The 71,894-nt window shown below is 41.2% G+C and overlaps 1 protein-coding gene across 2 annotated transcripts; it reads left to right on the top strand.

Annotated features, from left to right (window-relative positions):
- The first annotated feature begins 14,084 nt into the window (after positions 1-14,084).
- Positions 14,085-68,796, top strand: RFX7 (regulatory factor X7). Of its 2 annotated transcripts, none has more exons than XM_030456884.1 (9): positions 14,085-14,106; positions 39,997-40,030; positions 47,033-47,115; positions 47,970-48,092; positions 53,886-54,002; positions 56,636-56,720; positions 57,373-57,580; positions 60,146-60,441; positions 61,379-68,796. In XM_030456884.1, the coding sequence occupies exons 4-9, from the start codon at positions 47,983-47,985 to the stop codon at positions 64,685-64,687; spliced, it is 4,125 nt and encodes a 1,374-aa protein (XP_030312744.1). In that variant the 5' UTR covers positions 14,085-14,106; positions 39,997-40,030; positions 47,033-47,115; positions 47,970-47,982; the 3' UTR covers positions 64,688-68,796. The 2 variants fall into 2 exon arrangements, with proteins under 2 accessions (XP_030312744.1, XP_030312743.1); XM_030456883.1 differs by lacking the exon at positions 14,085-14,106 and adding an exon at positions 16,964-17,204.
- Positions 68,797-71,894: the final 3,098 nt, after the last annotated feature.

The raw sequence follows: 71,894 nt of genomic DNA, 5'->3' as shown, positions 1-71,894 counted from the left end.
TAGCAGGTAACAGTTAACTGATAACAGAGTAGGTCTTTTAAAAACACAATACACATAAGATTTCAAATCTCTGACAAAAAAACCCCTCACAAATACAAAATGTATTAGTTCCATATGCAAACAAAGTGGACTGAACCACCAACACAACTGACTCTGTGAAACATGAAAAGCTGCTGTACTCACTGTAAAGACCATTTGTAGAGGAAGTCCTTGTCTCTATGTGAGTTTTAATGCATTTAGTGACAACAAACATATTGAAACTCTTTCTTAGGGACTGTCTTGTTAAAAGTAATGTGTGATACTGGTCATATAAAGTTGCTGAAGTCATGTTTCTCCGTATTTTAAATATTAGGAAATTAATTGGTTCAATTAAAAGAAGAATAGTTTCATTTTTAAATAATATTAAGCAGATATTGGATACAGTAAGATAATCTTAATACTGTCTAATAGACTAACTCTTAGCAGAGGACTACAAATTTCTGAGTCAGAAGAAACTCTCAGGGGGTTGTTCATAGTATTCCTGTTTTCTGTTCTTGTGGCCTGAGTAACTCATGTGCCATTCTCCTCCATTCACTGGCCTGAGGTACAGTAAAATAGCATCTGTCCCATGGGCAGAGGAAGTCAGAGATGGAACTTTCCCTGGCTGATTTGGGAGATGATGCTAGAGATCACACAAACTGAGGAAAATATCCCCAGAAAGGATTGTCAGAGGATATTTAGCCTTGGTGAATGATCTAAAGAAAGGTTCTCCGAAGTCAAACTGGGGCAGCAAAGAGAAAGCTGTTGAGGGTTTAGCACATAAGTTGTGTAAAGCAATGAGCAGTTAGTGGAGCTTTGTCTGGTGACTGTCTTTCAAATCAAGCACAAGGAATGAGGAAGAGAAGAAATCACATAGCCAGCATACAATGGGAAATTAAGGACTGTAAAAATCTTTGTAAAATATTGCTTGTGAAAGAGAAAAAAAGCATGTGATGGCAATGAAAAATACCTTATTTTTTCTCCTTTCTATCTTTGAAGTTAATACAGCATAAACAGCAATCAAACATCCTGTGCTACTCTGGCATCATGACTAAGTGCTGGCCTGTAGTAGAGAAACCACTTCCACTAAGGTTGTGGTTTATTTCCCATGTACCTTTCCCAACTGTGTTAACATGAATTGTAAAGCTGCACATAACATTATTCCATGCCGTATATAACTGTGTTTTTCCTGATGTGCTCAGCTGTCTAATCAGAAATGAAAAGACCTCTTTTCTGGGCCACATTGAACAGTTGTTAGGTAAGCACTGACCACTTGTTTGAGCATTCAGTGTCCAGGTTCAGGTCAGTGGAATTTTACAAAGCTACCTGTGTGACAATGTCAGCTGCTGCTCTGAGAGGGCTACACTGAAGAAATCACTACTTGTGTAAAACTGAAAAGATATTTTTCCCTAACTTGCATAATATTCTCATAGATTTCAACTGACAAAGATTTGAGTTTTGTTGGACATTTATTCTAATGTTGGGGCTCTGTTGCAGGAAAGTGGTTAACTTCATATATAGTGCTAAGCATGTGAGCTGTTATCTAACTACATTGCTGAATCAGATTTCTAAATTTGTTTCCTCTCATTTTGAGTGGATCCATCTTCTGAAATACTGCTCATACTAATAGAAACATATGTATTTTTCCAGAAAGACATGCTAGTTGAGTTAATATTTGCCTTTAACATTTGGTTGCTACTGGCAGGTAAAATAGTTAAATTATGTTTGTGCTACAGTAGAACTAATGTCATGTAATATGTAAGAGAAGGGAGAAGCATTCAAGTAAGTAATATGTAACACCCTATTTTATTGTTTGATCTATGATTATGCTGTACTCTTTGAGATTAATAAGATTTATTATTTTGCTTTAAATATTTTCTTGATGTTTCAAATTGCCTAAGTAATTATCCTTTAAATTAGTAACATTGTATGAAACTGCATTCTCTCTTTCTGATTTCTTTTAGAGTTTACTTTATACTTGAGTTTATCTCGATATGAAACAAAGCATTCATGCTAGCCCTTTCCAACCTGTACTTCTTCACTTGTCTTGCCCATCTTTCAAGTTTTTTTGTTCTGCATGTTATCTTCATGGTAGAGACCATGATGCAGAGACCATCTTTGGGACTGATGCTGTGTGGTCTGGAGTCTTTGCAACGTGTATTGCAATGATTGACACAGAGTAGACCTGAGGTGGTTGGTTAGCTCAGTTTTCCACTCATGCTGTGATATTTGTGTCTGGCTTTAACCTTTTACTCTCAAAGTATCTCATAATCGTCGCATCTGGTTCAGCTCTCAGAACACAAGTCTACAGACAGTTCATGCAACAGCCAGGTTTTTCTATTCTAGTTCAACTAGTACTCAGACATTCATCACAAAACCAGACAAAATAGTGGCAGAAATGGTAAAAAATTACTCTTTTGGTTGAGGGAGAAAACTGAAGTGTGGAACCTGCATTTTGTTATCTCAAACACCAGAGAGTGCTGACTCTGTGGATCTGTTAGCGCATGCACACATTTTGAGAATAACAACCATCATGCCCAAATTCCATGGCATCTATTCATAACAGTCCCTCATTCTCAGAAAAAAAAAAAAGCAAGGATTTGGTGCCCTTTCTGAATTAGTTTTCTGCTGGAAACTATGTATCTTAAAGTCTGGACACATCTGAACTCCATCTAAGGTGGATCTTTTTGTTTGTTTGTTTGTCTGTACTTTGACCAAAGGATTACATTGACAGTTTCCCGGGGTGCAAAATTGTATTTAACCTGTTTACATAACTAGGTAGATTATTTGAATGAGAAAGAAGGAAATGAAAGTGGCCATGTCTACATCATCTGGTAGCTGCTCACAGGAAGCAGCAATTACTGCCTTGCCTTCTCTCCTGGGAAAGCCCTCGTGATTGCATCACGTACCACCTAACTGTGTGGTGCATGGACATGCAGCATTGCTACCCAAAATATCCAAAAAACTACCAGACAGCAATAAATACTAATACATGGGAGTAGAAGAGGAATTAGAATAATTCCTGCAGGAACATTACTGAAGGTAATTTCACTTGGAAATGTCAAACTGAGCTAAACTGGCAGTTGAAGGAATGTGTGTTTGTCATCAGCAGCTGTGCACTTGCAGCGAGGGAGAGGCTCAGGCATGGCACACTTAGACAGTATCACCTCTTACAAATTCACTCAGCCCATACAGAACCCTTCATTTTTCCTCTTTGCTTTTTTTTTGGTCACAGCTCACACAGCTGTGAATCATTCAAGGGGAAAGTCTGAGAGGTGCTATGTGTCAGGTCAATCCAGGTTCATTCACTGTGTGTCCATAGAAAGTCAGAAACACTGGTGAGTAAACAATGGGGGAGGGGAAGAGGAGGTTTAACAGGACAACCAGGGTTAATCTTTTATTTCAATATTGAGTATAATTTGCTTTTCTAATTACACACAGTTGTATTTTCTTTTATTGATGAATACACATAGAGCAGCCAATTAATATTCAGGTATTCCTTGTGTTGTGAGGGATGCATGGATAAAACCTTTGTTATCTCTCTGGTGCTAAAGGAGCTGTTCAAGTTAAACCATATTCTTCTACACAGCAACAGTGAAGTAAATGACAGCATTAATTCAATCCAGAATGCTTGATAAATTGAGAGGGGTTGTTTACCTAGTATATGAAAAAGTCTCTTGGGGATGGGTTTTATTGCAATCTGCATAGTCATCCATCTTCCTATACTGCCTGTGCTCATGTTTGTGAGTAAAGCATATACAGTAATTTAGCATTCAGATAATCCCACAGCTATAATCCAGACAGATTTAGCTCAAATTTCTCCAGGATTTCTATTATCTAGATTTAGCAGTGTGGTGTTGACTGGATATTTTAAATTGCTGCAAATGTTTTTTTTTCTGCAATAAACAACATATTTTGATGTTCTCATAACTGAAGCTCTGGATTCTTCCTGGCATTAACCACATGTATCTTTGTGAGGACAGTGCTTGCACAGCTGGAGAACAGTTTTAATGGATTCCAGATATTTGACTACATACTATACAAGATCATACAATGTTTATATGAAAATCAGTGTAACATATATGAAAGTACTAATGAGAATAATCTGAAGAATGTTTATCTCCATACATCATCGATTTGAAAATAAACTCAGTGCTTCAGTTTTACTACAGTATATTAGACAATGTAATAATACAGAGCCTGGCTCTCTTACAGCACTTTTCATAAGTAGATCAGAGGTTTTATTGTTTTCAATTTCTTCAGACAGAACTTCTAGTCTTCCTCGCTCAGCAGATTCGAGAAAAATAGGGAGTCCAGGGGAAAAGAGAGCATCATTATCTGCATGAAATGAGGGGATCTTAAGTCCAAGTGCACAGGGTACCTTTCACAGCAGACCACTCTTTGTCATATGTTCTTCTGATTAATTGCAAATGTATTCAAGCAAGCAGCACAGACACTGGAGAGAGGGCTCAAATATTCTTCTACCAAAAATGCCAGCCCTCCCACACTTGCTGGCATTGGTGGAGCTGTGAGAGTAAGAATGCTTATGTGGGAGATTTTTAGGAGGGAAGTGTACAGTGGGTAAAATTGAAAAGCTGCTTCTTTTACCCGAGTAGCTTGAGTGACAGTGTATGAATTGAGGCAAACTGCAGAGCAGGGCAGTGCATGCACTGTGCTCTGCCTGGTAATTGTGTTGCAAATGTGAAAAGTACATTATCCACCCCCAGGCCCCATCTTCTGGGAAGAGGCTTCTGCACACTTGGCAATAATTTGATGCTAATATTATGTCATACGTAAGTAGCTGGGAAATTCAAAATAAGCAAACTGCTTGGAAATGTTTGAAAAACAAACTATTTGGAACCATTTTTTGGGGTGCCCTTTGTCATAGTTTTGCTTCTTGAACTGGTGGATTCAGACACCAGTTCACTAGGTGAATTCAGGTTTGCTGCCCCTTAAAGGACCTTCATTCTGCTGTGTTCCAGACACCTCTCACTGTGCAATATTGTCAGTCCCAGCAACTGTAAACATCTTGAGAGATTTTCAGTGTGAAAAATGAGAGACTGCTCATTTAATCAGTTGTGATAAAGCTATTTCAGAAATAAAATTTATTTCTGCAGGTTTGCCAGAATTATCCAAAAAATAGAAGGAAAAATAAAACCAAACCAACAAAACAAAACAGAAAGAAAAAAGCATGAATGAAAGAGATTTTTATAGCTAACAATCATGCTGCTGTGTAGAAACCTCTGAAAGAAAGATGCTGCATCTATGTGGCAGTGCTTTTGGCTTCATGCTTGCTCTGAGTTATTCTTTGCAATATTATAGCAATTGGGTTTCAGAAGCATCAGTGCTTACACACTTGGAATGAAAAGGAACAGAGCATTCCCTTGCATCTCTCTGATAGAACTGCTAAAGCAGTGGGCCTGCTCCTATCTCACTCCTAGTGTGAGAAATTATATTTGTGCTTAAATTTCTGTCAACATCCAAGTTTGATCCCCAGTAAGTCAGAACTATGAGGCTGTAATGCCAGTGAGATGGAAAAGCAATTGGAATGCTCTTAAACTGCTCTTTCTTCCAGACAGCGCCTGGGGCACCAGCTGTTGTAGTTGGGGGTTTTAAGTCGCCTTCTCTTCTGTCTCAAATGAATTTCCTTAGATCTCCAAAAAGTGCTATCAAAAAACCACAGATGAGCAGAAGAGTTTGAAAATGGACCTGACAAAGCTGTGTCTTAGTTGCATCTTTATTTGAACAGAAGTAAAAATCAATTTCAAGTTTTACAGTCAATGTCTGAGGAAGTTGCATGTGCACCCACAGGCCTTAACAGCTGCTCAGCTCACTAGTCGGAGTCTGGTTGCCTGGGTTGGTTTTGTTTTTTTGTTGGTTGGCTGGTTGGTTGTTTTTATTTCATCCTGTTATATTCTGACCTCTCATTCAGCTATTATTTTCAATCATGCTAGGACACTTTTCTGCACTCCCTTTGGAGTGCACTCCCTTTTCTAGCACAAATGCATCTCAAAATAACCATCTTCCCAAGTTGTTAGATCCAGGGCTTGATGATGCATATTGGGCTCAGTTGAAGTATCAAACTCCGGAAGAAAAACCAAGAAACAAAAGAGCCACATGTAAATACTGACAAATTGTTTTTATGACTAAGCTATGATAATTATTTCTTAATTTGTCTATCTTTTCAGAGAGGAAGAGAGGATATTTGAAAAGCAGAGTAGTATTTTTTTTTTACAACAGGCAATTGTGTGCTGTGATTGTAGAATTTTCTATTCAAGAAATCACTCAAAATTAAAAAAAAACAGAACAAAAAATTAAAATATCTTACAGTGTAGAAAGTGGTATTTTTAAAAGTAATATCACTGTGTTCTATGTCTGGATCTGTAATTTGAGATTAAATACACTGTGGGTAAGGTTAAACCATAATGTTTTCTAGCCACCTTCCAGGCATTTATGCAGTATATTGTTTTCTTTTTGGCAGTTCAATTACTAGTAATAAAGCTCTGTATCTCATCTGCTATAAGCTTCACCAGCGAGGGCAGAATCTGGGCCTGTAGCATTTAATTAATCATTCTGTGTGGCATTAGCAGAGCTGATACCTTTCTGCCCTCCCCCCTACCTCAGTGTTGAAAGAGTAAAGCAACCCAAAGGACTCAATTGCTGCGATTCTGAAAAGAAGATTTTCTGTTCAAGTTGCCATCTGCACAATCATCCTTTTCCTCATCAAGTAGCAAACAGCAAGAAGGTGCAGAGGGAAGAATCTCAGACATGACTTCGGTAGCTGTGCCCTGCTACTTTTTTAACCCATTGAGGTATTTTTTAAAGATGCTCTTATTTCTGTGTGCTTGGCTGGTGTTATGGTGACCATGAGTGTGTATATCAAGTTACTGGTATGGGAGTAGCCCTGCCAGGAAGCCAGAGGGCATATTCAGTGCAAACTGTTTTTAGAAGCCAAAATAGGCACAGCTCTAAGTTGGGTGCCTGCAATGTTAGTAAAGGGACTACACATGACTTCTCCTACCTCCTGAATGTAGATAGAACACAGCCTGTATCTCAGAAAAGGCTTACTTCTGGGATGATGTCACACTTAGCTAATTGGCCCTTAATTTTAAATATATATTTTAACTGTTATTCTTAAGAATATTCTTAAACTGTGATTAAACAGTCAGATCTTTGAGTTTAAGATCTGCTAGAATTTGTGGGGAATGACTTTTTTTAAAAACAGGAAGGGGGTAAATGAAGAAAAGGAGCAAACAAATGCCCCATCCCTGCAACGTAGGAAATTTTAATGAACAAATGTCTTTGACTCATTCTAGGCATTAAAATGACCAGAGAAAAAGCTACCCTGACTTCCTTTCTTCCTGATGATGAAAGAGCCTTGCTTCATGACAGAAAAAAAATTATCTACCTAAGAAAATCAAGTTGGGGAGGTGAGCTACTAATTTATTTAGTTTACTCTTCTCATGTAAAATACCCAGTTCTAAAATGCACTGTTTTTCAAACTGAGCTGCTCGACTGGAACTTATTCAGATTAAAACTGATTTTAAAATACTAGCACCATCCCAAACACTAAAGTCCAGGATTTTATAAATTATAATCTGCATGCCTTTCTCTGTGATATCGCTTGTAAAATGGCAGCTTTTATCTGAATTTCCATAATTTTACGCACAATATTTATTGAAAAGATATTTAAATCATCTGTTAGGTTTATTTAGAAATAGCAGAGGACAGGAAGTTTTCTCTCATACTGATGTTTATACCAAAGTGTTTTTTCTTCTGCATTGTTAAAGGAATGTTAGAAGCTTGATAGTAAGGGAATGACTGTTTCTTGGCTGTTTGCAATATTGATTTGTAAGAGTAGTGATATTGTAGCTGCTCAACTAAGTAGGACATTGATAAAGCATCTCGGTAAAGGATGCCATTCTTCTCCTGTCCAAACTGATTTGCAAGTGGGTTTTTTTGCTAGGTGGACAATCCAACCCAAACATGTTGGTTAAGACCACAAAGATCTCTGTGGGTACTGAGAAGACTATAACCACCACTGCTGACTCACCCACTGCCACACTCATCTGACATGGGAACCACTACCTAGCCTTTCCCTCCTTCCTTCCCCTGCTCACATGTTATCTGCCCATGGACTGGGTTCACTAAACAGCTCTCTGGCTTCATTCCTATCTCTGTGGTACCTTTCCTGATAGCCTAATTTTGGCTCTGAGTGCCTAGATAGGATAAGAATAAGATTTTAGCCAGATGGATTATGAACAACATTTTCTTTTCAATATTCTTGGCTCTAACTCTACAGAAGATTGCTTCAGCCCAACAGAATATAATCCCATCCTTGAGGCAGCTGAGCCAGTGGCCTGACTTTGACACCTGCAATGTCATGGTTCCATATAACAGGTATTCCACTCAGAGCTTCTGTTCTCTACCTGAAATCTGGATGTGCTGCTGACTTCCTTACAAAGGCAGATGAAGACATTAAGAATATAGTATCATTTTTAAAGCCTTTAATATATCTCATTTCACCCTGATAAGAAAATGTAATGTCCATGCTCCACTGAGGAGCATGGTGAGGAAAACTCCCTGTGAAGCTGATAATCTTATTCAATGCAAATAGATACTATGTCTTTTTCCCAACTTGATTCAGATTCTAAATGAATGAGATTTAGTCCACCAGTCCTAACTGAGTAATTTGGAAATTCAAGGTGAGGAACACCTTTCAGTGGGATTCTGTGCAGGATAAGAATTTGCCAGCTCTTGGAAGTGGGATGATTGTAGAGATACTAATACCTTCCTGCTATTTATCAAATGCAGCAAAAATCTGGCTGGCATCTTTGTTAAATATTGTAAGTATAGCAGACAAAGACAGTATTCTTAGAATTATTATTGGAAAAATTTATGACCTATTAAGCTAAATCAATTTTGATTTATCAGCAGTACTGGGAAGAACTTCCAGTGTGAAAGCTCAAACTGGACCTATGTGCATAATCACCTTGTGGCACAGGAAGTCATGGAAATAATACATGAAAAAGAGTTCCTCACAAACCAGTATCCTTGAGAGCTCTCTTTTTCTGCACTTTGTGATGTTTTGCAAAGAGATACTCTGTCCCATTCTTGAGCCTTTTCATATCGCAAAGCGTGCACACAGTGCCATGTGTATGACAGTTCATACTGGCTCTTCAGCAAAGGACAGAGTAGGATCAGGTACAAAACAAAGGTTCCAGTCCATTATAATGGTTCCAACTACAAATCTCAGTGCAAAATAATGTTAATCATTAAAACAAAGGTATTCTTAAAACTGTCTCCATTATTAAAGGCTACTTTATCTTTCCACATTATAATGGGATGAATAGCAGAGAAGCCTTTGCATTGCCTTCCCTCACAGCTTAACTGGAATCATGAACAGTTTTCATAATGAAGTCCACAGCCTCCAAAATATTTGTATTCCAAGTGTATGCGTAGACTTTGTTGTTCCAGATTGTACTTCTATCCTGAAGCATGCACTGACAAGCTCTTCAGTATGTTTATTACTCTACAACACTGTGAGCCAACTAATGCTTATTACTGCCTTCACATTAAGTCAATACAGAGTTTCACCACGACCAAGGTACATTTTAGTTAGGATGTGCCTGAAGAGCACTATCCCTTATGGATCAGCCTAGTGGGAGAACAACCTGCATCTTAATAAGAACATACTGAGCTCACACCTCAGCCTCAGGGGAGAGTAGGTAGAGCAACAAGTCCTGTCCTTGAGTTCTTCAAGCACAATGACTCTTTATTTGTAGCTGGCCTTTTTCCAAGGCTCTGGGACAGAGGGAGTCCTCCTTATATTGTGCCTCACTCCATATAGCTGCACTAAGACCAACCACAATTACTGGTATGTGTGTTGCATTGAATGATTAAGTTTACATAACATCATAACTACATGGGTATTATGTGTAAGTTTTGTGTTCATATAGCAAAGATGTATCCATAAATATATTTACCAGACTGCTCCATATATAGCAGACAGATGGTGTTTATTATATATAAATTAATATTGCATGCAGAATTTCCTCCCTCTTTAAATATCTTGAACATTCATTTTTAGAATCTAAATGTACACATATAGATTCTTTTTGCTTTGACAGCTGAACATTGTATTTTACCTCTATTCAGCACGGGTGGTCTTGGTTTGTTCTTGTAAGTAGTCTTGTGTATGTTCAATCTAAATGTCATTATTGTAATTCTACTTTCTACTCACCTGAAGTTAATTAATTTTAAAAATTTGAAGATGTAAAGCAAACAGTGGTGTTAATCCCCCTGAAATTTTGAGTTAATACATCAAATTTAACAGGATTTGGGTCTGCAGGTGCTGACTTCACTGACCATCACTTTTTTTTTTTAGTTTGTTTTTTCTTAGTCACTTGTTTCAGAATAACATTACACAAAAGCCACTGAGGTTTTATTGTTCAGTGGAACTTGTTTGCAAATACTGCTTGAGACTTTGACATTGTACTCCTATGCTGAAATATCTCTGCTTTATAACTTGAGCCACATGTAGGTGTGGCTAAAGACAAAAAAAGCAATGGCCCTATCTTGGATATTCAAATCTCATTGCTTTAAGGGACATGTTAAAGGAAACTAGGCCAAAAACTTGACCTATTTTAAAAGACATGGCAATCTGGTCTCATTCACACTTCATTGAGTCCTTCTCTGTCTTTTGTACCATGAAAAATATTGTACAGTACTAAGATTCAGAATTCTGTCTCTCTACAGTTTCTCAAACAAATACTGCAAGATGAAGTCTCCAGTTTGACAACCGAAGTTTTTTCCACCACTGATCTTGATAAATAAATAATCTTAAAAATTAGCAAATGCATAAGTTTAACTGATTTCATGTAGCTATCTAAAATTGCTACATCACTGCACTTTCTTCCTAACATAGCTGCAATGGACCCATTTGGCAACCAAAAGGATCCATAGAGGTTTTTTGCTTCTTGAGACTTTTATGCTTTGAATTTGAAAACCAGGAGCAGTGAGCCATATTTCTCCGTTATTTTGTTGTTTGAAATTTGTCTGTGAAACTCTATTTCCTTCGTGTTGAACTCCTGCCAGAGAAGGCCTGGTTTTAGCAGATGGCAGTGGGGTGGAGGCCAGACGTTCCCTGCTGGGTCCTGAGGAGGCACAGAGAGCACCGCTCCTGGGCATGGGCACTGCTGCCTTCAGCACCAACACTGGAGGTGTAGTGACTGCTGGCAGAAAGGCTGGGAAGAATCCATGACAGAGTCCCTGGGCCCTCTTTGTGGACAAGAGGGTCCTGGCTTGGTGTTCAAAACTGCTGGCCAGAAGACAAGAAGGCTAAGGGCTGGAGTTTGACCGAGATGATCTAACGTGTGTTAAAACCAGAGGGACATAAACCAGTACTGATGATACAATTGCTTTGGTCTTTGACAGGACACCCCACTGTCTTGTTGGGGATGGAGACCTGAAAGAAGATGGACAAAATGTGACACTATGACATTTAAATGTTGCGTGGGTTTACCTGTCTGCTCTACAGGCACAACGTGCAGGTAGCATTTCCCTTTCCCTTGATTTCTGGGGACCAACTTCTCTGAGAACAAAAATCTTCAATCTGTCCTCAGGCTGGTGTTTGATCTTTCAAGACACTGCCTGCTCACAAGATGGGGGATCAAAGGGCAATGCCATAATTGCAAGCACTTGTATATTGCTGGCTCACTGCCTTGCCAATTTGTGTGAAGGAGAAAATGCAAATAAATTTCTCAGGAGGCCAGAGGACTTGGAAATCCTCCAGGATTCCTTTAGGCGGCAGTAAGATCAAGGACATCCATAGTTTATCTGGAGATCCAGAACTTGGACTAACATAGCTGAAATTCATGGTTCCTGTGCCATTTAGCTCTGCATTTGTGGAACTGAGTCCTCTCCCATCCCCTGCTGTCAGATACCCAAAGCAACCGCATTACTCTGTAGTTGGTCCCTTTCTCTCCCTATTGACTTCTTCCACTTTGAAGACAAGCATATGGAAACACCATGCTCATAACTTTTTCAAGCTCAGCAGCTAAGCCTATTTGATGTTACAATGAGACAAAGATGTATTGTACTGAACAGAGGAGGCTGTCTACAGAAATAAAAAGTTTCAAACTATCTGTATCATGAAAAAACCTGGATGGACCTTGGGAATTTAATCTGGCTGTCATGATTTACAGAATGTAAATGGTGTGTGTTTTACCCCAGCAAAATGCCATACTCCTTGTCTGACCAACCATGGCAAGCTACAGTCAGCTTGCATGAGCCTAGGCCATTGCTCTCTTGCACCTGATGATCATCTACATCTGCACAGAATATGGGCTGTCTGCACATTTTGTTAGTGCCTTAAAACTGCCTTCCAGAGGAATGAATTACTAAATGGATTGCACAGCACTGAACTGGAGCTGTAGTTGTTGAGAGTAGTGTTTCAATAACTAGTCAGAGTGGTAGCCAATACTCTTTCTTTGCTGAAGAAGGACCTATCTCAGACTTCCCTACCATTTTTTCAAATGTTTCTCATGATTTGTCAGTTTGCTATACTGCCCACCACACAACATTTGCACCTTCTTCAAACAGATCCTGCAAAGCTTGGCAAACTTCTGATCAAGCTTTCATTATAATTGAAACAGTCCCTTTTCACTGCCAGGTTTGAACACAGACTGCTTTCTCCTGACAGCTTGAATGATATGAGTTTGAAGGTTTCCTAGGTAAACTGGCTATTTTTTATATATATATAAGTGAAACCATAAAAGCTGAAGTATCCATTAAAATTGATGAAGTGAATTACTAGTTCTTGCACTTGCATTTTACAGGTGCTATATAGGAACAGAGGTAACAAAACAAAGAGAACTAGAGTAAGATGTCTTGGGCATAGCTCAGGATACACTGAGACTGATATCCCTAGGGAAGGAGAGTTGCAAAAAGGCATCAAAATGGAGTTCACTGAATAAGCATTTAAAGCTTTTGGAATGTATCTTTTTTTAGCAAGCCTTTAAAGTCAATTATCCTCACAGAATATGTTTTATGTTTGTCTTGAGGATAAAGATAGCAAGGTTTCATCATTTATCTGCCTCATACCTCAGGAGAGTCTCTGAGCATGCAGGTCACTGGCCCTGTGCTAGACTAAAGGTGGCAGATCCCTCTCTGACAGAGGAGTGGGAAAAGCACCTTCCCTCCCCTCAGTGCTGGCTGTGAGCTGGAGAGAGGGCAGTGAGGCATTCCTCCTTGAAAGCATGAGACGTTGTATTCCCTGACTGTCAGACACAATTCATAACAGGGAAGAAAAAAACCAAAACAAAGCCAAGCAAAAGTACAGCAGAAAAAAATACTGGAAAATAGGTTAGACAGTATTTAAGTACAACTTTTACCCACAGAGAGGGCTTGAGTTAGATCCTAGGCTTCAGAAATGGAGGAAAAATAAACACAGCTTTTGGAATTAACCTGGCAAAACAGAGTTAGCTCCCTCCTGTCACAGGACTGCATGGTGGAGATTGTCTTCATTCAGACAGCCAGCTCTTTCTTTCCCCAAAACTGCTCTTATTCTCTTTTGAAGATCATCCTCTAATGAATATATCTGTCCAGTGCAGCAGGCTTCCAGTGCTTTTGGGTTAGAAAAGATGGGAATTTTAGCGCTAATACAGCAACATCAGTTTCTAGACAAGCAAAATCTTCCAGCAGAAAGGGAGGGGAGGAGAGGAGGCCCCCAGCCTACCTGCTCTAAGCTCAGCTGCTGCTCTCTTCAATAAAAACAGACATCTGGAAAATGGGAAAGAACAAGTAAGGCCAATACTGAGCCTGCCAATACTGGTCAGATTTCTGACATACTTAAACTTTCACACACGCCTTTGTTTACAGGATTGGGACTTAAAATTAATTCCTCTATTATTTTTTTATGTGGGATTTTTTTGTTTTGTTTTGTTTTATACAGTGATGACCAGAAGCTCAGTCTCTGTATCAAATGAAGGAATTCACAGCCATTAGGTACCAGAGCTCCAGCAGCCTGTGGTAGTGGTCCTTGGTGAATACTCCCTGGAAGCCTCCGGTCAGTCCATCTGTGTTCAGGTTAGTGTCTGAGCTGTTAAATAATTCTCCTCAATGTCTTCAAGTTAATTATGTCAGCGCAAGCTCTTTGTTTACACAATTATTCTGGATCTATTTGTTCTTTGCTCCAGTTGTATATAATCTGGTAAACTGTGTACAGGGTGCCTCCATTTTGTGCAGGCGCACAGACCAATGCAAAACACGAGGCAAGGTCAGATGGACCTTGTGTAGGAGACAGATAAAGTGGCCTCCATTTATAGGCCTACCTGTGAGGGGAACAATTCTTCACTCAGTGTTATAGGAGGCCTGTAACAAACCTGCATCAAACCCTGTGCTCAGTCACTCTGAGGGAACGTGAGGAAAGCACTGATGAAGAATTACAGAATTACTCCTAAGAGGAAGAAGGCTCTTGGAGAGCAGAGCATGGGCCTCCAGGCTCTAGCTATACACACCACAGCCCCATTTCCTACAAGTGTCATGGTGGAGAAATGATGTAAAATTCTGCTCTACAGCTAGACCTGAGGAGTAAATTTGTTCTTTACACAAAATGGCACTCCGATCCTATTTTGGGGCCTCTATATAACCTTATTTTGGGCCTACTGCTCAAATAGAAACCAGCTAACAGTTTAAAGGCTTCACATCAGAAAAGCACAGGAAAAAAAAACATTTAGAGGGGTGGATTGATGGTGAGATATGGAAATACAGACATTGCTTTTGAGGCCCACTGACCACTTCCACCACAAAAATGCAACTTGAGAGTCTAGCCCACTTTTTTAATCTCTGTGCCAAGTTAATCACATTCTGCCCTAAAACACCTGGTGTGGTTATAGAGTTCTGGTGGCAGCCCTGGGTGCCAGCCTGTGCCCAGCACAACAGATTTTGCAGAAGAGATGCGACTATTTTGTTTTTTTCAGTCATATGACGCCCATACAGCTGTAAAATAAGCGTGATTACAATCTGACACAGCTCAGAATTAAATTCACAAGGAACGAAATAATAAATTTATCTTCCAGCTGCTGGTTTTGACTGAATGCAACACTGAGATGATGTATATTTTCCCTATTTATTGTAATGATCTACAATCCTGCAAACATGATGCACATCTGTTGAATTTCATTCTGATGTATAGGCCCATAAGTTTTAATATGGGGCTGAGATGCATTGGCCAGAACATTTTCAGAGCTGGCATCTATGTAACTTAAACTCTAGTGGGTCAAATTTCAGAGCATCCAGCAAAAGTTCTCAACAGAAATATCCGTGGTGGTGTTGATACAATTGTTATTAACTGGAAATTCCGTAAAACTGCAAAATATCAGTTCACATTCAGTTTTGTCCTTCCATGCTAGTTTACATGCATCTTGATGTGGTTTTCCTGCAAAAAGCATAATGGTTAGGCATTTTCAATTGACTAAATTTCTGTTTACTTTGGATTACAATTTTTACTGGAATTTTAATTTTTTTTTATGCCCTTCAGAAATTTCCAATTAAAATTTTAAGAAATATTTTTAAGAAGAGGCAGGAACAAGAAAGCTTAGTTCTTGCTTTTCTGATGACAGGTTATACCAGGAGAAGAAAATCACCGTCATTGTCATAGCCATAAATGTTCTGATTTTAGAGCAGTGGAAACGTAAGTGGAGATTTTTATTTTTTTTAGTGTCTCGCTTTAGTTGGTGACATAGCAATTTACAAATACTCGGCTCCTAAATTTAGCAATGCCATGTGTCCATGTGTGTATTTACATTATTAGTCATCTTTAGACCCGCATTTTCTGCAATCAGTGTAGGCCAGGAAGCCTCTCCATTCTCAGTACCATCCTCAGAAAGGGAACCTGGGTGTCCAACCCCCTGCTGCCCTGGCGGGCTGAGCAGAAAAAATGTTAATTCCCATCAGAACACTTCCAGAATTGAAGTGATTGGGAAAAGAAGGGCTACCCATGGGCAGCTCAAGCTCTCCTTGCTGTTCACAGAGACCTGGGGGTGAAGGCTTGTAGGGCCAGTGACATAAACGTACAGGGGACATGTGAGAAAGCTGAGGGCGAGGCACGGCCTGGCCTTCCACCGTCCCGTGCTGACGGCCGCAGGGATGTGAAAGCTGTGAAGAATTTGGTTTAGTTCTGGTTTTTTGTTTTTTTTTTTTTTTTTTTTTTTTTTTTTTTTTAAGAGACGAGCAGCTCAGGAGCGCTGCCTGGATTGGGATTGGGAGGCAGGGGAAGATGCCAGGAGCACCCCGGGCGGCGGTGGTGCAGCCAGCTGATGTAATGCTGCCGCAGGAGCGGGGTTCACGTGTCTCCAGTGCGCAGCTATGCACTCAGTGCACCCTCTATAAATCATGCATATTTACGTGTGATATATATATATATACACACATATACATACATATATATATATATATATATATATAAAACATGCTCACACATATGTGTTATTTTCTCCGCCGGCGCGCAGGGGGGGCCGCCCCCGCAGAGCCGAGACGCTGCGGGAGAAGCCCACCAACACCACTGGGCGGCGGGGGCCCGCAAGCCCCTACCCGGGGGTGTCGGAGGGGCCGCCACCCCCCAACCTCGGCTCCGGCTCGCCGCCGGCGGCCGCGCCCCCGGCCCCCTCCCCGGCGGCGGCGGCGGCGCGGGGCGGCCCGTCTGCTCGGGCAGTGCCGAGCCTGCGCACTCGGCGCCCGGGCGGGCACGGCGGCCGTGGGGCGAGGAGCGGCGGCGGCGGCGCGGGGCGGGCCGGGCCGGGCCAGGTGCTGCGAGGCGGGGGAGCGCGGAGCAACCCTGCGCGGGGGCGGCGGCGGAGGCCGTGCCGCCATGCGCCGTGCCGCGGGCCGGGCTGGCCATCCTGCGGCGTAGCGGCGGGACGCGGCTCGGCTCTCCGCCCGTGATGTCCCCCGAGCAGCAGGGGAAGGCAACTCACTCGAGGGCTGCGGCAGAGGCCTAGTGCGGCCACCCCCGCTCCGCGTCTCCGCCGCCGCGCCCCCATGGCCGAGGAGCAGCAGACAGAGGGGCAGCCGCCGCGGCGACTCGCCGGCACCCCGGCGCCCGGCGGGGCCCTGCCGGCCCTAGTGCCGGGGCTGCAGGGCGGCGAGGCCAACGCGCTGCAGCACAAGATCCGCAGCTCCATCTGGTAAGGGCCGGGCCCCGCCGCCGCCGCGCCTCCCGGGTCGGCTGCGTCCCAGGCCCGGCCCGGTTCGGCGAGGGGAGCGGGGTGGGGGGCGCCGCAGGGGTTAGGGGTGGGGGGGGAAGCAGCGCTGTCCCTTTGTGCGGGGAAGCGCGGAGCTGCGCGCCCCAGCCCCCCCTCTCCCCCGCGGGGCTGTGCCCCCAGACGCGCAGCGCGGCGGCCGCGCGGAAAACACGCGTGGCCGGGAGCAGGTGAGGCGGTGGGTGGGTCGTGGCTGCCGCCGCGCCCGGTACTTGTTGTTTTCCAGGCATGAAGCAGCCGCCGTGTGCCGGGGTGGGTTAGTGGGGCTGCTGCCTGGGCTCGGCGATAATGGCAGTTACGGAGCGGCTCTGTGCGGACGGATGGGACGGTGTCACCTGCTGAAGACATTTTAATTAGTCCGTATCTTACAAGGCCCTCAGTTTTTATGTATGTTTTGGAGGGTTTTTTTTTTTGGTGTCTTTTCACGTTCACATGAGACCCCCAGCACAGAGTGTTGATGCAGCGGGGAATGCAGAGTGTTGCAGTAAGCGTGCATTTTTCCAGCCTCCCTGGAAACCTTCTGAGTTTCCAGTCTGGTAATTGAAATGCAATTTTGGCCGAAACTTGTGGCGATGGTATGCCAGTTCCTGCACAGGAATCTAGTTTTGTTTGTTTGGGTTTTTTAATATTTTTTTTTCCGTAAAAATTAAAACAATAGTAAACTAACATTTTACTTAAGAATATTTATTTTGTGTCCATGTGGGGGAAAGAGATAAATTGAGTTTAGGTTGCCCAGCCAATAAAATATCCTGTTTTTTAAAAGCATAGCTGCTGTCACCTGCAGCACTTATAACATGTATATTATTTTAAAAGCTGCTTTTGGCTTAGGAGAGCGATGAAGTGTTGTGAAAGTTGGTAGTTGTAAATATAGGTTACTCATATATAATGTTTTCCTTTATATATACACATCAAATATGTTTTTATATACATCTAGTCATCCTAATAGAAGCATGCTGATCTAGCTTGCATATTACTTCATCCTATAGATGGGTTTTATGGTTTGAATTGATGTAGCTGGAAAAGAAAGACGATTTATAATTAAACCTTCAGATTCTTCTGTTGAGTGGCATACTGAAATGGCATTTATAGTTTGATTGTTGGTTGTTTGTTTTTTTTTAAATTTAAACTGTAAATAGTAATTGAGTGCCCTTAATCCACACTTGCTACCTTTTGTTTTGGTTTTCTCTGCAGTGTGACCTAGAGAATGAATACAAACTGCAGAATTTCCTGTCTGTTTAGATCATGAAATCTTCACACCCACCTAATTTTAGTGTGGTATTTAGTGATGGCCTTTTTGTATTTTCTTCTCTTTCCATCAATGTGCTGTTTGGAAATGAGCATCAAAGAGCATGTTTACATTGCATTCAGATTAGGTATCATGTCCAAGTTGAAGACAAAATGGCTACTAAATAAAACCTCTGCTTTTATTATGGGTTTTTTGCTCAAGGAAAAAGAGAATGTTAGCCTTTTAAAGAAAAGCTGCTTATTTGATTCAGGTAAACTGGATGAAAAGCCCGAGCTCACATTTGGTATGAAGGAATGCAGCGTTTTGCCTGGTGCCAAGTGCCTGTGACCAGCAGAGGTTTTGCCAAGCACCTTGCAGCCCTCTCTCCTGGCCACCTCCTTCCTGGAGCGGGCTGGGACTTCTCTGCTGCTTTCAGGCAATACCTGTCCTCTGTGGGTTATACTGTTGAAAGGCAGTATGCTGAAGATAACATTTTTTTATAAGAAAACCCCTTCTTTGGTATCTTCACATCTTTTGTCTGGCACTGTTAGAAATTCTCTGTTTCTATATTGCGATCAAGCAACCTTCATTTGAGGCTGGAGTTTCATGCTAATTTGCATATTTATGTAGATGCAGTGGTTGTTGTTTTGGAGCAGCAAGGATGAGGAGCATTGCCAGGGAAGTTGTGCACGCTGCACTTGGAGTAAACAGCAGGAAAGTCTCCTGCTGTTCTGTGCAGGGGGTGCTGGTGGTGGGTGACCAGTGAGGAGAGATTGTGGAAGGCTGCTTGTGAAAATGGCAGTGCTCTGTTGTTAACAGAAGTAGGTGTAACGTGCCAAAGAGAGCTTCCTCTTTTCTGCTGTCCTCTTCCTCCCCTCTTCCCCTGCTGTACCCTGTGTGTGCTGGCAGGTTGGTGCATTCAATTCCTCCTTTTCTTCCCAAAGGATTTAGCACATCTAGACCAGTACTCTTCTGTAGCGTTTATCCCTACACACTTGTGCATAGTAGATGGATGGTTTTAGTTCTTCTTGCTTGTTTGTGTGGTTTTTTAAAAAAAAGTTTCAATCTCCAAATGCATTGTCAATGAAAATAGTAGTCTGGCAAAATATAGCAGCTACTGAAATACTGGACTTGAGGATCACAAACAAGTCTGTGCTTGTCCTTCCACCTTACAGGCAAATATAAATAGAGTGTGTGATGTAGGCCTTGAGCGGGACAATGAGTTGTTAATTATCTCAACTCATACTTAATTTATTCCATTTATTAAATTAAAATGTAGTTTGACAAAAGTAGCTCAAGTAATTGTGAACGTGTGGAGTCCCTTAAAATGAAACAATAGGTTAAGTCCTGCTTGTTAAAAAAAATTAGAGGCATGGTCAGGGTATGTACTGAAGACTTAAAAATGTGCTTGCTACATGTTCTTTCATTTAGGGATTTTTTTTTTGTTTTGTTATTGTTTTTTTGCTGTTTTGCATTTAAAGTGGCCATTAGTTTAAACTTGGTAGGGTAAGATAAGAGTTCCTTAGCTGTGCTTAAAAGCAAGTCAGGAAGTACTTATTTGCATTGCAACAGCAGATGCAGGTATTGAACTTCTTTTTGGTTACAATAATTGAAATTCATCTCTGTCAAACTGCATTTTTTTCCTAACTGATCCACTTGAACACATCCACCACCCACTTTGCTGGATGTGTTCAAGTGGGTCAGTTATGAAAAAAATACAGTTTGACACATCCAGCATTGTGTTATGTGTGTGAGTTGCTGAGCACTTGGAAGTGTTCTTGTGATGTCGATGAAATGGGCAGAAGAAATATTAGTTGCCTTTTCCCATTGATGGGTTAGAAGTCTAGACAGAGAGAACATGTCTTTCAGAGCACAGCCAGGCTGATTAGTGTCAGGTTGGGCGGGTTTATAAATTGCCCTGGTCTTTGCTGGGTATTGGGCCTTAATCTGCCTGTTTTTATTTCCCTTTAGATTCATTAAAGGTTTTGTATTTATTAATAGTTTTTTTTGTCCAGACATTAGAGCCGGGGGCAGGAAAACCTCCTTAGTCAGCTGTCTGAGCATATAGACTAATGGGGTTTCAATTATTTTCTTCATGTGAGGGTGCTGTATTACCAAATGTATGTTATTTGTGTATGATGTTTCTGTGCCCAAACGTATGTTGGTTAAGACTGAGTCTACTGAATATTCCATTAAGTTGCCAAAGAATATCCCATAGCTGAAGACAGCCAGCAATGTACATGTGAAAGTAGTGTGGCATAAGGACCAAGATGCAGAGTTGACCAAGGGAACAATGTGTCAGCTGAGAGTCTGCTCTTGCTGGCACAAAAGAAAAAGACCAAGAGTTTTGGGCAATTTAATCCCTCTACTGACTATATTAATCTAAAATCCAGTCTGTAGCTGCAAACATTGAAGGAATGGACAGGTTTGTTTTCTTGCTCAGTGTTGCGAATAACTGGTGATGATTCCTCAATGGGTACTTGTTTACTGTTGTAATAGTAATCTGGTGCTTGCATCTGTGCATGAATTGGCCCCAGCTTCTTTCACCTTGCCTGCATCTCAGCTCTTTTTGTCCTAAAGGCATCTGTTAGGATTTGGATGTAATAATTCTTCTCAAGAGATTAATTTCTCCTCTGCCCAGTATCTTGTGTAAGCTGGGCTGAGGACCAGGCAGCATGGAGTGGCAAATAGCAACCATTGCTTTTGCAACCATTTCAGTTGGATGTGGGTGTGGGTTTGATGCGTGATTTATTTTTTTTTTCCTCAAATCACTCTTCTAGCTAGAAGTTGTATTGGAAAACCACATGAGCTAGGCCAGGCAGTGCCAAAATTGTATGTCTATAAAGTCCAGTTTGTCTCATGTTGAAGGGGGAGTAGGAGGTGAATTGTGCCCTTGTTAGTTTTGGGCTTTTGGTGTTGTGCTAGAAAACCAGATTAGTTGACTGTAATACCAGTATTTTCTAATCTTTAGAAGGTTCTGTTCTTTCTTATGACTGACTTCGTTCCTGCTCTCTCCTGCAATATTGCATCCATCACTCCTCATTAGGCATTGTCAGCAAGTGTGGCTTGTCACTTAGCTGTTGGAAGATCCAAATTTCTGCAGTTTGGAAAATGCCATTGAGCTTTTACATAACAGGAATTACTACTTACTTGCATGGTTTAGGTCAGCAGGAAAAAATGATTGACAATCTTGGTATTTTTAATAAAATACCTGGCAATGAAGAAGGTAGTTTAAGGGGTACTTGTTTAAGGGGTACTTGTTTCAGGCTCTTTGCAAATGCAAGTGCAAACATCTTTTTTAGTAGTTTTCAGCAGCTGAAATTTCTTTAACACCCTTTATTTTTTTTTTTAAACAGATTTATTGAGTCAGGTTGGATTAATCTGTAGACCAGTCCATCTGCAATTACTCTTTCAATTTTTTGTAGCTAGGGAAAGGGAGGCAGGGAATCAGGGAAAACAACAAAACACCAAAACCAAACAGACAAAAAAACCACACACAAAAAGGAAACCAAACCAAACAACAACCCTCCCCCCACCAAAAAAAAAACCCAAAAAATGAAAACCAAGCCAAACCCACCCAAACCCAAAACAAATCTTCATAGTTTGTTAAGTGATATGTCATAATTGAGTGTAGAACTTAAAATTTCTTGTAACTGATCACAGCTTCTTTGTGGTTATTCTGTGCCCCCAGTCCAAACACGATGTACCAGCCACCATTCCCTCCTTTGTTAATTCATTGTTGGAGGTGGGAAACAAAACTTGTAATTCTTCAATAAAAGATTACTAACTGTTTTGAGGAAAGCTAGTAATTATCAATGACAGGTCTACAGGCTGCAGTCATGTTACTAAATGTATGTAACATCACAAGTGTGTTTTACCTCCTTTGGAAAAGTACTCATCAGCTTAGAGGTGCCTGTGTAAAGCTGAAAAAGTTTCTTGTCACTAAACCAATTTTCCTTGGCTTTATGGTTCCATTGTTTAGAAGTGATGGTGAAACTTGGCAGTCCTGAATGTTTCCCGATGTGGTGTATAGGCAATCAAATACATGGAAAAAAATTGAGCTGTGGACTGTATTTTGGAGTAATTCTTGATTATTTCAGTGAAGGTCAGCCTTCCTTGGGCAAAGCATTGCGCATCCTGTCTTTCTCCTTCACACTCTGGTTCCCCAAGTTCTGGTTCCTGGGTAGGAACAGAAAGTAGAATTTATTTCATTTGACTCCATCTGTTTCTGTATGAGTTGGTCAAGGTAGTGCCATTGTAGAGAAAAATGTGCTTCTGAGGTGAGGGCCATCTCCCAGGGAAGATGTTTGCATAAAACAATCCATCTGATCACTTTATGTGCCTCTTTGACTGTAAACAAATTCTGAAATGTGTGCCAGGGCGTAGCCATCTGTGGTGCAGATCTCTTGAATTGGGTGAAATAAATTCTACACCATTTGTCACTTTTTCAACTCGGTTTCTTTTCCTGGAGGATGGTTGCTCCATTCTTCTCATGGATTGTTTTGGAGGTTTTCCATTTCCTTGAACGAGGTCCAGGTACACCCTTTATCTATTACTACACATTCCTGTATGGAGGAAACCCTCTTTTGGGGAGTAAGCCCTCCTGGAAGAATTCCTTCTCACCACAGTGGCTTAAAACCACATTTGCTGTTCTGTGCTGATGACATGCACCCCCTTGCTCTTGGGAAAGCCTTTCCCCTTGCTGCCAGCTGCCAGGAGCAGGCAGGTCAGCAGCATGCAGCACTCAGTGCCAAATCCATGTGGGAGGAGAAACTGCTTTCCAACATGGGGCACGGCCACCACGGTGGTGGAGTTTCTAGGTCAGCAGGTGTAGAAGCCAATTTGGTCTGCAAGTGTTTTTACAGTGTTAGAAAATAAACCTGAGTAAAATGAAGGCTGACCTTTATGTAACCTTTTGAGAATGGAGTTGAGATTTTATTGAATATCCTGGCTCTGAGTTGGATGGAATAGCTTTGCAGAAAAAAGATCTTTGTAAATCTGCTTTTAGGAAGAATGGATTTTTCACTCGTGCTTGTGGGTTTTGTGTGCCTTGAAACAATAGGATCTAATAAAGTATATGAGGGAAAACCAATATTCAAGTAATAGAAGAACTGGCAATGTTTTACTGTTAATTTAAAATGTTGGCTGTTCATTTAAAATGCATAGGAATGCATTAAATTGTTGAGTACACAGCATCAGATGTATGCAATTCCTTGTTTCATAAACATTTTACTTTCCACTGCAGGAGTTCCCTTCACTGAAGCAAGTCAGATGGTGTGACATTGTGATTCAGAGCAGCATTTCTAATGAGATCTTAATAAGCACAGAACTGCAGGATTGTCATCCCAGGCCTCTGTAGCTGGGTTGCTTGTCATTTTGGGCAATTCTGTTTGATTTGCATGTGTCTTGTATGCCACTGGTTATTAGGAATCCAAATTTGTATCTGAAAAAGAACAATTAGGAACCCCACCCCCCACTGTAATTTTCTGGATGCAGTATAAATCAGAAAGAATACTGTAACTGGGTGAGATTACATTACTGGTCAGGTTTGGGTGATCAGATTTATACTTAAACACTGATTAATCTTTTAATTAATTTGCACTTGGGTGGTTTTGTTAGTCTTTTTTTTCTCTCTGTGTGTGTAGATTTGAGAGCAGGGACTGAGCTAAATGTTTTTATACAGATCCCATAACTTATGTATGTTGCCTTCTCTTGTTACTCCACTCTGCCGCTTGCCAAACAGAAGTATTTGGAGAAGGGCCAGAGCTGCAAAATTCAGATCAGAATCCAAATTTGGATTTTTGGTTCAAGCCTTTCTAATATCAAATATTACAAAGTCTCTTATATAAATAAGGAACTTCTCCTTTTTAAACTAAGATGAGGAGGTGGAGGTTGCTTTCTAGCTTGCACCTGGACCAGTCCAGGTGAATTGCTGAACTGGATGATGAAAAGTTATCAGCCAAGTGATGCAAAAGGTAAATTGGATAGATGGAAACGTGATTCCCTGGTACCCAAAAAGAGCCCAACCAGAAAGCCATCACAAACTGGTACTTCCAGGCCAGTGAGAAGAAGTATTTCCCTCCTAAATATGCTCAAGAATTCTGGAAGTGTTTGGGTGTTTTGTTTTGTTCCCTCAGATCTCTGGGAATTTTGAGGTTTTGGTTTGTTTTGTTCCAAATGAGTTAGCCAGTATCTCAATTTTAATGCTTTCTTGATTTAATGGAAAAAGGATTATCTGTCATCAAGTAGGATGCTCGTTATCGGCTGCTGTGCCATCAACAGGCTTTCAGTAAGCTGCCAAGTGTTTTCTGGATGTTGAATGTTTAATCATTAAAACAGTGGAAAAAACATGCAAAACTTCCCCAATATTTTCCCTGTTGCTTATTTTTAATTGTTTGTGGTTGCCGCAGTGACATTGTACCCATGGAAGGGTGCAGCAGGCTGGGCTGGGAATGGGGATGGTATCTCTGGGTGGAACCTTCACCCTGGAAATACTGGGGGGGCTCTTGTTGGCAGACCCAGGTCGCTGCTTTTTGGACCTGCTTGGTACTGCACCCAGTGAGTGGTCTTTATCTCTTGCTCAGGCCGCCTAATCTATTCTCTTTTTCTAACTATAACCACACTGCATGGTGCCATGCATGGCAGTTGTGGAGGCAGAGCATGTGTCTATGGCTGTGGGTTTCTTGGGATGTAGCTGTGCTCCTCCAGGAGGATGGGTCCTGCTTAGCTTTTCCCCTGGAGCTGGCTGGGGATTGTATCGTTACCGATTGTCAGGTACTTCAAGTTTAGGGAGAAAATCTTGTTCCAGAGAAGAACTCGTTTATTAAATGAGGCACATTTGTATCTCCCCCGAGAGGAAATCTGTGGTTAAATGTCAGGGTCTGTGATTTATGGCTGTCCTTTTTGATGAATGGTCTCACAAGCATGGATTTGATCCATATTTTGTAGTCAAAGAGTCCTGAGTGCCGTTAGAAGGCTGTTGGGACTCCTGCCAGTGAAGAAGTTGGATTGCACTGGACAGCAGGAATTACTTTGGTTCATTACTTTGGTTGCCTGTAAAGCATCGAGTTAAATTATTTTTAAAGCTGTCAGCAATACAGACTGTTGGAACTTTTTCTTAGTATGAGGTTGCCTGGAGCTGTCTGCCTCAAGTGTCCTTTGGACAAACAGGAATTAGCTTGTGATCAAGGTGTGCTGGGTAGTAGGATGGGCGATTCGTTATGCTGAGTTTTCCTCACCTTCGTCTTGGCCAAGTTTAGAAATCACCTAAAAGTACTTGGAGTAGTCTTTGTGACTTCACTGAAGGTAACTGTGTTCTTTCTCCCTTCCTCTTCAGAACCCTTGCTGAATTAAAATAGAGATTTAAGACAGTTACACAGGATCACAAGTGTTAACTGAAGCTCTGTAAACTGAAAAAGTTTTAATGTTTATTTAAATTTTTTTGTAAATGGATTTTTAAGTCATTTTTAATCTGCTTTGAGAAGTACTGACAACTGCTTCCTCCAGACCCACATGCTAGTTAGTTTGATTGCTAATTCAGTGGAGAAAAGTGCTTGAGGGGCTTCAGTGCTTATTATGCCAGGGAAAGCACCGGGTGAAGTTGTTCTGGATGCTGTGTGAGTGCAGTGTCCAGAGGCAATCTGAAGCCAGGACCTGAGTCTTCTGGAGATTCTCCAGCAGGACCACTGTATGATTGGGTGTGCAGGCAGTAGTTCATCAGGATGAGCATTTGAGAGGCAGATCCCTGCTGGTGTTCCTGCTGCACCCTTGCTGGAGGCTCTCCTGCAGGGTGAGTGCCCTCCCAAGGTGAGCTGGTTGTTGGTAGTTCCATGGCATGGTCCACTTATGACTACCATCTACCATCCTGTGTTCAGATTCAGATGCTTTGTGTTTCTCACAGTTTCTCAGTGGAAGGTAAATGATTGCTCTGTGATCCCTGCTCTGCTTATATGAAGGTCAGTGGCTGAGGTTGAGGCACCTGTGAGGCTGAGCCTTGCTGCTTAGCCCTTGTGGGAAAACTGCAGCTCTTACTGCTCTGATGGGACTGTCTAAAGCAATGACTAAACATAGATTTGAAATAATCTTGCAGGAGCCAGAGACATGCCACAAGAACCTTTTATCCAAGCTCTGACAAAGTATGGTGGTTTTTTCATTAAGGGTACTTAAAATTTTTGCCTATTTTCTTTATGGTTTGATTTTATTAATTTTTGGGGGTTTTATTAAGCTTGCTAGCATTATAAATGATGAGGTGTGTGAAGGCCTACACCTGATATTAATGGTCATGTAAACTAAATCAGTTGACATTTTAAAGTCGGTGAAATTACTGTCAGAAATTGCAAGCTGCACACCTGGAACTACAGTGTGCTGAAGAGCTAAGACATTTTTTTTTACTCCAGGAGCCTCCTCTGCAGAATTACCTTCATTATGCTTGATTCCAGTGGTATAGTTGAATGATTAACTCAAAATTTGAGAAATATATTGGTAAGTGAGAGAAAAGTGTAATTGTCTCTTCAATGAGTGAGTGAATTGGGATTGATAGATCTAATTTTAGAACTGTGAAAAAGGGTTTTTTGAACAGAAACCATCAGTTGAATGTAACAAAAAAATCTCAAGTAATCAACAAATGCGCTGCAATAATAAGAAAAAACTTTTTTTTTCTCTTTTACAACAGTTTGGAAATGCTGTTTTGTATGTGTTTAATTACATCAGACACAAGTTTTTCTAAATACAGCTTATAGTAAAATTTCAATTAAAAAGTAATCTTTTAAATTATCATTTTATAATGCAAAACATGCTGACTCCTGTATAATTAAGTCCTTGATCCATGAAGATACTCAGACAACTCTCTTACACATTATATTTCTGAGCAGAATCTAGGTATCCGCTTACCCTGTAGATACATGCCTGAATGTACACCATGAGTAGTTTTATTTCCTGGTTAATACCAGCTAAAAAAATGGTAATGCTCTTTATCTCTCAGGCTGAGAATAAAAATTAAAATAAGATACTATTTTTTGTTCTGATGATTACGGGTAAGTATAATCAGTCCCCTTTTAGCTTTCACTGCACGTATCCCCACAGATCGCATCTTTTTCTTGCTAGAAGCATATTTCTTTTGGATGGGTTAAGAATGTGAGGTTCATGTGCCATGATGGTTTGCACATTCAAGTTAGTAAAACCTTTAGCTTACTTGAAAAATAAAACTTTGATTGTGTGTACAGGGGGTTCAGTGTGTGGGAACCCTGTCTCTGTGCACACTTAAGACATGGATGCATGTACTGGGATGTTGTCAATCAATAGCTCCAGCTGTTCTGTGTGAAAATATTTATACTCTGTGTTTGCAGCACCAAACCTAGTAACTGGTTTTTGTCACTTCGCAATGATTCTCCTTACTTCAGAAAAGTTCTTTATTATCACTGAATACTTTAATACCAGTAGCTTTATGGCAAATTAGGCTCATTGTAGCATCAGGAGATTGCTTGAGTACATTGTATTTTTTTCTTCACAAGATTGCCCTTCCTAAATTCATAAGACTCAGAAATGTGAGCTGCAGCTTTGGTTTGATTAGTTCAGTAAGGGACTGACAAAGCAGCGTATAGTTCACCTTGAAAATTGAAATCAAACTGTTAATAATCAGGAAAAGACATTTTCATTCCCTTAATGCAGTCATCTGCTCTCCCACTTGCATGTTTACACATGATGTGGTTCACAGAATGAAAATCCAGAGCGATCAGTTCTGTAGTGCTCTTAGGCAGTGTCTCCTGGAAGGACTCATAGGACCAGTAATTGTGGGTAGCATTAGTGTGAGGCCTTTATACAAGCATGGTTCAGTAAATTGCTAGGTGCTGAAAAGATGTTAGCCAGGTACATGCTGTAGCCTACAGGTGAATTTCAGCAGTGTGGTTGTCTCAGGGGCTGTTGCTTTAGTGTAGCTTTCTGTCTACATTGGTCTTAATTACAATTCTCTGGTGGTGTGATTTTTTAGAAAGTCAGAAGTTTAATGCAGCTTTTCTGAAGTCTGTTCTAGATCTAATCAAGGGCAGCCTTTTCTGTTTCTGTTTCTGTCTGTTTTACAAAGTAAGTTGTGGTTTAACTTTGCAGTTCCCTGATATATATAGATAGCAAAATGCTTATGGACAGTGCTATGCTTACAAAGTCAGGTAGGTTACTTCAGAAGAAAATGGCTCAGGTTTTTGAGTGCCATCCTTCCCCAGTTGTCTACAGAGCTAGGATGAAGTGGCAGAGGCAGGCATAGCACAGTCTGCTTGCATACATTGTCCTTTCTTCTGAGGAGGAGTACTGAATTCTAAAGCTGTAAGGAATCATGTAGTGGTCAGGTGCCTACTGTTCATAGTTTCCATTCATAAATTATGTTTTAGAGGAAAGAAATTATCTGACAAGACTCTCTTGTTAATTCATCTCGGCTGCAGAGGCAGCCTAGCAGTGAGGAGGAGGAGGCAGTGGGTGGAGTGCAGTTGCCTGAGTGAGTGCTGCTTCTCTGCCCTAAGCTTGTCGTTCATGCAGTGCTGGCAGTGGAGCTTTCTGTTCTGGCTGCTGGGGAACTCTACAGGTCTGATGGATGCCTCACCCCCAGAGTTGGTAAAAGTCATCTTGGGTTGGATCGGCTTGGTCCTGCAGTGCAGGCTCATCCAAGGTGGTCGTTTAATGCAGTTAAGCTACCACTTAGGATTGAAGGCAGTTATACATAAACCCAGCTTTTTAGTTGCAAACTGAGATAGGCATGCACTTCCACATATTTAACTTAATTAAATTTTGTGCAGCTTTAATTTTGAGCAAATGCAGCTTACAGGTTTAGACAAGCTCTTGAATCTACAAGTAAACTAAAGTTCACCTGGATTACAAGTTAGGGAAACTTAAACTTCCTAAACTAAATCCTTGAGAACTGGAATAGCATGTGTTTTTAACTTTTCTAAAGTTTAGGGATGAAAACAATTTTAAAAGATGCCATTAGTATTATTTTTATTTTTTTTACCCCCAGAAACAGAGGGAAACTGATGAGTTATAGTGCTTTAGTACTTAGTAAAGTGACTTGAGGTAGGCAAGAGACTTCTGATTACTTGCAGTTTTTATTTGCAGAGACAAGACAGTTTCTGTGCCTGGAGTGGGCTGAAGCTGACTCACAGAGGTGAGTGAGAAATGCCACAGTGTGGATATACAATGCTGAAGGTTGGAGGCCTGAAAGAACCTCTGGCAGCTGAACAAGAAGGAATTTTTTTAAGATGGGAGGTTTCATGTCTGTCACCATTAGGCAGCAGCACATCCTGCATACATCCAGCTTTTAAATTCTCATCTCCAAAACAAGTCAAGGGTGGAAGTAGGGTTATGGGATGTACCACTGGGCAGTATGGCACAAGTCAGGTTTAGAAGCTGCTTTGCCTGTGGCAGTGAGGCCATGCCCATCTAACATGAAAAAGGTGACCCTTTTAGTAGGCAGGTGCTTGGAGAGTGTTTGTAGATACTCAGGGCATTACTCAGCACAAGGAAACCTAAGAGGTTGCATTCTCTGGGAGTTACCAAGGTCAGCACTCAGTGACAGGTTCCTCAAGTGGAAAAAAAGGGTGCAGAGGAGCTGTGTGGTGGTCAGCCATAAGAGGAAAGGGAGTAAGGAGGAGGAATGCAGAAGTCCATAGAAGTTGGGGCAGAAGCAGAGGTAATAGGATATTGCAAGCAGCGTTGGGAGGAGGGGGCTAGATAAAAGCTGGATCTGTTTGCAGAAAGACAGGCTGATGGCTATGGGTGATCTGTTATGTGTGGAGGGGAGAGATGTGTGTCTGTGGCAGGGAGCAGGGACAAAGTGTGTATCAGGGTGAGTTCAAGCTGCACCTCCCCAGTGCAGTGCCTCTGAAGGGCTGAACAGCCCCACTGCAACCCTTGCAGTGCTTCTCTGCTTCCTGGTGTGTCACACCCCAGCAAACACTGAGATGTGTGGTGGGAAGGCTGGGGCTCCTTGCCAGGCTGACTACAGGACACCTCCAGCTGTTGACTGCAGGTTTGGAGAGGGGATGACTGTGTGAGTACTTTCTTCTTGTCTTGGTGGGGCTTGAGTGGTGTGTGGGGCTCAGTGCTGGGCTTGGCAGTTCAGGGGGGTCTGGTCTACTCTGCAGGCTTGGTGCTCAGCTTAAAGTCACAAAAGAGCTTGGGTGGGACTGGTTTATGGCACTGCTAACCAGATGGCACCTACCTGGCTACCAAATAAGTAGTAAAGAGTGCCAGTAGCAAACCTGTTTGTTAACAGAAAGTAACTAGGATAGCTGTGGGTCATGGAAATGTCAAAAGAAATAATGAGAAGTAAAGAAGATGAAACACACCTTTTATCAGCAGGCTTAAATCTGTCATCCAGGCACCTCTGCCAGCATTGGAAATTGCATGTGGTAGGAAAGCATTGCTGTAGAGCTGCTGACACTGGAAGCTTTTATACTGGATTTAGCTGAGCTTTGTGTAATTATGCACAATAAACATAGCCCTGTACAGATTTCTACATTCATGGGTGTGCACTGAACGTAAGCAGAGTGTAGAACCATTTCTATTTTCTCATCCACTCCTGTTTTCTCATGAGTGTAAGTATTGTTTCACTTTGCTGTCAGCCATCAGCAGCCACCATTTTTGAAGGGAAGGTAGCAGGGAACCAGGTCTGTGTGCCCTGTGGCAGGCTGTGACAGACAGTGAGGGGCTGCCTCCCTCTTCCTCTGTGCACAAGCATTTGTAGGTGTGCTTTTTCCCCCTGTTTTTTTCTTTGGTGTTTTTTGTGTTTGTTTGTTTGTTTGTTTTTCAAATGCTGCTAAGGAGTTCTCACCCCTTTAGTTTTGCTCGGCATCCTTGCTTTGAACCACATGGGAGGAAAGACTGAGAAAAATTTCATCATGCTTTGTAGCACCTCCAGTTCAGACCCTGCAGAAATACTGGCCTTAAGTAATAATGTTGTGATTAGGCTTCTACTGATCATGGTAGGAAATGCCAATGCTGATCTTTTAGTTATCTATGGACTGAATTCAGAAGCAACCAAAGACTGGTTTGTTTTTTCAGAATTAGTTTTAAAGCCAGAAGTTTTCATTGTGAAATACATGAGCCGTTGTGATGGGTGATGTGCTGTTTAGCCACAAACCTGTATATCTGGTGACTATATCCATTCTTTCTGCTTTTTAGGGGAATGTACTTTAGATTTAAGTTCCTGCTCGAGCAATTTTTATTTTGTCATATCCTTTTATTGAGATCAACCCATCCTTTTTGTGTATAGCCCTTCCAGGCAACTGATTTTTGCAGAGTGATCTTAGAACAGTGTCCTGCAGTGCCCCATGTGGATTTTTATTAATAAATATAGGATGCAGCTCCTTTGAAGTCGTATTATCTTCCCACATAATATACAGAGGGCATCAAATCCTTGGAATAGAGAGTTTTGCCTGAATATAACACTATGAAGTGATTTTAATTCAGAACAATGCTTGAAAGAACCAGGGTGAGAGCTGTGTAAAAGCATTTTCTTTGTCTCTTCTGAGGGTTCATTAAAGTAACTTATGGAAAAAAAAAAAAAAGTATTCAAATAAATGTAAAAAAGCCCAGGTTAAATGACTGTTTTATTGCTGGAATAGAGCACCTGGCAGTGTGTTGTTGTTGCAAGTTCTTCCCAGTTATTTTAAGAATTGTGGAACGAGCCTTTAGTGTTGAATACAGCTAGATTTCTTCAGAGAGCTAAACGAGATGTTTATAGACCTAAATTTCAGATGTAGGTATTCTGATGTCTGCTGGCTCATTATTTCTTGGCAGCTCATTACAATGGGCTACATTTGAGACTTTGGTGTTTCATTAGCAGCCTTATCTTCCTTTTTTATTCAGCTGTTTGTATAGCTGACATTATTTAATTCTCATAAAATCATATTGTCAGAAATGGAGACGGGATGAAATTTTTATCCTCTATCAAAATTTTTATAGCATTTATTTTAGTAACAAGTGTTGAAGTAATGTGTTTGACCAATTTTAACCTACACTAACTTAAAATGTCATGGTGTGCTGAACTACTCATTTTTTTGAGCACTGGGATGTGGCATTGCTCCTTCTTGTCTCCGGTGGAAAACCGGTCTGGCTTATTCTCTTTGGCGAGTGCAGGGAGGTGGATTAGGTTACAGGGAAGATGAAATGGTTGCAGCTCACCCTTGTGCTGTTTTATTGGCTTGTTGTGCTTGTTGCTTTCTTATTTTTCTGAGAAGAGTGGTTGGACTTGGATTGAGGAGTCTGCCTTCAAGCGGAAGGAGCCAGTATTTGCAAATGAGTGAATACTTGCTGTGTTTACTTTTTGAGGCCTGAGAGTTGGACACTTTTCTACATTTCCAGTGGACACAAATCTGTCTATTTTTATGCTTTAGGGAAATAGCAGTGCTTCGTTTGCTTCCAAGATGCAATTGCAATCCCTGTAGCTTTTATCTGGGGCATGAATCTATCAGCATTTGAATACTGGAAGATTTCATCTCTCTTGTATTGAATGTTTTGCTTCTGTTTGGTTTTGCACTAGGTTCAAGTGAAGGCCTTGTCCCTAGGCCATGACACTTGAGTTTTCCCTAGAGAAGGGGCAGTGCAGGCAGGGACAGAGCCCCTAGGTGGCATCAGAAGCCACCCGATTTTTGGCTTCTGCATGCCGGAGGGTGGGAGGTGCTGATGGGAGGGGAGCCCTAGGCTCCAGGATGCCAGGGCTGGCTTGCGGACATGCCCGGCTTGGGTGTGCTTTCCTTTCTCTGTAACCTGTGCTAGCAAAAGCTCTTACTCAGCTGAGCGGTAGTATAGTTTTCATTTCACTTAATTCAAATATGTTTCGACCTTTTGCAGCTCTGCTTTCTAAATATTTAATTGAAATGCTTTTACAGCCATTTTACTTCTTTATCAAGGTGAGCTAAGCCAGACACTGTAACATGGCATATGTTAAGATGTTAATTGAGTAGCAGCATGCATAGGCTGCTCTTTCATAATTTTCTCCTTAGATGATCCTTGGCTCCAGTTTAACATTTCTTTGTGCTTCTGAATGGAAGGTTATATGAAGATATATTTAGAACTGTTAGTCTAAGAAAGAGAAGCATTAATTCTGTAAGATTAAAGGCTGAATCCTGCAGGCACTGCTGGGACATGGGGCTTGTCGTGGTAAGGATGTGATAATAGTACCTTTCTGGTAGTACCACTTACTGTAGTAGGGCTGGTAATCCTTTTATTGACTGGTTCCTCACAGCATGCAGAGTAAACAGATAATTTAAAAAATGTTGCCTGATGCCATCAAAGTTGTAGAAGAGATAGTGAATCTTTTAAAAAGGATGTGTGGTCCATTTAATAATGACGTTGTGTAATGTGGCTTTCAGAAAGTTGACTTTGCTGGAACTATCACTGTTGGTATTTAGTAGTGGAGTCTGACTGAAGCTCCTCAGCAGCTAACTAGGTTTTTGCAAGAGGCAAAGAGTCAGCAGGAGACTACACACAAAAAAGATCTGCTGGGTGTTGCCATCACCCAAATACCTCCTGTGCTGTGGAGACACAAGCCTGACAAATGCTGCCTGTGTAGTATTACTCCCCATAGGAGAAGCCTTCCATGACTACTGTAGACCCTGTTGTGAAGTAGTTTGACAAGCAACCCTCGTGGATTATGTGAGGGAATGACTGATGCAATGGGAAATGGAGGCTTTTCAGAACTGAGCAATTTTTAAGGGGCCACATGGCCAAAGTAGTTCTTCCTTGGCAGACGCTCTAACTGCTGTCTTGGGTGTCTTTCTCATATGGAAGGCTTGTGTACAGGTATCTCAGAAAAATATTGGGGCAGCTGTTGTCTCCATACACTGTTAGAGTCACAACAGTGAGCAGTTGGGAAGGTTTCCCGTGGCCCTGAACATCCCCTGCTCCTCCCCCAGCTGGTCTGAATTTTTGCTGGTCTTGTGCTTCCCTCTCAAGAGAAACTTAGAGGGTTATTTTAGTTTGGTTTTTTTGTATCTTCCTTCTCTCCAAGGAAAGCTGCTTTTAGAACCTTATAAACCTCTCTCCCTTCATTGAGTGGGGAGGTGGTGTACTACCTGAGATGGTAACTAGTTAACAGAGCTGCTGCTAACTAATTACACAGCAGGGTTTTCTTTCTAGTTGCAACTTTTCTTGCTGTGTCCTGCATATCGGGTAATAATGTAACATAATCCAGGAGTACCAGGAATCGGGAGCCCCCAGTGGGCAACTCTTTCTGCCCAGTTAGGAATTGTATCTGGTCCTCATGATGTATGGCACAGCTATTACCAGCAATGGAAAGTAGTGTCTTTTCATGAATTGCATTAGGGTTTGGGAGAAAAATGTTTTCCTTTGTCTGTCCAAAGTGTACCAACCACAGGAAACACAGCTACAGCAGCTGTTTTTGGGAGGGTGTTCCAGTTTTGGAGTTTTGGGCTGAAGAGTATACAGAGTATCTGTGGCAACTTCACCGATATTAAGACAGTTAATGAAAAAAATCTTTCAGGGCTTCCTGAGTTTGACCTAGTCAAACCACTCCTGTATTTTGCAAATTAAATTATGATTCTGCTTGTCCCCTGAATTTTGCTGAACTGGACTTACTTGTTGCTGTTACTGACATGTGACTCCATTCAAGAATGGAGTCCACTGCTTGTGCCTGATGAGAGCTGTGCCCTGTGTGACCTTTGGGGTGGGGAGGTTCTCTGCCTGAGCCGACCTGTGGTGTCCTGGAGCTCTGCTGTCCCACTCCTACTGGGGACACAGTCAGGACACTCCTCACCAACATCATTCTCTGCACCCTGTGTCCCGGGACAGGAGTTGTGCTGCAGTGGGTGGGTGTTCATACAGTATGCCCACTCTGCATGTGCAGCCCCAGTGTTTGTTGCACTGCTGGCTTTCAAGGGAGTGAGTGATCAGTTGGAAAGCTGATAGGGCTTAGTTCCAGTGGCTGTGCAGGCTTTGAGAAGGCTTAGAGTTAACTAGGCAGTAGCTAAAAGTTTGAGGACTTTCTTTCACCCTTCCCCAACCACCTTTCTCTTTCTGGTCTCACCAGGCATAAGGCTTCTCATATCCCTTGTGGTCATATGGCTTCTACTATTTGCAGCATTAAGGAAATACTCAGTGTTCTCAAAGCTACTGAATTCTGCCACCCTGTGTAATTCAATAGTCCCATATTGCTCAGCATAGTTCAGTTACCTATTCCTGAAAGTATTGCTTAATTAGAGGAAGATGGGCAGCATTTGGTTTTATGCTGCTTAGGAAAAAAATCATACCTTGTCTTCTCCTCCCTCTTTTTCCTTTCCCATCTCTCCTTCAGTAAACCCAGCTGCACACCTGGGGAAAGAACACACTCCTCATTTTGTCCATGCCAAGTCAGGGCTATTAAAATGAAGCTGTTTTGAGTAGAAATACATAAATAGGTCAGGGAAAGCAGACATGCATAATTAGGCATAAGGTAGAAGAGCAGTTTGAGGAAATGCTGTAGTCTGATTTTCCCCCTTCCTGTCCTCTCCAAGATACTATCAAGAATTTGTTAGTGTGGCCTCAGCATTTAGGAGCTTAGATTACTGAAGCCTTTAGAAGTTACCTTCAGGGATCTCTCAGAGGTCCTGGGTCTGAAGGTTAAGTTAGAAGCTGATGCTGCTGAGGTGGGCTGGCAGCTTTCCAGTAAAGCTTGCTGATGCAGACCCAAAGCAGCCAGCATGTGTTTTTTGGGAGGAGGATATAGGACTGAGGTCTCCGTGAAACACACTGGCCTTTGTAGGGAGCCACCCTGCTACGCTTCTCTAAACCACAGGCTAAGAAATCTGCTTTTCTCTGCTGTTTTGCCTAAGCTGGGCTCTTGTTTTTGAGTGGCTGATGGTAGTTCTTCAGAAGAGAGCAGGTTGATCCAGACTGGTGGTGTTGGGAAAGAGATGACATATTTGAGGAGCATTGCTCTAGACAGTAGAACAAAACTACATCCCTCTTGAGTTGTTCGTTTTGCCTTAACTTCCAAACCATTTGCATGGTGGTACCTACTGAGCAAAAATTTAATCGTTGGTTGCAATAGCATCTTTTTCTATTATTTTTCCCAAAGTTTTGATATACTGTGCTCCCAGGTTCTTGTGGTGGTTTAGTGTCTGATGCACACTGATAAATCCAAGGCAGCTGTAAAAACAGCCCCCTTTATTATAATGTGTAAGAGACAGCTAACCCCAGTCAGAAAAGGCACTTTCTTGTCCTGGATGCAACTGCTCGAAGTAGCCTGAATTAAGTTTTAGATGAAGTAAGTGAACTAGTTTGACTTCAGGGAGACTGCCAGCATGAGGAGCTATGAAGGAGAAATGTCAGCTGTGCTTTTAGGTGGGGGTGAGTCACAGTGAGCCCCCAGCAGCAGCTCTCCAGGAGGAGCAGCACAAGTTGTTGGCTTACAGTACGGTTTCTAAGTTTAGTTTTATGATGGACTTGGGTCCCTGATAGATTCAAATGGTTATTTTCATTAGCAAGAACATCTATCACTCCTCCTGCTTTCTTTCTTGCAGCTGTTCCTAGACATGTAGCAAAACTTGTGGGTAACAGCCACCAGACATTAGAAAGTGTTCTGTGTAGGGCCTGATTCAGACTTGCTCATGGGATTGCTGGTTGCAGTTACTGTAACTACAGTAGTAATATGTAAGGGATGCATGCGAGAGAAACAGCAGCAGATTTGTCTATTTGTAAATGAAATTTCAGCTTTCAAAAGGTATCTCTCTTGTTAGTGAAGGAAGAAGTGCAGGGTGAAATAAAGAAGAGTGGCAAATACATTGTAACTGGGATGGCTCTTCCTTTGCCACCTTTGTGGCTTGTCCTTTTATCTCCTGATTCGGTGGAGATGTGTGGTGCTGTGTCACCAGGTGGAGCTTTTCTGTGCAGTGCTCTGGACCATGAGAAGGTCACTGTTCCAGCAACTTCCCAAAGGGCTATTTCCTCAGGGTTGCTGTTGCTTGACTTTGACATGGATCAACTCCACTGAAAGGTAAATGAAGAGAAGCACTTATTCTGTTAGGCACACGCGTTGTAGAATCAGGCCACATTACCTGTGCTGTGGTTTAGATGAAAAAGCCTCAGTTCACCACTCACAGATTTTCATGATGTCCTCTCAGTAAGCTATGGAGCAGGAGACAAAAAAATTGCTGTTAAAATATACAGCATGCTTGTCCTGTGCTGAAGCTGTAGGACCTTTGCCTTTTAAAATGTCACAACATCTGCTTGCAGATTGGAGGACATGAACTGGACTATCCTTTTTGTGCCACCAACTGACAAAAAGGAAACACAGAGAAACTATTTGCTGGCTTTATTACTGCTTTTCTGTTGCAGCTTTTCAACACTGTTGATCAGTGCTGTAGGAGCAGAGGTCACAACTGGAAAAGCCTGAACTGAATTTGATAGTTTTCATTTACTGGCTCAGACTGGTATTTGGAGATAAAAGGACAGCTCTAGGGATCTTGTGCCCAGCTGCCTCCTGGCAGCTTGCCTCTTCTCTGTGCAAGAAGAAAATGTTAATGCAAATGAGCGTGTGTGTGTGCAGTTTGGCAGAACCTAGCAGGATAGGAAGTGGTGCTGGCTGAAGCATGTTCTCCTCAAAAGCCTGGTGCATAATGTCTCCTGGAAGTTTGTAGAGCAGATGTTGTATTTGGACTAAGCTTGATCTGCACATACTCTTCAGCCCCTTATCCTCCATGCACCTTTTCTGCATTAAGCTATCATGTGAAGCCACAGTAAATGTTTAGGTGTAAGAGGCACATATGTCTGAGTGCTGCTTTGTAGGAGAGACTGTGGATCTGCACACAGGGATTGTAAGACCCTGCAAGGAACATGAAGCAGTGGGGTGAGGTATAATCCAGGGTGAAAGAAATGCTGATGGAGCAGTTGTCTGTTTCAGTGTGACTTTGATCAGTATGTCTTGGTCAGCTTTGAGTCAGATGCACTGATAACTCTGAGCATCAGCAGCAGGTTTCCATGATAGGTGTCCTTTGACTTTTATTGTAAAGTGGTGGTTTTTGAAGAGTGAGATGAGATTTCAGTTTCCTTCTTCAGTTTCTACAGTAGATGTGAGTATATTCCCCAAGCCATGGAAAAGCTCCCATTTCACCATCTTGAGCATTCAGTGTTCTCTCAGTTCCCCAATAGTTCTGCTTTAATCTCTTCCTACTGTGCCCAAGTGTCCACCCATGTGGTTGTCCTCTACACAAAGTCAGTTGAAGTGGATGTCTGATGATGTATACACTTCAGTGGACTTGTCTTACCTGTTGAAATCTTTTATTGCATTCTGTCACTTGTAGCATATGCAGTTCTCCTATGGGAAGGGGCATCAGTATAAGCAGCTCCTGCAGAACAGATTTAGACTGGTTTCAAAATGAGATCTAGCAACAAGCAGGACAACCATTGCCTCTTGAGCATCTGGTACAACACTAAATGCTGGTTCAATAGCTTTGGTTCTTTCCACCACGAGGCATGAGAGCCATTTCTGTTGCTTGCTTTTTACTTAACCTTTTAGTATATCCATCAGTACCTTACTTGATCTATCTTTGTATGCGGTAGCACAACTGGATAAGAGATCTCTTGTGAACAAAAGGTTGAATTATGTTTTATTCTATTAGGAAAAGAATCACTCTCTGAACTCCAAAAATGATTGCCTAGTGTTTGTTCAGTAGGTGTTCAGCAGCGATGACTTGATTTTTGCATGTTAAAGCTCCTGTTCCTCTTCAGAGCAATGATAAAATGCCTTCAACTAATGCAGTCAGGCCAAGCACAGAAACTGCAGCACCCTTAAGAAACAAAAAAGCTGCTTGTAGGTGTGTTTAGATGAATTATAATAAGTTCCATACCATTTGCACTCCTTGTCACGTGTACTGATGTCATTTATGGCATACTTTACTTTGATCCACACCCAGTGTTGTCTTAATGAGCCAGCTGGGAGGTAGCAAGACTGACCTGGAAAACTCCAAACTTGCCAGTGGGATACCAATTCTCTGCTTTGTAGCAGCTCTTTGGAAAGCTAGAAGTAAACGGTGGGATTTAGATATTAGAAATAGAATTTAGAATTTCAATTTTAGAAATAAAAGGTGGGATTTGCACGTGGGGAGAGGGAAGTGTTAATCATACTTACAAGATGAACAAGTAAAATGCATCTGAATTGTGGAACAGCTTAGAATAAAAGTAGTAACATCCATCCTGTCTGCTTTGCAACCTGGTATAATAGCTCCCAGTTGCAATGATATTTCATTAAAAACCAGTACAGTTCTTATATAAAGAGCAAACCAGCAAGAATTCTAACAAACAGTTAAGTTTGGGGTGACTTTATACAAACAAATAGCTGGATGAGTATTCTTCCATAGTCTGGGGTATTTTGCAGCAGGAGATTAAACATGTAGTACAGGATTAGAAAATCTAATATGTAATAGAAATTATTATTAGTAGTAGTAATATTTTTGTCATTGCTGTCTAGATTAATTCAAGATTTCTATTCTCTCTTTCTTCCCTCACGTCTAGCAAAAATGTACAATCTAAAGTGGACTGCATTTTGGTAAGTACAATTTTTTAATATTTAATGAACTGCAAGATCAAAATAGATGGCTCTGGAGAATGCCAACTATTATGAAGCTTTCCCTTAGCAGTGCTCTGAGGCACTAGGACTAAATGGGATCAGAATTAGCTCCCCTTGCCAAAAAATATGTTATTTCAGTTTGGTGTTTGTTTTCTGTTGAAGTGTTGACCTCACATTGCCAGCAACAAGAGTCTATGATTGCCACATGTAGAACTGTCAGTGTAGATGGAGCACAGAAAGCTCACTTTGTGCTTTTATAAGCATAATTGCACAGATCAGAACATGTAAGAAACTCATTATGCCTTCAAGTTCCATTTATCTTTAGGCTTTTAATGACAATGTTTATTGCTTTTGTTGTTGTTCCCCTGAAACAGTTAATCCATGGCTGGTACTACATTTTAAGGAAGGAACTAGATGGAGCTGCATATTTGCACGAAACTGGCAGAAAACTTGTTTTTGTTTGTTAGTTTTAAAACTTGGTAACCTCAAAAATTGCAGAACATCTGGGATACCTTTCCAGAAATGTGCAACATTAGAGATCCTGTTTGCTCCACTGTGCTACCTAGGACAGAGAGATAATACTGGTTTTTTTTAAGAAGGAAAGCCTTTGAAATGCATAAACATAGTCTTCCTTTGTGAATTAAAAGAACTGGATCTAGCCAGTGGTAAGAGATTATTTCTGGGAAGCAGATATCTAGTGCTAACACAGGTTTTCTTTTTTTGTTTCTAATAATGAGCAGGTTGAGAGTCTTGAAACTGATGTTTGAATTCATAAATCTTAAGACTGGAAGGGACTGCTTATTCTGACTCCCTGCCTTTGGCTTTTCATCCTCAAGTACCAGTGGGCAAGACAGAGAGATAGACAACCATGTGCATACTATCAAATAGAATCTGTTCAGCTTTATGATTGAGATACATTAGAATACTTCTCAAAGTCACATTATTAAAGGTTAATTCAGATGACAATGAATTCTCTTTCCTTAAAATGTTGCTTTAATTTATTTTGGTATTATTTAATGTAAGCTGTATTTTTGTATTGCAGACAAGCTTTGGACTCAATTTTGCCTGTGATTAAAAATTCTTGGATGAATTTTTAAGACCTAGGATACTGAGTTTTATCAGTTGGTATGAGCCCATTCATTCGTGTAGGTCTCATAGTTGGATGGAAAAGCTCTTTATCTGAATAGGGCTCTTGGACACAAAGCAGTCTCCATAGCTTGACTTGGAATAAACGGCAGTGTCCTGGTGGTCTGATTTTCTCTTCCAGAGGTCTCCTTGTCTGCTGATGTCCTGTCAATACAGAGGAGTCCTGCCAAAAGTGGAAAAGCAATTTTAGGTTAGCAAAGGTAGATCTTGTGCAGCTCAGGTAGCTTCAAGATCAGAGTAATTTCAGGAAATAAAAATGAACCTGAATTCTGACAAGATGGTTTCTGCATTCTCACATGCTTTTCAAAAGCTGTGAGCTGCAAGACAGAATCTAAAAGTATGTTAATCTAGAAACCTGTGACTATACAGCTTAAAGTAACTTGTTTGAAGCTTTGCAGGGCTGTCCAGTTTTGTCCTGCAGAAGGTAGATGAGCAGGTTGGCTCTTTGGTGTAATATTTATGGGTTTGTCAGAGAGATCCTGTGACTGGGGTGCCAGCTGCCTGCAGAGTCTGACCACAAGCATATGGGCAGGTCAGAACATTGCCTTTAAGTGCATTTTCTTATAGATTTGGTTCAGATAGGAACCTTTCCAGGGCCTTTGAATCAGTCTTGTGAAGCATAAAGGACAGTGTCTGTCCCTTGTCTCCCTTATTATAAGGAGGAGATTTGAGACTAGCTTCTGGGTATACTGGAAGGTGCTGATAATGGCTTAAAGCATGTAAACTTGATGGGTTTGCTAGCAGTCTTAAAATAAAAAACACCAGTAGAGAAAAACTAGACCACACTCGTTGCCATTTGTGTTTGGTAGCACCAGTTACAGCCACAGTGTGCTGAGCCACACACACAAAAGCTCTTTAACACCTATACAGCCTAATTGAACACAGGATACCAAGGAAGAGAGAAACAGAAAAAGCAGAGGTGTGACAGTAATAGTCTTTATGGCTGTAGCTAGAAGCAGAGGACTGTGGAAAACAATCAGTATAAGGGCACTGAGACTGCAATTACTTCTATAAGAGACCAAAGTTATCTGCCTTTTACTGTTATGCCATGCCACTTACATTTTGACATACTGACAGTTTCTGGAAGATCATAAGAAAATCATTCTATGCTGTGCAATCCAAAAAAGATCATTAGCAAGAATTGTGGTGTAAACAGCCATTAAAAATTCATCATAACATCTTTTTAACTGTAGTAAACATGTCTAGCAGTTGATTCTCTTATGACTTTGCTTGTTGTATTTGCTGCCACATACTAAGGTGAACTCTTGAACCTGATTTTTAAAATGGTATGCTCCATATAATCACTCAGCAAGAAGATTAAGGTTTCTTTCCTTAGTCTTCTGAAAAGAGGTCAGTGCTGATGAGAGAGTGCTGGGTTGATGGCCATGAAGAGCAGCTGCTGGTGGCTGGAGCAGACTCAGTGTGAGCAGCACCAGTGTGTAAGATCTGTTGAAGCAATATGCTTTGTTCCAGAAGAACAGGAAGAAGTAGAGAAAGTAGTAGCTTGTCACTCTCTTTTTGGCCCTATGGGAGACAGGCAGAACCTCTATGAAGCTTTGGCATCTGTGCTTGGACACCGAAGCTGCTCTTCGGAATATTTAACACCTGAAATACGTTTCTGCTTCTGTTCAGATAAAGCATATTGAATGTATTTATTAGCTGATTTTTAGAATAGTAGGTTCTGGTTTGATCATTAGGTGTTTTCTGTCCTGATCATATTTCCAACAAACCATCTGACCTTGAGCAAATTATTTAACCTTTGCTTCTTTTTTCTCCATTCACAAAGTGGGGAGTTGATTGCTTGACTACTTGGCTATTTTTGGCCTGATTGTTAAGTAGTAGACTTTGTTTGAAACTCATGTTTCTTATAACACAGATTGAGTCCTTAATCACTGGTATTTGTCTCTTTGTGCTGCAAAAAGTTTCAATGCAGTGTCTCTCAGAATGGAAAAAGATGTCAAAACCTGATATTTTAATTCAAAAACCCCCAACCCACAATATTTTGGCCATCCTGGTTTATTTCACAGCTTTTTAATTTTCGGTCAAAATGCCTGTTAGAATGAAGAAGTAAATTACTTCTGTTCCTAAGAGATCTTTGTTCTGTATCTTCCTTAAACAGCACAAGTAGAGATTCATTTGCAGTAATTCTGTGTGGTCACTGAAAATGCAAATATAAATGGATTTCTGGTTTGTTTCCTGTATTTTGTGCATTTCTGTAGTGAACTATTTATATTTGGTAACTGTCAAAACAAAAATATCAGAGATTTCTGCTCCTTTATACGTTAGTGGAAGTATTTGCTTAGCTGTGACGTGAAGTTTCTGATTCTTTGTCCTTAGTTATTCTGTCTAAATATAAGATCACTCAGATATTTTGAGTACTTCATATAGTTTTTTGGCTACACTGAAGCCAGCTTGTAAAAATGAGTATGGATACAGCTTGCTCCCCATCTTGACTGAATCTTCCTTTGTTTAATGTGGTTCCAGTTGCAGGGGATAAATACAACATGTGAAAACCAGAAATAACAGAGGTGGTGCTTTGTGCTGGCTTTACACCCCAGTCCTGCAAGCAGTTTAGCATGCTTATGCATTTTTCCAAGACAGCTTCAAGAAATGCAGTTTGTAAATAGCCTGTGGAGAATTAGACTGTTTTCATCTGATTTGATAGGACTAGCCAATCAAGGCCAGGAAACTTCAAGCAAATTTTTTACTTAGCTTCTTTTAAGTAGCAGGGAAGGATTCCCCAGACAGTTTACTTACTTTCTGTATGGTATTTAGAGCTATGTAGCATTAAGCTTTAACAAGCTTTGCAAAGGGGAATTTGTCTTAAGATGATGCAAGCATCACAGTCTCCCTTTCAATGCTGTGACTCTTTGCCCTCTAATGACCTATTTTTTCCACACTGCTGACTTATCTGGATGGTCAGGGTTGAGAGAATATACACAATATTTTGTGGTTTTGTTCCTTCATTTATTTCCATGTGCATCCAACTTAGCACAAAAAAAACTTCCTGATGAACAAATCTTGATCTGTTGTCGTGAGGCCAGCTGAAAGGTTCTTCCACTTTCCTAATTTCATTTTTGAGTGCATTAAAGAATTTGAAAGTTTTGATACTTTGAACAGTTGCACTAACAGAGTTCTTACAGAATTCACTAGACCTTTAGCACTGGTAGCTGTCAGCAGATAGAAGTTGAAGAAGATTTTGTACTTAGCGAGGCTGCAAACAAAAGTTTTGAGAGTTTTGCAAATGTTCAGAGAAAGCAGCCTAAACAAAACACAAAGTTTGATATATTTTTAAGCTAAAGGAAGAAACATATTTCCTGAATCTACTTGCACTGGCTGTCACACTCCATTCCTTTGCTGCCACTTCTTCACTTTTAGGATGGCTTTCTCTAAATAGATCCAGTTGCATCTAATAAGCTTAGGTTTATCTAATTATCACCCAGGTAGGATTACCTCTGTGAACTGCCTGTGACTCTTGGCTTTGTGTCACCTCTCCTGTTTCCAGGAGGTTCTGCCTCCCCAGGGCTCCCCTGCAGCTGTCTCTGGAAGCTGGGGAAGTCGTGCAGTAAGTGCTGCCTGGGGCCAGGCGTGGAGAGGAGTAGGTTTTGAGTGAAAGCAGTGAGATAACATCACTGTCTAGCTGCTTTTACTGAGTTTATGAGAAAGCCATAATCCCCAGATGCCTCAGCTCTTGGGGTGCAGTTTTACTGATAAGTTATTGGTTCACTTGTGTCCTTTGGAAGGGGCTCTGCTAACATAATCCCACTATAATTTTTTCTCTACATTTGTATCATTAGGGTTTGGGTTTTTTTTTTAATTAGGTTTCTTGGATGGGGCCTGAGTAGCAGAGCCTCTGTGGCCTAGGCAGGGCCCTTCCTTCTGACAAGAAACAGCAGAAGTTGCTTCAACTGCAGTGGGCACCAAGACCACTTCATTATCTTTTGATGAAGGATTTAATGTTTCTCCTAAAACCTTGCCCTTTCTGTTGCGCTCTGGCACATTAGGTTTGGAAATGAGAGGTTGTGTTCCATGTCTTTGTCAGAGTCACTGGGGCTTTTCTGTTTTGTTTTGCCTGGGATGCTTTTGCCCCATGGATTAATGCTGACCATGCAAGGTAATCTTACCCAAACCCAGTTCTTTGGTGTGGGGCTTTAGCGTTTGCAGTATAAAACAAAAACCAGTTAACTTCGTCAAAGAGGAGGAGCTCTAATAAACAATTATGAATTTTCTCTTAGTTGTTAAATTTCTATCTTTTAGTTAAAAAATTATTAACTTGCTGTGAATTATTTCTTTGAAGAACATTGATTTTTACAGTAATAGATTTGTTAGAGGAAAACCCACAAGTCCAAATGCAGTGACTTATGCAGTAAGGAAAGAATGGAGAATTTGACAAAATGCACCTATGAAGAAATACCTCTTGGGATATTTGGTGGTATGAGCTGTGGAAGTTGCTGTTGAGCCACACAGAGATTGATGTCAGCAAATTTCAGGAGTTTATTAGAGGAAAATAAAAAAACAAACAAACCCCTCCAAATATTATGGTTTGCTGCATCTTTGAAGAGCAACAACTGCAGTATGTGTTACCTGGCTGCTGCTGGAAGTGTTTCTCTTGGCTCTGAGAGCAAGTGTCTGACCACTGGTGGCCCGAGCCAGTGGAGCAGTTTTGTAGACAGCAGGGTTAGCTTGCCCCCACACTCTCTCAGAGCCCTTCCCCAGAGACTGGGGACAGGGAGGGAACCCACTTGCCGGTTGCAAAGGCAGTGGAGGGCAAGTAGGAGCTTGCCTCTTTCTAGTGCTGCTATTCATTTTGTGCCAGCTGATCTGGACATGACTGAGGCAGGTTGGAAAGCCCCAGTTTGGAGTGAAGTTTAGGTTGTTCGTATCTCTGCTCTGTTCTGCTCTTTGCTGAGGTAAACAGGTAGATATCGCTCTTCCTTTTGGGAAAGTTTACAGTGGCAGTAAAGGAAAAGAGAATTAACTGTGATGCAAAAGCTGTTTGCTGACTTAGAGAGGGATTGTGTGGGTCTTTGTAGCAATGGGGCACCACCTCATGCACTGCTTCTGAGGGAGAACCTATTTGCTCCATGCTGCATGGCTTTACTCCCACTGCAGGGCTGAGCACATTGCCTTAACTGATTTTCATACTATTTTGAGGTCCGTGCAGCTGATTTCAGATGACCGTAGGCTAGTTCATACATAATCATTGTATACATCAGGTAAAACTCCCCCTCATGTCTGATCCTCAGATGGTATTCTCTGGAGCAGAAGTCTGGCACCGTGGAGATCCATGTTAACTGAGTGGCTTGTTCAAGGACTTTGATTTCCAAAGCAAACAAAAAAATAGGTCATCAAATGTCTTTGTCTAAGTCTGTGACACATAGCTGTTAATGTATGGTGCATCACAGCTTCGGGTCTGACATCCTGCTTTGCTACTGCATAGCTGGTCTTTGATGCTGTATTCTCAGAGGTGCTTCATGTTTGCTCTGAGAAGGTGAAGTCTTCATGTTACATGTCTCATTACAGAACTGATCTGTTACTGAATTTTTTCCAGATTCCATTTTGTCGCATCTGAATTTTGTAGTGATGACCAGTGCTTTCTAGTGTGTGATGGTGTGCAAATAAAATAGAAAATCGCATTTCTAGTCTCAGAGTGCTCAAGGTTCCATTCTTTCACATAAGTAAATACTGTGTTGTTTAAAATTTTATTTTAGACGACAGAAATATTTTATTTCAGATGACAGTTTTTAGCTGTTAAGCTCAACTCTTACCGTTTGCTTTTTTTCCCCCTGCCTCCCTCCACCCTTCTTTTTTAACCAAAACACTTTTGTTACCTAGCAAGAAGTTGAGAAGTTTACAGACCTAGAGAAACTCTACCTCTACCTTCAGCTGCCTTCGGGTCCCAACAATGGAGACAAAAGGTACGTGTGTGAGTGTGTAAACATGAGCAGCTGGTACTGAAAACTTCTTTTACTTCCTATGGCACGTAACCTGCTGAGGACCCATTCACATGATGTGTTTGGTAGGAGAAGCAGCCTTTGTTAAACATTAAAGACTCTTCCTGAACATTGTTTTGGTTTGTTGTTTTTGTTTTTTTTTTTTAGCTTTGGAGTCTTTAATACAGGAATAAGTTGTAAATATAAATCTCCTAAAATGGAAGAATCATCAGAAAAAGTGTTTTGCAGCAGTTTTGCAGTGTGATGGTTCCTTTGCTTTTTATGTAGGAATTGATAATGTAGCAACACGAAGGTGATAGTGAGAGAAAGAAGGAACTAATGGTTATTTCTGGTAACATCTGTTTGAATAAAGGAAGATCTAGAAAACAAACCTGCAGATCACAACATTACCAAATCAGTATATGTTCCCAATAAGGTGGTTATAGGCAGGCAGGTGCCTACAAGAAGCACTCCGAGCATCTGCTGGGAAAGTTGAGTGTTTCCAAATGGCAGCTGGTAAACTGAGTGGGCAAAAGCTTAGAGGTGGTCAGTAAGTAACAATATATTTAAGAGGGAAAGTAGGTGAACTCTCACCCATCAGTGTCTACTTGCAGCTGTGTATCAGTCAAAAATGAGAGCGTAGGGTCTCTTGGCTAAACTGTGGATGAGGGAGGGGGATAACTGCTGTCTGTGCCTCGAGGGGTAGCTAAACCTGCCAGGTATTATCTCTCGTTGTCTCTGGTGTCTCTCTACCAGCGTGGACAGGCAATTATTAGTCTTGTAACTGAGGAAGAGCTGTGGAGTGAAGTCTTTATCAGCACTGCTTCTTCTCTCCCCAGTGATCAGATCTCCATGTCATCCAGCCGTGCCCAGCAGATGCACGCCTTCTCGTGGATACGGAACACCTTGGAAGAGCACCCCGAGACATCCCTTCCCAAGCAGGAAGTTTACGATGAATACAAGTGAGTGCTCCCAGACTGGATCCCTACTTTTATATGGCTTTAGTGAGCACAGATAGCTCTGTGTCATTGGCTCAGCAGGTACTCCACTGATGTACATGTACAAGCATATAGCAGAGCAAGGCCTTATATACCGATGTACCTGAAAATATACTAACTACAGTGGGGCAACTTTATTCATTATTTCTGCCACTGAAGATAAGACTGTGGTGTTGAAATTGTGCATTACACATGCTGAAGGAAAGGTACAAGTATTTCCTAACAATTAAATATCTCTATGAATATTCCTTTTGTTTTGTGGACAGAGCAGTACAGGTTAAAAGCACTAGTTACTATTTTACAATTCACTTCGGTTTGCTTTTATATACATATGTATGTAACTGTCTTAACCAGAAGTTGAATTGTTCCTCATGGAAATGCAGCTGTTTTGCACATAAGGTCCAGTCCATCACACCTTGCTTTCCAGAATAATGCATAAATATTGGACCTTTGTGCAGAAAACCTAATTTCTACAGAGGCACAATATGACTGAATATTTATGAAAGCAGTAACCAAGGCCACTGTGAGTCTGTGTTGTCGAGTCTCAATGCTACAATGTAACAAGGAAGCAATTAGAAGCAAGGGAGAGGGAGCTGTCTGATGGAAGTTGGATTTGAATTAATTTACAGAACGTTCCCCATGGGGAAAAAAGACACATCCTCAGCCCAGTTGCCTGAAGATGAATAACGGATTTATGATCTAGTATGAATACTTCCATAATCTGAATGATTACAGTAATTTGCAGCGAACTGAATCCCTTCACCTCCTGAGTGCCTACAGGATTCAACCTTCAGTAATTGTTATTGCAAGGCTGTCTTCTGCGAATACCTCCTTTTAATTAACTCTCTCTGGTCAAGTTTTTTCACTCTGACTGAGCTAAGACACGGTGGCATTCTCTTGCCTGGGGTCGATCAACATGCACACACCTATTTCTGAAACCTTGCCATGGACTGGAGCGTTGTGACGCAGCCTGGAAACAGAACCAATGGCACAGCCCAGCTGGGGTGGCCAATCCCCGAGCAGCAGCCGCTTGCGCAGACACAGCAACAGCGGCAGCTGCTGAGCGGGAGAGAGATGGGAAGCGTTATTCTTAAATATATTTCTTATTAAATAATTTATGGCCTGCTTCAGCAACAAATCTGCTTGGCTTCCATGCTGTGCCAAGCTGCAGATGCCCGGAAAAATCATCATCTACAGATTGTGGAGTGTGAAATTTGGATGGCTTTTGTATGTAGCTGCATCAAGTATTTGTGTATTGTATTTTTTTTTCCTAACAAAATACGGGTGGTAAGCAAATATTCAGGAAAATATCAAATGTTTGGAATATGTTCTCCTTTGAAAGCATCTGTTCTGTTTTTAAAACATTCAGTTTCCTTGAATATTTTAATGAGTTATTCTTGCACACCAAAGGAAAAGTAGTCTTTGAGTGGGAGGTGGGGAATGAGCATACAAATAGATAAGGGAGTTAGTTTTGATAAGTCATTTTTCTTCACCTAAGGGTGTTATGACCTCTCTAAATTCATGTCTGTCACTAACAAGTTACCATCTCTCTCCTTGATGTTGCATGAGCTCACAGAGACCAGTCTTATGCACACTACATGTATAAATCAAAGTTACAAGGGTTCAGAAGAGTGCCATGTTGTACCAGCATCTCAATTCCTGTGATAAATTTTGATCAAACTCAGTCTTGCAAAACTACTGGGCTTTTGCATCACCTTTCATGTGTTGTTTTTTCTGTGAAGAGGTTAAAGACAGAAGCTTGCACATCACACAAGTCCACCATTGGCAAGCGTCAATAGTGTTTCCTGCTCTCCAGCGTTTCAGAAGCCTCTTCTTGCTGAGCTTATTCAACAGTTAACTCTTCTTTATGTTTTCTTACTCTTCTATTTAATTGTGAATTCACATCTCTAAGTGAGTGGATTCATCCCTCATTTGAAAGTGATAAAATAAATGCAAAATGCATCATAATTTAAGGCAGTAGCACTTGGGAGGATTGAGAGCTTGCAGCTGAATTTCAGAAAGGAGTTAGATGAGAGTTCACCTCTCTTGGTGGTGCTGTGATGCTGCTTGCACTGACAGAATATGTAGGGCCGTAAGAAGCTCTTTTTCTGTTGGACACACACAGTTCTTCTGCCACTTCCTTCTGGGAGTTATGGGCAAAATAAGAGACTGGAAAATGGGGGAACTCATGGGGTGCTGCATAACCTACAGAAAATGGATGCTGCTTCGCATCAAATCCTTTTCATGTTTTCTTGTCAGTTTCACCTGAGTCCCTTTCTCTAGTAATAAACACCTTTATGGGGGCAGACAGGTGTAGATTTAGTTGAATTTAGAGAAGTAGGACTTGAGTCTTAAATGCAGTCCTTCAGTAGTCATGCAGTCAAAATCCCTGTTTGCCACAAAATGATTTGTTGAGCCTTCAGTAAATACTTGGGTCCTCTTATCTTCTACTGCAGTAACAAGGGAAGTCATTCATATTTAAGTTGGGCGCCCTGAAGATTCATTTGATATGCTTAGTATGGATTAGGAGGTCTTGAGTCATCCTCTATGTCTTTCCTTTAGTCTGTAAATCATTAATCCTTGCTTTACTGGCTGCTGGACCACTTGATGCCACCTGATGATTATGGGCACCAAATGTTAAGAGTGTTAATCAACAAGTTAGAAGAATAATATCCAGAAGCTAGCACAGAAAAGGGCAGTAGGTACGGGAATACCATATCTGTTAAATAAAGAAAAGACACAAGTTACATGCTAAGGTTGTCTGATAGCATTTAACCACTGTTGTTATATAGAACCCCTGACAGGAATAGGTTGGGATGAATTGTGTTGTGACATCCAGTGTCCTCTGACCAGTACCTATGTGTTCCTTTTAAAAGGTGATCAAACTCCATCTAAAGCAGTTGTTTTCTACTGCTGTTGCTGCTGTTGCGAATCTGACCTGCAATTTTGTTTATCTAATGGTTTTTTTAGTCATCTAGTTTCCATATTACTTGATTTTTTTAGGACTCATTTTTGTGCCAGCATTGTTCATCAGCTTAATGAGAGCCTAACTCTTGTTAAGGTTGTTCTCTCTAACCCGTTTTTAGAGTCCTGTCGGTTTGCTGGGTTGGATAAGCTGAGATAATTTTTTGTTTTGTGCAGTAGATTCTTTATAATTTGCTATTCATAATTTGTTGCTGCCCAAGAACCTATGTAAGATGGGCTGCAAAGCCTGACTGTCTTCATGGGCTTTTTGGTTAATCTTTTTCTATGGTTTGAGTACAATCCCAGTGTATTGAGTGCATGTAATTCCAAGATTTTACAAAAAGGGGGGGGAAAAAAAAGGCGTTTTCTCCTTGTGCTGTAGGGGAGCTCTGCACAAAGGAACGTAAGCAACTGCATGTCCATTGCCATTTTTGTCTCTGTGTAGACCTTCCCTCCCCCCATCTGTTTCCCACCCACCCTTCAAATAAGCAAAATAGCTTCTGGGCTCAGTGATGTGCCAAGAGTGCTAGTAGCAGAGAGAAGAGCTTCAGGGAAGAGACTCCTGGTATGTGTTGTCAAGTCAATGAGAGACCACAGATGGACATGGAGGTTTCTCGGCTGAGCCAAGAGGAGGAGGGGCCATGTGGGATGATCTGTCTGCAAATTGAAATTACATGATAATAATAATAGCTCAGAAATCACAAGCTTACAGGAGCTGCCAGGATGAATACGAGGCAACCATGTAACTGTAGGTTTTGCTGTTAGCAAGTAATTGTCTTGAAACAGATGTGCTAGAATTGAGGAATGGGTTTATTTTTTTTTTTTTCTTCTATTTGTTTATTTTCTCCTAGGGAGAGAATAATTTTAACTTCAAAGTTGATTGATTGGTAGATCCCTAATCCTGTTGTTTTGCGGGGTTGTTTTTTTGTTGTTGTTGTTTTGCTGACATTGTTGAGTTGCAGTCAAAGATATTGCTGACAGTGGCAGATAAATTCATTGAGCCCTCCTTTGCATGCTAGTAGAGACTTAAAGTCCTGCAGTGAGCATTGGTAAATGACAAAGAGCCACCTTTTAGGAATTTTCAGAGTAAAGTTAAAATCCTGGAGGTAGCAGGTGCACACAAGCTCTGCAGGAAAATGAGAGACCTAAATAGCATAATTCTTGCTGTCATGATATCTTTCCATTATCATGAAAATCATTGGATTTGTGGTGATGCTTCACAAGTGGAATATATCTGCATACAGCCAAGGTAAAAGCAGCAGATACCTGTTCTATGCTAATTACTGTTTTACAGAGAAAATAAATGCAGTGGCAGTATCTCAAGTGATATATACTGCTTTCTATAGAGCTACAGTTTTCAGAGAAGGTGTTTTCACTTGTCTGCTTGCACTCAGATGCCATTATTAATTGTGGCTGTTTTAATGAGGTGGTGTTGGGAATGAAACGTCTGTTTTGGGAGTGCTGCTTTTTCTTTCTTCCTCTGTGAGTAGAGATTTGTTTGCTTGTATGTACCTGAATAGAGTAGCAGGCAACGTGGTTTATCAAGTTATTGTTTTTCTGCTTTCCTGCTGATGCCCACACAGGGTTGTGTACAATCACCTCCTCTTTGCAGAGCCAGGTTGTTTTTGTGTAGTGCTTGTAGGACTTCTCATGGGAAAGGAGGTCATTGCAGTCTGCTGCTGACTCTGTGACTGTAGGAAATCTGAATTAGAATGCTTTGGGCCTTAACATGATAATATCTGTGAAATACCACAGGGCTCTTGAACAAAAGGCAATATGGCATTCATAACTTTGGGCAGCCTTAAGCGCTTGCTCTGTAGGTAAAATTCCAGAGAGGTTCCCAGTTTTCTCTTCTTTCACATGTTTGTGATTTTCCAGAACCTTCATATTTTTCAGCCTAATCAACGATTCTTGTTCTCTCCCTTATGGAGATGTTATTTAAAAATCTCAGATGTTGAAACATCTGAATAGATGTTGAAATGAAATTCCTTTTGCTGTTTTTGAGAACTGAAGACACATAGCAGTACCCATTTTACTAGAATAAGTAAACTTAGCAAAATAATTAACATTTATTGCTTCATTCCCCTATATCATCAGGTTGTATTCTTAGTCACACAAAGTTCTACATTTGCAGAGGCAGTTGAATCTGTTAATTCAGGACTGCTAATGAATATAAGGATGTCTGTAATTAAACAGCTCTCTTATTTCAGTAGTGGTACAGTAATAAGAGGTCCTCAGTTCATGTTTATGTTATACCTATAAAGATGAAGCTGGTTGCCTGGGAAGGTATGTTTTATTAAGTTCAGCTCTCTTAAGCTCTACTAAATTGAGGTTGTGTAGGCAGAATCTTTCTCTGGGGACTGACAAATCTCTTACCAACTGCTTTTCAAATATTCCTGCAGGACTTCAGGCCTTACCACACTCAAGCTATATTTCTGGCTAGAACAACATCTCTGCTCTTACTGTGTCCTAAAAAAAGTGAATTGAAATGTGTGCTTCAGACTAAGTTGTGGAGTAAATCTTAACTCTGCTCTAGATACTGCTTCTGCTTGTTATATCTCCATGTGACTTGTCTTTGAATTCAGTAGAGAACAAGGCAAAAACTGTGGTATTAATAGCTCTGTTTATACATTTTTAATGCATTCAGTCCGTTCTGGATAGCTTCATTAATGTTAAATGTGCTTCTATATACAGGTGGGTTTTCTTTTGAAAACCTTTGATGGAGATTAGCATGCAGGCTGGCCTCTTGTACTGACTTTGATTCCATTCACTCTTTCTTTCTCTTCGTTGCAGGAGCTATTGTGACAATCTTGGCTACCACCCATTAAGTGCTGCTGACTTTGGGAAGATTATGAAAAATGTCTTTCCAAATATGAAGGCCCGTCGTCTAGGCACAAGAGGCAAATCAAAATATCCTTTGCTAGAACACTTCTCAGTAACTACTTCTGCACTTGCCTGGAGAACATCGGTTGTTATGGCTTAAATACCAGCTAAATCTATAAGTAACATTAAATAAAAAATGCAGACACCTTCCCAACGTTCTTTAAAAATTATGAATTGCAGTAGTATTAGGTTGCAAGATATAACTTCAGAAACAACTACTTAAATTTAGGTTCTAGCAGTTAGTTGTCACAGAAGTGAGTAATAAAAAGCTGCATTATTCAGTGCAAAGGAGGACACTGGAATAAAGGAACTTTACATCCGTACAGTAACTAATATTCTATTGGTAGTATAGCTCAATTATCAGAACTTGTTTTGCTTTTGTATTATACTTGTGCACACTAGTAATTTAAAAGTTAGTTGTAAAGCCAAAGATCCTTCTTAAGCTGTGCTGCAGACATTTCATAAAACTCAACCATTATTATTGACTGAAAGAGAAGAGGGAACTGGGAAGTCATCACAAAAGCTGATTTCAGAATTGGAAAGTATGATCTGAGACTTTGGCCTCTCTCTTGCCATGGTGCAGACATCCCAAGATAGGGAAGACTATTCAGAGCAAGAGCTTCTTGCTCTTGGGGAATGCTGTGTCTCTCCTTCAACTGCAGTCTTGTTCCCTGTGCCTAAAGTTGGAATCTACTCCCTTCCCTCCTTCCCTTTGTTAGAGAAATTGTCCCTCTCAGAGGGTGTGCAAACCCACCACCCTTTTTAATTAAATTCTAACGACAGAAACCCTAAAGGACTTGAAAAAATCTGATGTTGTCATAGTGTAACTAGACGTAATTGTTATAGGCACAGTTAGATCTTGGGACAGATTAGTTTGTCAGTTAATAGACAGCCACTGTGAAGAATCTGGGGCCAGTGCTGTGCAGAAGAGTCTGCTCATACCCACTGGTGGTTCTACTGCTTCAGGCAAGAAGCTCTGCTAGGAAAGAAATGCAGTGATCAGGTGTAAAGGCTACAAGGATGTCAATTTTTCTCTGATTTGTCTAGCCTTCAGCACTCTGAGGTCTTCCATTAAAAAAAGCAGAAACTGTTAGTGATTTTCCAAGTAAGTTGTTTTTTCAGCAGCGAGAATTTTGTCTTTCCCAAGTTGAAAATTTTGTCGAGCCTTCCCTTGAGAATCCTTTAATTTCACCATTGTGAAATGATGTGCTGCCTGCTGCATGCCCCAGGGTCAACTCTTGCTCTGTTTGGATGGGCTGGTTAGACTAAGCCACTGTACTAAACAAGGGACAGAGAACATTAAAAGGCCAAAAGGCATCAAGGCTCTAATTAAAAGCCCCTCAAAGGAACTCACAGTAATGATACAGACTCATACTCACCTTTGCCAAGGACTCATTTGAAGAATGTGCATACAGAGAGAATTAAATGCAGGCAGCCCTGAATTAATTGTCTTTGATAGAGAACAAAGCTTGCATGTAGTAGTAAGTGGAAGTTATGTTTCCATAAAATTGTTTCCTGGAATACAGTCTTGGTCTAGCAGTGGGGTCCAAAACATAGTAGTGATGTTTGGGATAGAACTAGATGAGTTTTAAGGAAGAAATCCTATGTAATTATGGCTTGACCCAGAGGATCTCTTTCCATTCTGAGTTTCTAATTCAGAATTATTAAACTGTGACCTTATCTCACACTCACCTTAATACCTGGCATCCTTATATTTATTTTACTGTAATTATGCTCCAGTGCAAACAAATTCAAACTCCAGGGTCTAGGAGAAAGCTATAGGTACATTTACTGAATGTAAAAAATTAGTGATCCTGAAAAGGCTTTGTGTGTCATGGAGAAGAGACACTGTGTGTGAACTGCCAGAGTAATGTTGTGGAGAGGAAAAAAGGCTGGCTCAATTTTTACACATGTAAACAAGTGAGAAAGAGAAATGGAGAGATTTTTTGTGTACTGATTTTGAGATCAATGTAGGAACAAATCTGGGTATTTGTGTCCGTATTTTTACAGAGAAAATATCGCAGGTGGGGAGAGAGAGCCACAAAAATTGTGTGAAATCTTAGCAAGAAATGTCCTCATCAGTCACTTTATCTTGTCATGGGGAACTTCTTCAGTTTGTTGAAGTCCCTTAGCAGAAGAAAATGCCAGGAATTTTAGCAAAAAGAGGCAAAAAAAGCGCAGAAGAATGAACTCATAATAATGCAGTAAATGCAGTAGAACCTACATTTTGGAACAATTAGTTCTCAAACTAATGAATAGTGATTAACTTCTGGGAATGCATTCTTCATGTCATTTTAGGTGTGGATTAGGAAGGGAATTTAGTCTGAATTTATGTTAATTATTTAAATACTGAGCAGCAAATTGAAACCACTTAGTGTGGTTTAGTGGTTCTTCTAAAACATTACCAAATATAATTCATCATGCCCAGCATCACTTGCTCCTTTGCATGGCTGGAGAAGCCCAACAACCTGCCCAGGAATGCAGCTGCTGAGAGGCTCTTGATTCTGCCTGGCTGTGAGACTGTCTTACTGACAGCACTCCTTAGATCTGTTGTTGAGTTTGCTTATAAAGCTTATCAGGGGTATCGGAGGAATTGGAGCCCTTTCCTCCTATCCCCCAACTAACAAGCAGAGACATTGTAGACCTTAATTCTTCTTCACATATTGCTACAGTGGACTGAGGAAGAAGGCTTTTGTGCATATGCCAACACTGCCCAACCTTGACTTTCATAAAACTGGAGATGGGGTATGGTACATATACTTACTTATTTATCTGTACTTCTTCAAATTAATGTTATGTTATTTTTCTGTCTGAAGTTTTCAAAACAAATTGAAGAAATGTATATAGCTTTTAAGAGTTTTCTTTACAGTACTTATACTCTGAATCTTTTTTAATGTTTTACATATTTCAGTGCTGTTAAAAAATAACCAAGGAGGTGCAGCAGGCTTTCAAAGTGTTGCTGCCCACAAGTTCTATCTTTTTAACTCCATTTCTGTTTTGCTTTTACTGTACATTTCTTTTTTAAAAAGTCAGCACTAGGGAGGAGGAATCCCAGTGGAAGAAGCAGTTCCTGGATAACCGTGGCTGCTAGGCTGATGACTCTGAATGCAGGGAGCATCACTTGTTGGTGGTCCAGATACTAGAATTCTGAGTTTCTTCCAGAAGGATCATCTCCATATAATGCCTTTGGGGACAACTAATAGATCAGTGCTAAAGCTTTCGTTTTGAATTATATGGATGTTGTGATCCCATTCTCGCAGTTTGAGGAAAAACTGTGAACATGCTTACTCAACTTTTTGTGTGTTTCTAATAGTTGTTTGCTCTCTATTCTTGTTTTCATGCATTAATGACCCTTAATAATTAAAGTAACCTTTTCCTCTCTGTTTGTCTGTTTTAGTTGGATGGGGCAGAGCCGCCTGGGCAGCTGCAAAGTGCTGATGAGGAAGTTGTCTCTGCGGCCTGCCGGCTTGTTTGTGAATGGGCACAGAAAGTGCTGAGCCAGCCCTTTGATACAGTCTTGGAATTGGCTCGTTTCCTTGTAAAAAGTCACTATATTGGTACCAAGTCAATGGCAGCTTTAACAGTAATGGCAGGGGCACCAGCAGGTAATGAGAACTTAATGGCAAATTGATGAAACAGGGGATCGTTTTTTAAAGAGTTGCATCTTGGTTTGAAAAAGCACTTCTCTTCAGGGCAGACTTCAAACACTGACTGATCACTGAGTGATTTTAGTCCATACCACTGCAAATTACTTTTCTTGCAGATAGTCCATCTAAAGAGATCTGAAAACAAGCAGTGGTCTTAAGTTGAGTTGGTGATTCTCCCATTCCTATGATGAAGACCCTGGTCTTTCAAAACAATTCAGGGCATGGTTAACTTTAAGCATGGGAGTAATTGTGCTGGATTTATGTACTTTGCTCTGTCCTGCAGGAGTTTGGTGCCAGTACAGTGGTGGTTTATAGATAAACTGCTGGTGCAAACCTTGTTCCTGTCTGATAACTTGTCCTAATTTGGAAACAATTGTCTGTCTGAATTTTCTCTCGAGCAGATTTTCTTGTAGGCATTTCTGGTATGTTGGATGCAAATTTACATGAGATATTTCATGGGTGTCAGGTAGTACAAGCACGTCAGCTCCTGTTGTTATTGATCACATTAGAAAGAAGGGCTTGAGAGGCATTGAGAGGAACAAGAGAGCCTTTTCCAAGGGAATGTGTGACTGAGATTCCAGCACTTAATTTCAAATCTTCATTAAGGATCAGGCTAAAAAGGAGAATTGTTTTGTGTTTTGCTACGTCAGATGAATTTCAGTTCTATTCAGTCTCTGGGAAAACTTACATTTGATGTGACTGTAATTATACTTATTTGTTCCTTGTTTCCCTCTTCATTCTCAAAACCATTTACTTTATCCTGTGAAGTAGTATTTTTTTTTGTAGCTGTGGAAGTAAATTATAAAAATGAAACACTTCCAGAGGGAAGTGCAGGTGCACAACATGCTCCCCACACTTCACTCCAGGGAGTTCTGCCCCAACCTGTCAAACAAGGCAAAAATCTTGACTTTAGACAGGTGATTTCAAATGGAAGCTGGTGGTCAGGACTGTAGATTGTGGTTATCCCCTTCTTTCTCCTTCCAGCTCATTCCTTTATTGCAGTGGCAATTTTGGCTGGCTGTGTGCTCCTTTCTGTTGTTACCTGTTGTTGCTTGGCTTCAGTCATTCTGCTTGCTGTGCTGCTAGAATGAGAGACTGAGAGCTGCGTAGATGTGCAGCTTTTCAACTCCTGTATCTTCTCCCCCTTATTTCCTTCAAGAGAAGATGATTTCCTTCAAGGAAACAGGCAGTTATTTCCAGTGCCTCTGGGGCCTGGATGGTAATAACTGGACAAGTTCTTTGCAGAACAGCAAATAAAATATTCCTATTCCTTTTTATTACAAGGAACTACAGTGTCTTTATGTATTAACTGAGAAAAGCAAACTTTTACCCTCAAAGAAAAATTTGTTGGTTTTTTTTTTTTCCTCATAAATGTTACTTGCCTTCAGTACCCAGCCCACATAGCTTACTTGCTTTCCAGTAATTGCACTACACTTGGACATTTCACTTCTCTGTGAAGATGGAGTTCTTCAATTATATTGCAGTGTTCAAGTTCTCATGGTACATACTCAGATTGTTGCTGGAACGGTGGGCTCCTAGTTCCTAAGCATGTACTAGGTATTTAATACCAAATACCTGCCCTGAAATGGTGTTGGTTAATTTATAATTGAATTATTTTTAAAACCGTAAAGCCTATGAAGAGTGAATTAAATGGTGTTAAAGCATTTTTAGACTAGCAGTTCAACAGGGTTAGCTGGTCACTGAAAGAACATGGTAGTCCTCTTGACTGTTAATAAAGAGAAGATCATAAATGTGATGTGATTTTGTAAGGGAAGTAGCTGCCAGCTGCACATATATGAGGCTAACTCCTTGTTCTCCTCAGAAGCACCACTTGCTTGTGATCAGCAAAGGCATTGTCTCCAGAAAAAATGTTCACTCATTCTAGGGGCTTTCTTTGTTGTTCTTTTTTTTCCTTCCCCCCATCTTTTCCTCCTTCTTGTTTTCTTTTTTCCCTGAGTACTTCTCTTCTTGCCCTTCTTTCACCAGTATCCCTGATCACACACAGGTTATGAGCCACTCTGGTATTATATGCGTTGTTTGTACTAATTTGAGCCTTAGACAGTATCATCTGCTTAGAGCTGCTTCTCTGTGACACAGAACCACAGCTTTCTGGAAATATTTTTCATTTTTAAAGCTGCCTTGGATGTTGATAACAAAACCAAAACAGTAGATTATCAATATTAAAGGTTCATCTAAAATGTATCCAGTGCCCTCTACTGTCAGTTAAATGAAGTGCATTGTTTTTTAGAGTTGCAATTTCAGATTACTAGAAACCAGATGCCAGTACATAGTATTTTAGCAGCTAATGCCCAGCTTGTCTAACAAAGAGAGGCTTTGCCACAGAAGTGGAAACACTGAACAGATGTGATTGTGAAGTGGATGGGAGTGTCTCATGGAGGAGGTGTTCCCAGAATTGGTATGGAGATGCCTGCCATGTAACCTTTGTGGTTAGATACAGAAGTGACACTACAGCAAACAGGGTATGTGTGGTTATAATTCATTCTTCCTTTCTTTTGTTTTCAGGAATAAAAGGGATCCCCCAGCCCTCTGCTTTTATACCTACTGCTGAAAGTAATTCCTTTCAACCACAAGTGAAAACTCTGCCATCTCCTGTTGATGCCAAGCAGCAGCTGCAACGTAAGATCCAGAAGAAGCAGCAAGAACAGAAACTGCAGTCTCCTTTGCCAGGAGAATCTCCAGCAAAGAAAACAGAAGGCACTGCAACCAATGGTGTAACCAGTATATCTAATGGAAGTCCTGCAATTCTGTCTCCTCCACCTATTGGCATTGTTGTGGCAGCTGTTCCCAGCCCAATACCGGTAATTTTCACCAGCAATTCTCTAGGGAAACCACCTTATGAAAGATGAAAATTGCCAGGAACTAAGCAGTTGTGTCAGTGGGATAGAAAGAGGCTTTTTGTTCAGAAGCCTGGGTCCCTTGATGCTTTTCTCTCCCAATGACTGAGTTATACCATGGGAGTTAGAGATCAATACAGAGGCAGCAGAATTCTGATCACAGAGCATAAGCCAAGTTCATTTTGGAAGTCTACGACAGTAGGATTTCAGCTAGCAATAATTAAGGTTATATGTGGGAATAATTGCCTTTGAGAGGGGGTTTAACCAGTCGAGAGAGCTGACAGCAGTTGTGTGGATTGCTGAGCCCCTAGTATGGAATGTAAATTGCCTTTTCATTGGCCTGGCACAGTTAGTGACAGCAACAATTTTATTTTTGCATGAATATCTGTAGTATGAAAAATCTTTGTCTTCCAGCTGTACAAAACTGGGCAGGGGGAGAAGGTTATTTGGTTTTAAGATGTTAGCTGTGTTGTTAATTTCAATAGGTAAGCCAATTTTTCTGCCTGTTAGTGGGTTTGTATTTAACTTGCTTTAGAAACCTTAACAATGAGCAGTATTTTGAACGCATCCTCTCCTCTAACTTCTGTATGTCTGTCTTTGTTTTCCCATGTGGTAAAGGATTGTATCAGAATGCCCCTTTCAATAGCAGAAGAGCAGACTAGTGTGGAGTGCCTGATGCCTTAAAAATTGAGGCCACATATCTGCCTACCAATCCTTCAACAGACTGAAAAAAAATGTCCCGCATATAGTTGAAGAGCTTGTTTTATTTCAAACTGACGTTCAGTAGCTTTGGTGTATTGAGCTGTCCTTCACCTTTGAAATGCTTGTGGATGAGGTGGTCTGTGGGCTTTGAGGACTTCCTTGCTTCATTAACCCAACTTTTCTTTTTTTCTCTCTGTAGGTGCCAAGGACCAGGCAGTTGGTGACATCTCCAAGTCCTATGGGATCGTCTGATAGCAAAGTCCTGCCACTCAATGTTCAGGTGGTCACTCAGCACATGCAATCAGTCAAGCAGTCACCAAAGACTCCCCAGAACGTTCCCGCCAGCCCAGTTGGTGACCGCTCTGCCCGGCATCGCTACCCTCAGATCTTGCCGAAGCCAGCAAACACCAATGCTCTCACCATCCGTTCTCCCACCACAGTGCTCTTCACCAGTAGCCCAATCAAGACTGTTGTGCCAGCTCCACATGTGAATTCCTTAAATGTGGTAAAAATGACAGCAATATCTCTTGCTCCAAGCAGTGGTAGCGTGCCCGTCAAACAGACATCCTCAGTTAGCAGTAGTGCGGGAGCAGCAGAAGAAGGGAGAACTGGTCCACAGATCAAAAATGGATCAGTTGTTTCACTTCAGTCTCCAGGATCCAAGCCTGGCACTGTCGCAGCTACACCTGCAGTCAAGATCAAAATGGAACCAGAAGCGTTGCTGGATGAGAACTCAGTACAAGGCCAGGAGAGCTCTGATGTGTCTAAATCCATAAAGGCTACCCCTGACCTGCCTTCTGCTCAACTAATTCATTTTGAGGTTGCAACACTGAAGGATTCAGCTGATGATGTCATGGAGGCAAAACCAGTTAAGGGCTGTGATCAGGGAGCTGAAGAAACAGGGACCAAATACAAAACACAATCAAATGAGATCACACCAGTTTCTTCAGCAGGCAATAATCAAAGCACTGTAAAGCTTGCAGTTGCCAATCAAAACTTGTCCAGCACCAGCATTGGTTCACCTCCTACTGGTGAGTCTACAGTTAAAGACAAAACATGCACTAAAAGCCCAAGAAAGAGACAACCCTCTGCACTGCAGGATTCCCAGGTACCACCTGTAAAGAAACCACTGGTGGAGCCACTTTCAGCTGGTAATGCTGTGGAGAGTCAAAAAGCAAACAGTGTTAAGAAATCTCCAAAGGCTGGATCATTAGCTAACAGTGACAATACAACAACACTTGCTCAAGTTCCCAGCAAGATACCTGTGACTGTACCTGTATCTTCTACCGCTGCAGCAAACTTAACAACAGACTTCTCTTTGAGCACCAGTTTAAATATCAGTGATTCTGCTTTAGAACAGCAGCTTGCATCATCTCCAGATATAAAAGTAAAATTGGAAGGAAACATGTTTATCATAGAAAATGATTCAAAATCTGATGGCAGCTTTAACCCAAATACCTGGCACCATATCACCAAAACCTCCGACTTTGCATCTGTGAGTTGTGATCAGCAGCAAGATATCAGTGTTATGACTATCACAGGGCACTCTGGCTCGAGTGACTTGCAGGAATCAGCGTGGGAGTCAGTGCACTGCGAAGATCTACAGCAAGATGCATACAGCCAGCAGCTACAGGGCCAGATGCAGGACTCCTCCTTGGGTCAGATACAAGCACAGTCTTCAAATCAGTTACCTCTGCAGTCTGAGCTGAAGGAGTTTGAACATACAGTCCCTCAGTCAAATGAAAACTTCTTTTCGTTTGATGATGACCTCACCCAGGACAGCATTGTGGAGGAGCTGGTGCTCATGGAGGAGCAGATGGCCATGAATAATTCTCATCCTTATGGTGGTAGTCTAGGAATAGCACTTCAGAGTCAGACTGTAGCTCAAGGAGCTCCCGTGTCATCTCATCCAAGCAGCGTGCACTTTTACCATTCAATCCATAACAACAGCACTCCAATTCACACTCCCACCCCCACTCCCACCCCGACTCCCACTCCCACCCCAACTCCAACACCCACCTCCGAAATGATCGCTGGATCTCAGAACATGTCCCGAGAGAGCCCTTGCTCCAGGCTGGCTCAGACGACTCCCGTCGACAGCGCTCTAGGAAGCAGCCGGCACACGCCCATCGGCACCCCGCACTCGAACTGCAGCAGCAGCGTCCCTCCCAGCCCTGTTGAGTGCCGAAACCCTTTTGCTTTTACCCCCATCAGCTCCAGCATGGCTTACCACGACGCCAGCATCATATCCAGCAGCCCTGTGAAGCCGATGCAGCGGCCTATGGCTACCCACCCCGACAAAACCAAGCTTGAATGGATGAATAATGGCTACAGCGGGGTGAGTGGCTCCTCGGTTTCAAACCACGGCATCCTGACGAGCTACCAGGAGCTGGTGGAAGATCGCTTCAGGAAACCTCACGCCTTCGCCGTTCCTGGGCAGTCCTACCAGGCCCAGCCACGTCATCAGGAGACTCACTTCGGTCGAGTGACACCCGTGTCACCCGTGCAGCACCAGGCAGGCCCTGTCAGTAGCACCACCAAGCAGGAGGGCTTCGCCGTTCCCGCGCCTTTGGACAACAAAGGAACCGGTTCCTCTCTCAACAACAGCCTGAGGTGCCGGAGCGTCAGCCCCGCTGTCCATCGCCAGCGCAATCTCAGTGGAAGCACTGTTTACCCTGTTGCAAATATACCACGCTCTAACCTGGCACCTTTTGGAAGTCCGGTGACTCCCGAAGTTCACAATGTATTTGCTAATATCCATGCAGACACCAGTGCCAATAACATAGCACAAAGAAGCCAGTCAGTCCCCTTGACTGTGATGATGCAGACAGCTTTCCCCTCTCTTCAGAAACAAACAAACACTAAAAAAATAACCAATGTCTTGTTAAACAAACTCGATTCTGATAGTGATGATGCAGTGAGGGGTTTGGGAATGAACAACATGCCCTCTAATTACACAGCCAGGATGAATCTCACTCAGATTTTGGAGACATCCGCCCCTTTTCCTAGTGCCAACCCACAAAATATGATCAATTCCAGCACTTCAGTTTATGAATTCCAGACGCCAAATTACCTCACAAAAAACAGCAGCACCGATCAGATCAGTTTTTCTTCTGGAGATAACCAAGCACAATCAGACATCGGAGAGCAGCAATTAGATTTTAGCAGCACTGTAAAAGACCTTTTAGGGGAGGACAGTCTGCCAACAAACCAGCAGCTGGTGAATCAGATGGCATCAGATCTCAATAATGTTGCATCTGTCTTTTCCAGCGACATCAGGTTGTCTTCCGAGCTCTCAGGCAGCATTAACGATCTGAACACTCTAGACACAAATCTACTGTTTGATCCAGGTCGTCAGCAGGGACAAGATGATGATGCTACACTGGAGGAATTAAACAACGACCCCTTGTTTCAACAAATCTGCAATGAATCCATTAACTCAATGACTACACCAGGTTTTGAGTGGATGGAGAGTAAGGATCATCCTGCTGTTGAAATGTTGGGTTAATCTTGTTTTATAATATGTATGTAGCACACTGTATCTAAAAGACAGACGTATTGTATTTGTCTTAATGGAAGTGCCTCCTGCAGCAGAAACACTTGCTATGTATTGTGGCATTTAAAAAAAAAAGTTTGCTGTACCCGTTTCTCATTCCTCAGCAGGGAAAAGGCAGTCTTACCAATTTTAAACAAATCTCTGAGGGTGATGGGCTGCCAAAGAGCCAGTATTAAAATTTGAATTTTATAGTGTTTCCCAATCAACATTTCTTATTGTAGCAAATAAAGAAGTGGTCAATAGGCAGCCACCAGTGACAGCTATGGGTGAGGGTTTTAAGTCGAGCTGGTGAGTAGGTTGTCCATATTTTGTATTCCTTGCTGCTTCTTACTCCTGGCTGACCTTTGCTGTCCAGATCTGAAACACAGGGTGCCTGCAGATAGGTTGTTGGTGGGGAGTGAGTACAGGTGAGCCAGGTGAGATGCAGGTGCCTGATCCTAGTGTAGCTCCTCTTGAGCACTGCTCAGTGATGAACTGTGGGAAATCTCCGTGGCGCTGGTGCCACTGACATCTCTAGTAAAGTGCAGGGATAGGACAAACTTAACAGGAGTGATCAAGGAGAAAGAAAGATGCACTAAATTTTTTATTTAAGATAAATAAATCTATATGATTATTTTGCCCATTATTATTCACATCATACTTGATATTTTAGTTCTCACTTCAGTATTTTCATATTACGTAAAATTCAGGCAAAAAGCTTTTGAGCACTGAGATTTAATCTGGGCATAACACCCTATTTTAAAGTCATAGTTACTTTTTAATTATTTATCAATGCTAGAGAAGGAATGTGATACTTTCCCTCTTTTTTTAAGTAAAAAAAGCTGCTGCAGCTCATTAAAATACTATTTTTAAAGATTCATATTTTAAGTTTGCTCTTTCCTAACCTAGTGAAGGGTGTAGGAAGATACTCTTTTCTCTGTATTTCAGTAGGTTGAGCCTTTCTGTCTTTCTTACTCTCTTTCTCTCAAACAAAAGATGAGTAAAATGTTAAAAATGTGGTCGATCTAAAAATATTTCATACAGAGCCATAATACTGCACCTTACAGGTACACAGTAAGACATGATCTATTTTTGGTAAAAATTCACTTAAAAGTACTGTTTTAGAAGCCTGAATTCCATCTTCCTAAATTATTTGACAGGGCTGGTGAATTTTTTTTTTTTTTTTTTTAAGAAGTCCTTAGCTGCCCCTCTGGAAAATGAGAGTTGAGTTAGACTTTTGCTTTATTAGTTCACTTAAACAAAAAAAGACCTCTTGTTTTATCCACATGGCATGGATCTCTCTGATGGTCAAAAGAGAGAGCTACTTAGCCAGCCATGGCCCTGATGCTGTAAAGAGGACTTGCAGAGGCAAGGTTTTACAAGAGTTGGTGTACTGAGGGATGCTAAAATGCCATCTAGTAAGCATAGTATAAAATTGATTATTTCTCCCATGAACTGACACAAAACAGAAAACAGAACAGAAAACACTTTCCTCTCTTGCATTACTTCTTTGAATTAAAGGTTGTGAACTTCTGAGGGGGGAGGCAAAATAAGCTTCCCTAGATTTATGTGAAGGGAAGATGCCTGCATTATTTGGGGTGATTAGTTGGTTCTTTGTTTTAAGTGTTGTCCTGGCTTGGGCCAGGATGAAGGCTGTTAATTTCAGCAAGTGCAGCTACTTAGAAGAGACTTAGCTGAAAGCTAAAGTACAAGACAGCAAATTATCTTTATCCTGGCCCAAACCAGGACAAGTGTCTTGGTGGTCTTCTGTTTCTTTAGCTTTGCTGATAACTTGAGACCCCAGTACTGGTCCATTTTTTTGGCGGTGCTGATTCAAATTGTGCTGCTGCGTGGTCACTTGAAGTGCTGCTGTCCTGCAGCTTCTCCTGCTCCTGTCCCAGTGCATCACCAGTCTGTGGCCTCTTCTGCAGGGACAAAGAGTTGTGCTAAGCTGTAGCACCTTAGGGGGGAGGCTGATTTCACTGCGCTTGCATCAGAAGTTGTGCCACTTTGTTCAGATCCCTCCTTGGACCACGTGCACATGCAGTGGTGTGGTTTGTTTCATTTAAAGCCAAGTGACCCTTATAATTTTTGTTAAGGAAATGGGGAGGAGACTGAAAACTGTGTGGTAGCCTTCTGCTTGTTATCTTGCTGGGTGTCTGTTGGGAAGTCTTGAACCATTTTTCCTGTAGGCTGAAGCTGAAGATGGCAGAGCTTGGGTAATGTGCCTGCCCACAGCCTTTCCCCAGAGATGTGCTGAATATCATCCTACCTTGTTGACTTCACTGGGTCTTGAGAGACACTCATTACCTCTTTTGTTTTTTTTCCCCCCACCCTGTGCAAAGTGCCAGCACTGCTGTGGACAGGTGAAACCTACCTGAAGGAGAGTGATGAGGGGATGCGAGTGCTGGTGCTGCAGGGGGAAGCTGCACACGTGCTGCAGCAGCCCCTGCATTTGTGTGACCTGTTGGCCTGACCTCCAGGTCTCTAATACAGAGACTGTGGGGGAAAAACAAATTTTTGCCTATTTCCACTACCTAAGAGCATTTCTCAGAGAGCAGGAGTAGATTTAAAGCTGGTGCGTTCTAAATTATGCATCCTTCACCAAAGGTTTTTAAAAGTGTGTTTAAAACTAGTTTTAAACACACAGATTACATTGGGCCTAATGTGATTTAATTGGCAGAAATATTCTATAATCAGTGGATTTAAAGCTAATACAGGTTTAATTTAAAAAGTGTCAATTTCAATAAGGGTTGTTTCAAGTGAACTCCAAGGCACAGGCACAGTTTTGTACATTGATATGTATTATTTCAGAGGTGTTTGTGTGTTGGTGTTGTCATTAATAATGTTAGGTCCCTGTACTTAGTGGTAGTTAGTTCTTTACTAAACATTGAGACAGAGCACTACTGCACACCAAAGTATGCAATACCCAAAGGAAAATTCTGTCATTCTAACAAATGGAAGCCTCTGTCAGATACTCCAAAACTCAGAGTGAGACAGTTCTGACCCCTTGTTTACATTATTGGCTTCCTACTGACGTAAGAAATAAATTATTTTGATAGCAATTTTTGCTAAAGTTATACAAACTAGTGAGTTTGTACCCCTGTGTACAGTATTGCAGCAAACACTTTAAATTTGGTTGGTTGGTTAGTCCAGCAAACTTTCTGGGTTCATATATTGCACTAAAATTCTGTTGAACCTGTGGCAGGCACATTCCGTAGGATAAATGCAACAAATACGGCCCACAGATTAAAAAAAAAAAAAAAAAAAAAAAAAGAAAGCAAAGAAAAAAAACCTTTTTAATGTGTTTCATTATTAAAAGGCAAAATGTCATTAAAAGTGACAGGTGAAATTGTCTTATGTAGCAATGTGCATTGATCTCAATGAGATATTTCTATTTCTTATTCTCTTACATGAGAATATTACAGCAGGAAAAAAATTAAGTTTAGTTTGCTTCACCATGTTAATACATGATCACAAAACGTGCATGAGTGTTAATGACTTAATCTTGTACAGTACTAGATATATTCCTGTAACCACTTTTATTTTTTTTATTCTTTTGCTGTATTGAAACTGGTTCAGTGTTAACCAGGTGAGCATAGTTATTCACAAGTTATTTACTTTTTTATGTTAACTAATTCAGCTTAGTTATTGTTGAGTATGTTCCTTTCTTGGATTATTTTTTATTGTTCTGGTGTTGAAAAACATTTTTGCATAATTTTATCATGATAAGAATTCATGAAGTAAATAATTTGCAAATAATTGCAATAAGCACTGACTTATGAACTGAAAAGAAGGAAAGCGTTTCTTGTGCAGTGCATCTGAGGTTCATATAATAGTCTTGTACTATACTGTGCTTTATTTACTGCACCATAAGGAAAGAAAAATACCTGTTCCACGTTTTCATTTAGTGCAGGAAATCCAGTTTCCCCCCTCTTCCCCAGTGTTTTGTTGTCTGTTGTACTGCTGAAACTACAGTAGTTGAATATTGCAGTAGCATTTCAGTTATTTTTTTTATTGAAAGTGCTCAAAAATTGTTTTTTAAATGTTTTCAAAAACAATAAAAACATTTTATATTACAACGACTTCTGAAGTTTTTTCTTGATATGGCAAATATGCATTAAGGTTGACATAAAATAGAGAACTTTCTAGTTGGTGCAAAGGCAGATCACAGCTGCCCCACTGTCTCCATTTGCTGAGCCCTGTCACTCACTGCAAGCTGAGCACGGAGGTGAATCTGCTCAGCTGGGGATGCCTTGATGGGTTTGTGCTCTCAGAGTCCTCTTCTGAGAGGGATGGTGGAATGGGCTTCTCACCAGTAGCTTTGCTTTCCATTTCCTTTTAAGTGGAAAGCACTTGTGTGGTCATAGTGTTATATCTGGGGGATAAAAGTCAGAGGGTTCATTTCATGTCTGGGTGGTGGCTCTTGTTCAACATCCCATTGCTGGTACAGCCATGTGATGCAGCCTGGTGGCTGTACTTGCCTGGGTTTTGCTTTTCAACACTTAAAGAGTCCTGGATTTGGGTTGTAAAATTGTACATACACCCAGCTGTGTTCCCAGCACAGGCTACGTGAACACAATGGAAAATCATTGCTGCAGAGCAGAACCTGGCTGTAAGACAATGAGGGTGAGGATAAATATTCAGGTTTACATCCCAAAAAGATAACAGTGGTTAACAGACTCCATCCCAGAGTACAGAGGTGCTGAGATGAGCTGGCAGGAGGCAGAACTGATGGTGGCTCTAAATGACTTCAGTTTGTCAACACAGGAAAAGAATCATCAGGGAGACATAAGTGAGACAACATGAAGGAAGAGAGCATCATCAAAACAGATTAATTTTAACATGACATTGCTATTAATAGCTCACTGCATTCCAAATTAATATGCTTTAAAAAGAGTTCTCCATAAACAATTCAGAGAGACACTTTGTCTGTGTTTCACAGCCATAAAAAATGCAAATTAAAAGGAATGAGATGTAACATAGGAGATACAAAAGGCTATTTTGGAAACTGATGGTTCATCTGAAGTGATAGTGGGTTTTAATTGGAACCTCTTGGTTGTAAACTGGAAGGAAGTTGTCTTAATGATAAATAAAAAGGGTCTTCGGAGCAAACAAATCTGTGACTGTGAATGGAAATGTCCTAACAGGAAAGAGTTAAGAAGGCAGCAATGTCAAACTAAATGCCTGATCAAAATAACTACCTCAAAAAGTTCAAGTTGTGAGCTTTGTAGGTTTCAGAAAGACTAGAGGTTTAAATATTAATGAAGACAAATAGAGAAAATAATGAACAATTGCTTAGAAATATTTTTGCATCTCCAGAAATATAAATCTGCATGTGGGAAGGCAACTGGTATTCTGGTAACCAGAATTTCCCTTCCAGGTTGATAAGGATTGCTGTGTTGCATGAGCTGTTCATGTAGTCTGTACCATGTTTCTGATATTAATTCCACCTTCTTCTGCAGAGGAAGAAGCCCTGCAGTATTAAGTTGCTCCAGAATCAGCTGCCTTCCCTGAAGCTGTGCTCCCATACCCAAGAGCTGGAAGCTCCTTCTGAACCCAATGCATTGTTGCTGGGGTGACTCAGTGACTTCCAGAGCTTCCTTCCAACCCCACTTTGTCACCATATGTGTCAAGACTGGAGGGTTAAATAAACCTGACTGGATCTGACTGTGCAGCACGGTTGCTCTCACTCAGGTAAAGTTTAAGCATAATACTTGAAGCTCATCTTATTCACTTAGCAAAAAACATTTAATTACCTAGGCTCCCTCTGATACATAAATCAGCCTGTGTTACAAATGGTGTGAGTTGAGCTTGGATAAAGAGGAAATACAAGAAAAATCTATAGTGAGGCTTACAAATTGTGGTATAACTCTGGAAAACTATTCCAAAATTAAGAAATGAGCAGTGACTGAACTAGATGCTTAAAATATTTCTGAATAATGCTCATAAGAGAGTGCAAACTTCAATGTAATGTTCAACAATAATGTTCATGTAAAACTTGTAATCTGCAAAATGTTTCTAATAGTTACTTGTAATCATCCAGACCAGAAGACCATCCCACACCAAGCAGTTAGTGATCCACATAACAGTTAATTGTTAACAACCTAAATATGCCTGTGCTGGTCCTGTGCTGTGCTGCAGGGTGAACTCACCCAAGTAACCACAACAGGGCAGCCTGCAGGCAGCTCCCAGTCCCTGCCTGTGTGTCCTGGTGCTTCCACAGGCAGGAGATCCATGTGGGTGAAGGCCTCTTCAGGGATGCAGAGCTCTGGGATATGAAGGGAGGTAAGACTGATTCTACTGTCTTCACTTTCTTCACAGTACTACTCCAACAAATAGAATTTCTACAATACTTCACACAATCTGATTGCCTCTTTTACTGCTATCATCACAAAAAAGCACCTTCTAGAGCATAATTAACATTACCTAATGAAATTGCAAATATTTAAAAATACATTTTCAAATACTTTTTTTTTATTAAAAAAAAAAAAAAAAAGAAGGGTAAAATGTAAACTAAGCAAGTTCGGATCAATTAAGTCAAAAGTGTCCTGAGGGCATGGAGAAATTTGTTTAGAAAACATACAGTGCTAAAAAGGCAGCAACTTCATTCTGGAGATTGCAATGTTTAAATGCCCAAAGCAGAAGACCATCTTGATGTAATGCACAATATATAACCAAGTGATTTTAGTTCCTGATCATAACATTTCTGCTATGTGCTTTGCATATGTAGGAGATACCCTAACACTGAGGTAGATACCAGGGATGTGTTGTCTTGGAACGTGTGCAGAGCTACTCTTCAGTGGCTTTGTTGTGGCTCCTTCTGAGTCTGTTCTTCCTGGGACTACCTACTCATTTGCTAGAGCTGGTAATGCCTCAACTCTGCAATCATACAAAAAAGGTCCATTTTTGTCCTGTGACTCATCTTTCCTCTGTTGTCAGCTTCCTTTTAATAAACTGGATATGGATAACACATGGACTATAATAAATTCTGTATCACTGGAACTTTGCCTGTCCACACCACCTCATTAGATGCACACTAGAATCAAATTTTCAGTGGATGTCAAACTGCTGTCACAAATAATGTTAGGAGTATACTGCTGGTCTGGAGCACTCTGTGTTGTGTATCTGGAGCTTTTTTGATAGAATCATTAAAATTGTGCTTGAAAAAATGACCCAA

The sequence above is a fragment of the Calypte anna genome, chromosome 10 (assembly GCF_003957555.1).
Source record: "Calypte anna isolate BGI_N300 chromosome 10, bCalAnn1_v1.p, whole genome shotgun sequence".
Lineage (NCBI taxonomy): Eukaryota > Metazoa > Chordata > Aves > Apodiformes > Trochilidae > Calypte > Calypte anna.
The sequence above is the reverse complement of the archived record's forward strand: the minus strand, read 5'-3'. Positions and strand labels throughout refer to the sequence as shown.

What these genes read in the sequence shown, in the direction of transcription:
- RFX7 (XM_030456883.1), top strand. Translation starts at nt 17,059, where the DNA reads ATGGCCGAGGAGCAGCAGACAGAGGGGCAGCCGCCGCGGCGACTCGCC. An exon ending in GAAGTTTACGATGAATACAA is followed by an intron (nt 48,093 to 53,885) that starts GTGAGTGCTCCC and finishes TCTTCGTTGCAG; the next exon opens with GAGCTATTGTGACAATCTTG. An exon ending in TTCATAAAACTGGAGATGGG is followed by an intron (nt 56,721 to 57,372) that starts GTATGGTACATA and finishes TGTCTGTTTTAG; the next exon opens with TTGGATGGGGCAGAGCCGCC.